We start from the raw sequence: 69,470 nt of genomic DNA on the forward strand, positions 1-69,470 counted from the left end.
TGGGACAATCCAAAGAGCGGACCAGACGTACCTCACACCTGTGGTCTTTGACCTCCACCTCTGTTTGAGAGAGCCAGCCATCTGCTGGCTGCTTTCCTGAGGAGCACCATAGTGGAGCAGCCCACCAATCAGCCTTTCCACAACAGCAGAGGGGACTCTCCCAAATTCACAACCCAGCCTCCACAGATCACAGCTGTTCCTGAAATTTTTTTTTCATATATATATATATATATATATATATATATATATATATATATATATAAAAATTACTTTAAAAACTTGGGAAATAGATACCGGAACACAGTCGATGCAGCCGCTATTGGCTCATCAGAGAACACCAGCAGTGGTTCAGTCTCAGAGATGCTTTTAGCCATTTTTGTTCAGTTAGAGAGCTGATGTCAGCGACATTAGAAAGGTAAAATGGCTATTTTTACTCTCTCTCTCTCCCCCCCTCTTTCTCTGCCTTTCCAACACACTCCTAATCCAGGTCACAGCCAGCACTGTAGGGGGCGACGGAGAGCCGGGGCGGTGCTGCTCAGAAATGGTGGTGTCTTCCCTCCTCGTCCGCTAGCCCATCTCCATCCGCAGATGCCTCATGCCCCCCCCCTCTCACATCTCATTGGCCAGCTCCTCGTTCTCGGCGCTTACGTCCCCATTGACGGCGGCCTTCATGGTCTCCTCATACCCCGGTGACATGAACGCCAACGTGTAGGGGAACAGCTTTTGGCACTCTGCCCGGTAGGCCTCCGCCTCCTCCTTGCTATTGCCCAGGCTTCCGTTGCGTAAGCTTTCTAGCACTTCTGTGCAGATCTGAGGAATAAGGACAAGAGGGCGCCAGAGTTAATGAAGTGTCATCCTTGCTTGCCAGCCATCTGTGCTTCAGAACCTAGTGACCTTCAGTGGGAACTCTATTCAAGTTCAGCATCACAGGTGGGACCAAGACTAATCCCCATGGTGGGCACAGTCAAACATAGAGCTGAACATGTACCTGGATGCTCCGGTTGCTGAGGGACTCATCCAACGCTATGGCCAGCTCAACCGCCTTCTTCTCCATGGAGGAATCCAGGTAGTACATCATTTTGGCAGCTGTGAGACAAAAACAGAGCAAAAACTCACTCACAAAGACTTCAACAGATATATTCACACAAGCCGAACTCAACACAGAGCCTACAGAACTCCTGAACCCAAGAAACGATGACCTTGCATGGATGAGAGCGCCTACCTGCTAATCTGTGAGGAATGGAGTCCGAGTGCTTGCTGAGGAAAGCCTCGTTAAAGCTCTTGGCGTCGCAGTTGCCGAACAGCCTGGCGATTTCCTGTCTCAGCACCAACTGCACTCCTTCTGCTAAGTCTTTACTCCGGGACACTGGGATCAGGAGTATGATGGTTCATGTGGTCATTGGTGTACATTCCTCAAAAGTGTTCGACTCACATGAGTGACTTGGCTATTTTAACAATCAAGGATATCTTGTTAGCGAACTATCGAAGTTAGTACTAAATGTTTGTTCTAAAAACCAAAACATATCTTTTTAACCGTTGACAAGTGACTCTTCTACCATGGATTGCTCATCCTTGAAGGCCTTGGAATAGCATTTCTGAAAACGATAGAGGGGGTTGCTGAAGGCTGAAGTCTGTGCCTATGGTCTTTATACGGAAATTTACTCACCTGCTCTAAAGAAACGTACTAAACACTGGTGGAGCCAAGGGTGCTCAGGATCTATGGTGAAGGCCCTCTTCACCGACTGCAGCATCAGCAGGAACTTCTCTGCAGGCAAATGTGACGAATGAGCATCAGAACCATCCAGCTTAATCCTCTTATCGCCTACTGATGGTCGAGTCAGCTCAGGAGGTCATTGAACACCCTCGCACTTCATAAACTTTGCCGAAATTAACATGATAAAGGGTTCTCAACACTCTGCATCTTGATGTGCTCACCTTTTCTGAAGTAGATCTCAAATGCCAGCAGATGCGTATCTATCTTATTCTTCATCAGGTTTTTCAAAGGAGTTAAGAATTTAACGGCCTCCTCCAGTGGATTTTCTACCTGTTGAGACAAACACTGAGGTTTTTCAGTAATTACCTACGTAGTACGATTATTCTGGCACCTAATCCAGCACGTAGTCATAGTGAACCAGGAGCTTATCACAAGATCAACAGCGCACATGGCTGGGGATTCATAAGATTAGACGTTGATCGGTCGCAGGGCACCCACCCGTAGACAGAACCACACACCACAGGCGATTCAAAGACTTCGATCCACATAAACCACCTTTGGACTGAAAGAGGACCTTATGGAAACCCACCCAAAACATGGGGATAATGTGTACACAGAAATCAAACCCACAACCCAGATGCTCAAAGTGACTCAGACTGCCACCTAGTGGGCTTTCTTGCCAGGGGCACCATCTCACTCGTAGGCGTACACCTCACCTTCGCCAGCTTCTCCGGCACCAGCTCCTTTTTGGGGCTGCCGATCTCCTCGTCATCCTCTTCCTTCTTCTTTTTCTGGTTCTTAAGCTGCTTCTCCTTCTCCACGTTCTTCTTCTCCTCCTCCAGCTGCGCCTTCTTCTGCGCCCGCCGCTGCTTGTTCCGCAGCTTTTTCAGCTCCTTGTCGGTCAGGTTGGCTGCACGTGGCACACGGGCGATTCGTATTCAGCAAATCTCACCTCCCCCGTTCATTCCTAGGGTTGAGGGGCATCGTAACGATCTCAAAAACTAAAGTAGGGCTGGGCGATATCATATCGACATTACTAAACTAAAGACTATCGTGTAAAACACTGTTCCATAGCTTGGAACGGGCTGTACTTCGTAGAATTTTCGCTACCAGGGTTCATTTACAAATTTCAGTCCTCTAAAACGGTGGTTTTCTACCTTTCATTAACCATCCATCCATCCATCCAATTTCTGTAACCACTTGTGCTATTCAAGGTTATGGGCGCAAGGCAGGGAACAACCCAGGATGGGGCGCCAACCCATCAAAGGGCACACTCACACACCATTCACTCACACTCACACACCATTCACTCACACTCACACACCATTCACTCACACTCACACACCATTCGTTCACACACACATACCTATGGGCAGTTTGGTAACTCCAATTAACCTCAGTGTGGTTTTTGGACTGTGGGGGGGAAACCGGAGTACCCAGAGGAAACCCCACGACGACACGGGGAGAACATGCAAACTCCACACTCGTGGAGCCAATACAGAAACGCGAACCCTGGTCCCAGAGGCGTGGGGTCGACAGTTTTAACCACCACAGTCTCTGTGGATCCTCCGCACCTAATCTACCACCCCGAAGTGGGAAATTCCTACTCAGAAAGACCTGAATAATGTCAAAATGCTCAAATGAATATCTAGACCAGTAGAAATATTCTACTTAAGATACGGATGCCTTGGAAATTCATCTATTACCTGCTGTGGCATGTATTAAATCAACAGGAGGGCCTGGGTTGGTAGGTTCTGGCCGGTCAGATGTTCTTCTGGCTAGACTCACCAATGTCGGCCTTCAGCTCCTTGTTGTCGTCGGCTAGTGGGTGGTCGTGCAGGCCGAGGTAAATCTCGATGGCCGTCCGCGAGGCCTTGTAGTAGAAGGGGTGCATGCGCAGCACGTCCTCCAGCTTCAGTAGATCCACGTAGGAGCGTAGGGTCATCTTCCTCATGCAGTACGTGTGGAAGTCGAACTGGTCGTCCGTGATCTCCACAAAGTGCTGGGGGAGGAGGGGGACGCAGTGAGCAGATAGCTGGTGCCGGAACGGTGGGAGTGGAGGCGTTGGGGGGGGGGGGGGCTTACCCTCTCGATCTCGTGGCACTTCTTGAGCGCCTCGCCGTAATTCCTCGTGGACCTGTAGGCCACAGCACATTCTGCCTGGAACCACATGCACTGCATCTCATTCAGGTTCTCCATTGCCGAGGCTCCTTCCTGGGGAGACGCGGGGAAGGGGGTTCACCAAGTCAGATGGGGGTGTCCTTTAACGTGCAGGTCCCCTTCATTCGATTCAAACATGCCAGAGAGAACCTCCCCCCAGAGGATGTACTGAATCTAAGGACTTTATATCCGGGATCCACATATCGACATTTTCTGCTTTTATATAGTGCTGCACGATATCATATCGCAATATATATTCATGATTATATGGTGCATGCACAATAATCACCAGAGATTTAGATGACGGGCGTAAACATTTGTCCGGACGCCGGCTTTTCGGTACTAAACAGACGTTTACTAACGCCCACAATTTGGTAAGGAGATTAGTACTGTGCCTAAAATATTACTGAGATGCGTATCGTGATGCCCAAAAGTCAGTTGTCTGTATAAATTCGGCGTATCCTTATGTTTATTAAATTCATTTAGTGGTGCACGCCACATGTGACTGTTTTGGTAAATCATGGGAGCGATAAGCACTGAAGTCGCGGTGAAGAGAGGAGCAGCTCAGCAGCCACGTCTTAAAAGAGGAGATATTGTAGATAAACATGGTGTTGTGGTGGTAGTTTTTGCAGCTTAAAGTCTGACGTTTGTTAAAAGGATACGCCGAATTTACACAAATCGCTAACTTTTGGGCGTTATAATACGCATCTCATTAATATTTTAGGCACAGTACTGATCTCCTTACCAAATTGTGGGCGTTAGTAAACGTCTGTTTAGTGTCGATAAGCTGGCGTCCAGAGAAATGTTTGCGGCGATCATCTGAAGCCCGGGTGATCCTTTCGCATGCGTCATATAATGAGGGCGTCCCTCACCCGCGTGAACTTGGAGCACATCTCCTCGGCTTCCTTCACCATGCCCGCCTTCAGCATGTACTTGCCGCACTTGGAGTTGATGAAGCGGTCGGCCGTGTCCAGGGCCTGGGCCTCGTCCATCCACCGCACCGCTTCCCGGATATTCCCCGCATGCTGGGGGGGGGGGGAGGTCAGCGGGATACAGACACCCCCACACAAAGCGCCAGAAAGCAATGCCCCCCCCCTGTAAATCCCATCCATCTCATTATCACCTTGTAGATTTTGGCTTTGACCACGAAGAGCTCGATGAGAGTGGGTGTGCTCTCGATGGCGGCGTTGATGTAGTCCAGGGCCAGACCTTGCTGGCCGCTCTGGTTATAGTGCTGAGCCAGGAAGTATTGCACCCACAGCAAAGTGGTGGGAGGCTCCTCCTTCCCATCATCTGTGGGCAGGTTTTAACCAATCAGATTCCTCTGCCTACTGCAGGTCTTAACCAATCAGATTCCACCGCCTACTGCAGGTCATGACCAATCAGATTCCACTGCCTACTGCTCACCAGGCCACAGTACAGCTGCATTCCAGTAATACCAGTAAGACGGAATGACCACCAAAACCTCACGATTCCCCCTAGTTGCTGTCACACAAATCCTTCTCCTGTTTCAGTCCCTAGCGCATGGATCACAGTACTGGATCTGTAGTTTCACAATCCAGGGGGAATTTCACCAACATCAGATCTATTTATCCAGACTACACTTGATGTCACAGTGTAGCGTCGATATACAGACGCTCCCCAGGTTACTATGGTCTGTGTTACGGTATTTCGACTTTACGATGGGTAAATGTTTTTCACTTTTAGTACATTAATCAATAAATTATATGAGATATTCAACACATTTTTTTTTAGAAATTAGTGTTGTTGATTTTGCCCAACTGTAGGCTAATGTGAGTGTTCTAAGCATGCTTAAGGTAGGCTAGGCCTTGATGTTAGCTTAGGTGTACTGTATTAAAATGCATTTTCACTTTACGATATTTTTCTCTTACAATAGGTATTACTGGAACGTAACCCCATCGTAACCCGGGGGGGGGGGGTGGGGGTGTGTGTGTGTGTGTGTGTGTTCTAGGTACACTTAGTACAACTTAGAACTTAGTACACTTGTTTCATTACATCAAGTGGCACCTGAAAATGTGTGACCCCACATTTGACCCCATTAACAAAAAAGGTCAAACTCACCATTTTGATGAAACATCTGACAGCGTTTTAAAGACAATTCATAGCCGACCACTAATTCTTCAATTATAGACACCTGCAGATGCAACACAGAGCATGTGATCAGTCTCTGGAAACACAGTTAACAGCCATAAACGCAACACAGTGTTCCGCACACAATCACAGAAATGCTTTACTTGAGATCAGACATGATGCCACCTGCCATTTTCCTCACAAAGGGTATCACTAAATGGATGGACAGTAAACAGATCCTGACACGCACTGTGAGGATGGATGCGAGTGGTCAGTTTGCAATAATGGACGCCCAAAGTACCTTCTCCTCGTCGGTGTACAGCGACTTCAGGGTGGTAAACACAGGGGAGCATCCTTTGCTGAAATTCATTCTTAAATATTTATCCAGGCAATCCCTAAATTTCTCACCTACAGCAAACAAGAGAACTGTTAATTAAATCCCGATAGTCTATTACCAGGATGTGAGAAGCAGGTTTTAACCTAATCGTATCCCACGATTCCACACCACCTGCCCCCAGCTGCGTGTCAACAGCCAAGCGTGGCAACCTGACCTAAACCGAACATGAAGCGGAGACGTCATCACGAGGGTCTACCACCACTACGACAGTGCATTCAAATGACGATCAACGCTGTCATGGGAGTGGTGTGTAGCTCTTCTTTGGCTATGTCTAGAAGTTCGTCGGTTCAAATCCCAGAGTGAAGTCACCATTGGGCCCCCGAGCAACCCTCAACTGGTCCAGGGACTGGGCTGCCCCTGGTTTCTCAAAACAACGTACGTCGCTTTGGATAACATTGTCAGCCAGATGAACAAAATCTAACTTGTCAATTAATCATCCAAGCTGTACAAATGCACGAACCAGCCGGTCATTTCACAGAACGTTGTCAGACGGTGTAAGCGCTACATGACGCGTGTATCTAACCACATGGTCCTGCTAAGCGGCTTTCCAACACATTTCCTCTCCCTATTAAGTACAGAAATGATCTAATGAACTCAATATTTCTCCAGTGGAATGTGTTTAATAGACACGACTATGCACTCCACTTGGCACGGAAACCGCGCCATGTTATAGGAGCGCGCGCAGACATGACCTCTGACCTCTTAAGAAGTTTAGCGGGAGTCTCCGAGACAACAGGGCTTTGGGGAACTTCACCCAGGCGTCCTCGTAGATCTTCTGCTTCTCCTCGAGGGTGGCTGCAGGGACGAAACGAGCGTCAGCCAATGTGCTGACCGCCGAAACGCATCCATCCATCCATCCATCCATCCATCCATCCATCGCTTGTGTTTTACTTACACAAAAATGTTCTGAGGGCATAAACGATAAAATGATTGGGTCAGAGAGATGACCAATCACATTACAGAGGAGGTGGGTCCACGTGACTAGAGGAGGTGGAACCAACCAATCAGATGTCCTGGTCCTGACTCCTCTAGTTCCTTGGCTGTAAATAAAACTCCCCATCATCCATGCATCCATCCTTTATACCCGCTTGTTCTATGCATGGAAGCTACAGGCGCAAGGCAGGGAACAACAAGAAGGTCCATCCATCCATCCATCCATCTTTAAAATTTTATCCAGTACAGGCCTGCAAGGGGCCTGAAACCTACTCCAGGAAGCCCTGTGCGATAGGCCAGCGGACAGCCTTGGCGGAGTGAACCACGTACCCGGCCTCAAGGCCTTCTCCAGCCCGCGGTAGTAGGACCAGTTCTCTGGATTCCGCTCCTGCAGCTGCCGGTACACCTCGCCCGCCTCCTCCATGCGCTCCAGCTTCAGCAGCAGCTCCCCTGTGGAAATAGCGCCCCCTACCTTGTCAAATCCTGCATGATTTCAGTGAAAAGCAAAAGAAAAAAACAAAACCCCCTGAAGTTCAGGTTGAGCTACCCTACGCACCTTTGGTCTCCTCGACGGCCAACTTGTCGCAGATCTGCTTCTCATAAGTGCTGAGGTGCTCTAGCGCCTCCTTGTGGAGACCCGCCTCACGGAGGACTTGGTTCTGGTAGAGCAGCAGCTCGCTGTACTCGTAGTCCACTTTGTCGGGTGACGTCTGTGACACAACAAGCCGGTGGGGGGGGGAGAGAGATCAGACTTTATTATAAAAAATTAATTCAATAAAAATTTACTCTTTGGTAAAGTTCTTCAGAGTGACTGTATCTGGGTAAGTTTTAAAACCCAGGTTTTTACCACCTGAGAGTATTTATAACAGGCAGTATCACTGTGACATCTGTGCCTCCCGCTGCATTGATGCAACTGGGCAGTAGGTGGTGTAACGGTTAAGGACTCGATCAATCGTATGCCAAGTGCTGCCATATACCAGATGTCACTATACTAGTGCTCCAGGAGTGAGGCACTTAACCAGAAATGATGATCAGTAAATATAGACCCAGCAGGATATACGGTTCAAGAGTCTAGTGAGGATTAATTGGTAAGATAAGCAGCTAAATTAAGTTTGTCACAAGACCTCCGCAGTCTGGCTGTAATCACGGACGGCGAGTTTAAAATGCCAAAACTCCTTGTTTTTCAGATGTGATGCAAACGAGCAACATGACAAACAATTCCAGGAAGCTTTATTTGAGGGGGGGTAAATTGGGCGTCCACTGCATCGTGGCCACCGGGGCGGCGAGGTGGAGCAGTCACAATACCTATTCTGACCTTACAGCTTCCTCCCTCTGGGGTTGTTTCAGAAAAGGCAGTTATAAATATACCCGAAAGGCTGGCTTAAAATACCCAGCTGGCAGAATTAAGAGAACAGGGGGCAATTATCTGAGAAGGACTGGAGGGGGGTCGTCGGTCGCGGACCGCCCACACCCCCGCACGGGCTCTCGTGTCCTTTTCACTGCATTGAGAGATGAGGGTAGGGGGCAGTTCTGACCCGCACGCCTGGGAAGGACACTGAGACCTGGCTGGAGAGTCACCTGCTGCGTTTTCCTGAACTCCTCGATGATCCTGGAGGCCATGTCGTGGTCCTCCAGCAGGTGGTATGCGATGGCGTAGCCGATCCAGGAGGCCCTCTGTGCGGGCCGGAGCTGGAGCAGCTGGTACCGGGTCTCCTGGTGAACACAGGGCACGGGCAAGGGCCTGAACGGGCGCAACCCACACACTGGGGCGATTTGCGGATATAAGACCAAGGCTGGAGATATGTGCAGGGATGCTACCCCCCCCCCAAGGCTTTAGAGAGCAGAGAACGGGAAGATGGCGTTTGGGGATGGGGAGGGCAGTGGGTGTCTGCCGCTGAATCACACTGCCAAGGCCTGCCAGCAGGGGGCAGGAGACCCTGACGGCTCCATTACACACACACACAGACACGCACACGGCAGCTGGACCATCTCCACCAGTGAAACCCCGCCCCCTTCCCAGCAGGAAAACGCCGCAACCTCAGATATTTACAAGAGAATTCTGACATGTTAAGGGCTTCACTCAATGTCCTGATGGCGAAATGACTACTCCGCTAGTTCATGGGATTCAAACCCACAACCTTGTGGTCATGAGAATGGGTCCCTAGTTCAGTAAGCTACACAACACCACAAGCAAGCCAAGCAAGGACTGTGACTTCGTTCTCCAAATAGTTATGATTGCAAGACATTTAAAGCTGATCAATGCGGTTCATCCAGCAGCAGCCAGAGGGCAGCAGAGAGCACCTTCAGGTGATCACCCACCCTGTAGCCCTCCAGGTCCCTCATCTGGATCTGCAGCAGTGACAGGTCCCTCAGGATCTGGAGGTTGTCCTTGTCCCACTTCAGGGCATTCCTGTAACATTTGATGGCTTCGTCGTACTTCTTGTCCGACCTCTGCAGCAAGCCATAGACGTGCCAGCCTGGGACGGTAGTGGCGTCAAGGAGAACTCGGCCTAATATCACCAAGCACCGGACAAGCGATGTGCTATTCAACAGACAGGGAGCGGGCAGCTCCACAGCCAATGAGGTGCCAGAGAAATCACCAGTGGGTGGTGACAGACATTTCGGTCTTCCAATCCGGGGAGCTGCTGCTGAAAAACTGAAACAGACCACAACGACTGCATTTTTCATTCTCAAAACTTCCCGGCGTGCTGGGGGTGACCTGCAGGTGGCGCCAGATGGGCAGGATACAGACATGACTCTTCAGGTCATTGCGAAGCCCCCGTCGAACCAGGTCATAGGCCTCCTCCTTCTTTCCCAGGCAGCTGAGGGTCAGCCCCTTCATGGCCAGCGTCTCTGTAAAACGAGGGTGCAGCAGGGGGTGTTGAGGAGGCGGGGTTACCCCGAGCAGAGCCTCCCTGGGCACCGGTATGACCGTAAAGCCTGTCAGCCACCCAGGGGTCAAAGTGACCCCTGACCTTCACTGACCCCATAATGCTCTTTACTACCGGGGGGGTCTGAACGCCTCTAAAAAAAATTAAAAATGGGAACAAAATTGTGCAGACCAAATTTGTGGGTAAGCACCATACCAAAGCCACACACACAAGACAAAAAAATACACACAGATAGCTAACGTTGAAGCTCGCTATGATTTATCTATCGATAATTACCAATAATACCTGGAATATGTTTTGTACATTTTGAGTACTTAATGTGCGCTGTGTATTCATGTGGGATTCTCTGAAGATCAGAGACATAAAACTGCCCTGCAACTTTCAGGCTATCCCTAGAAGTAAAATTACTAAAACTAAAATGCACAAAAACTAAATAGAAAAATATCTTTAAAATAAAAACTAATAGAACCCATACTGAAAACTAAAACTAAACTGGATTTCAATTGAAAATAAAAACTAAATTAAAATGATAATGGTGCCCACCCAGAAAAAAAGAGGAATTTATGAAATTTAATAAGGAAAAATGAATCTGAATTATACCACTGTGCAGAAAACTCAAGTTTAATCCATAGGATGTGAGTGACACGATAGGGAGGACAGGAGATGTGGCATTAAGGCAGGGTGGGAGTGAGCTGGCTCAGAGCAGCGGGTGGGGTGGACCCCCCCCCCCCCAGGGAGACGTCGTTAGGCCGGGACAGCGGGGTGCCCTTGCTTACCACCATGCTCGGTGAACTTGGGGTTACACAGGATCTGTTTGCAGAACTTCAGGCCGTTTCTGTACTGCTTGTGCTCGTAACACCTCTGGGGACAGAGACGGGGGGGGATGGGGGTCAGGGAGGGTTATGGCGCTAGACGGGAGATACACAACAGTCGACAAGGACAGGGACTGATGCATTGTCATTGTATGAGTCTCCTATCAAAAGCAGAAGTGACTCACTGAAAGAAATCACAGTATATTCGTCAGAAGTTGTTTAAATTACGAGCAACCAATTTTTTTTCAAGGTTTCGCCGGGCCACACAAAGCCAGGATGCAGCATTTTCAGACAGAAAGAGCTAAACCGACCAACTCAGCAACTGTATCTCGCGGATGGAACAGGAATGCTGTTTTTTCAGGGTCTTTGTTTTGTACTAGAGGTGATTGTGAACACTCTGAAAAGCTGGGCACTAGGAGTAAGTTTCAGCATCAAAAAAAAAAAACAAAAAACAAAAATGCAACAATGACTGCTAATGCATATCTGCCTGTTATCTGCAGAACTTCAAGCAGACATGGAGCAAAAATCGTGACCTCAGTCCGGACTGAAAAAAACATAACAGAAGCTGACCTCAGCTGGTCCTGACTTCTGTGGGTGGCAGGGGACAGCATCCGCTGTTATACACGCCTCTCAGCGACACTGCAGTCATGGCAACATGACAACACCAACCAGTTTGAGTACCTCTCCTTATCCCCAAGTTATCCTAAGCAGTGTTGTCCTGGCAACAGACCCTAGATGCACTAAACCCAAGATCTACTTAGTGAATGTGAGCGCATTTATCAGTAATACTTAACTGGCATATAACTCAGGGTAACCCATGGCCTTACATCCACAGGGTTGTGGGTTCGATTCCTGCACCCGACTCGGTGTGTATTGAGTTTGCATGTGTGTTTTGGTGTGTATTGAGTTTGCATGTGTCTATATGAGTTTCTTAGTTTCTCCCACGATTCTAAGATATAAAACCATGAACTGGCCCCCAAAGTGTGTGTGCACTGTGATGGATTGGCCTCCCATACAGAGAGTTCTCCATTCTGCACCCTGTGTTTCCTGGGATAGGTTCCAGGTTCCGGTAAGAAGGTAACTGAACGTTACAGTAAATATTCTTCTGGATGTTCTGCAGAGCCAGTGTAACGGCATTTCTTGCCTTACTACGAGGTGCTGTCGAGTAGATGTTTACTGCTGGCGACCTTGCAAACACTACTCCTCTAGGATATCTTGTGCCCTGTCTGGTTTTTCAAGTCTTCCAGTGGCATCATCACTGTTGTGATAATTGAGTCCATCCACTTTCTTTTCCAAGGAATTTGCGCTTTGGTCCTCGCATGATTTACGGAGGAGGCAGTCGATCGTTTCCCCAAAGAGCTTTTGAAGTTCCTGTACTTCGGCAAGGAAATCTGCCGCTCTAATAGGAAGCACGCTTCACTGCTCCCGGTCCGGAAGCCGAGAGACCAAATGTGTCACTGGCACGTCAAACTGCTGAGCTCCTCGCAGCGGAGTTCAATTATCGTGGTGCGCTTCTCGAAGCTGCCCTCTGAGATTACTTCCGAAGCTGTATTAGTTAATCACATGGAAACCTGCCTCCTGAGATCCTGCATCCCTCTGTGCTTCCAGTTATGCCGGTGATCACATCCCTTTAAAACTGCAGGACACAACTGGATTTATTTCTCACAAGTCAGCATCTGACTTTTAAAAAGTCGGAATAAAACTGATACGTGTACAAGCAGCTACATTCACGCTTTCCCAGCTCGACAACAAACAACAAGTCTCGTAAGGTAGAAACTCATGGGATACTAAACAGAAACACATCAGACAGTTAGAGTCCAGCTGAAATGAGGTTAAAGGAGATTTCCTTCCGCTACCCTCGACAGCGTATCAGAAGTACAAGAGACAGCCTGCCAAATATGGATGCTAGAGGTGCATGGACATTCTTTGGCTGAGATGTAAGAATGCTCACTCAAATACAGAAAAAACATCAGAAAATGATCGCTGGGTGCATGGTCCACATTGCACACGTCACTGAAGTGTCCCCGTGCAGTCAGGTGACCCGGGATCGAATCCGAGATGGGACCGTCTTGCTGATTACTCCTGGCATAGCCTTAAATACACCAGCTTTAAATACAGGTTCTTCAGCAAACTTGGACAAGCCAAAAACCTTACTGTGGGTTTGTGTGCGTTTAAATGTGCACCACAAAACTACAAGTATGATCTCTAATTTTTCATCATTTCCTCCTAACGTGGAAAACAGTATCTGACAGCGTCAGGAGACCACAACCGACACCTTGGACCACAGGAGGCGGAGCGGCATCTGCCTGCTTGCAGTCGGGTTGGACTTGGAGGCATCCAGTCCAGACCAGTCTGTCTGGGACTCTCAACCTGCTTATTTTTTTTCCAAATGTTGCCAAAACATTTAATACGGCACAAGACATCCCAAGATCTATGCAAGTTAATTACTACTGAATGACCTAAAGTTAAAGAGGGTGGTGTTTAATGTTTCCTGTCCATCTGCAAACAGGTAACAAGTTGACCAACTAGTTCCGCTTGGCTGTCAAAAGCATCCCAAAAGGCGGAGACTCCTCGGATTGGATCAAAGAGCCGGGTGACTGTCACGATAGCGCCACGCTGGCTTCTAACTCAGCAAACCAAGTTAAATCATGCAGGACAGTTTTGACTTAAAATAGTAATAAGACACGGGGGTGTTAAACAGACCTGGCAGCCTTACATGACTGCTGCGCGTCCTGGGCTGCACTGCACTCCGCATCACTGAACCCAGGAACCACAGCGGTTCTGGATGAGAACCTGACACGCCACATGCAGGACTCGCAAAGCCCACCGTTCCCATACCGGCAACCTCGAATACATTTCATGTGCTTCAGTCTAATATTCAGCGTCGCGTTTTGCAGCCTCGCCAAGCGGGTCCGTGCGCGCCCGTGCACGGCACGGCGGCGCGCACCGCGCGGGCACGAGCCGGCCGCTCAGCCGAGTCCGGGGCTTCCTAAGCCGATCTGCGGCAGTACGAGCCCGGCCGGCCGAGCGGCACTAGGCCGGTCGCCGGGCACCCTGCTCCCCCTAAGCATGATGAGCATCAGCTCACCAGGATCCTCTTGAAGAGGGCGTTCTCCTTTGGCGGCAGCACGGCTGTCGGCATTGTTCCGGTGTCCGCCGGAGCTCAGCACATGTGAACGTCTCTCCCCCTGTCCTCCCCTGGTTCTCTGCTCCGCTCTCGCCCGATCGCTCCCTCTCCGGGCTCTCCTATCTCACGTGGTGGCTGAGGGGACCCCCTCCTCCTCCTCTTCCCCCACCCCTCCCGTCCAAAATGGCCGATTCTCCTCTGGCTTCGCGTCCGCGGTGCTCAGCGACCCGAGCACCGGCCCACGCCTGCGACCCACATCGCCGCTAGGTGGCGCCGGTCAGACGGAATAACCCTCCGCATGATCGCACCTGTTCGATCTGCATCAAAACTTAAGTGTTCTACAGTTTCTAATTAAACATAACAATCAAGCTTGATTAGAACTTTCTTCATCAGGTAGGCTTTCAAAAGTGGCATTAAGAAAGGGAACATTTCTTACATACAATATATGAATATATTACGAAATGTTCTTTCTTCACTCCATACTTTTCCCATCGTTCAATTCCTGTTATATATATATATATATATATATATATATATATATATACACACACACACACACACACACACACACACACACACACGTATTAAAGTAGAGGTACCATTATATCTGGCTGTATAATCCTCGGTAAAGCTTGCTCTTCACAGACTCTGTTTCCTGTTCATTACCCTCACCGCATTTAATTTCCAGCAGAAATGTTTACTTCTGTGTAATTCTGTTGAGCTTCGGTCCAAAGCAGACAAACGCCGCGAGAACTCACTTCTAAACATTTCAATATGTTTGGCAACAGTGGCATTGATGCAGAAAAATAACTCCTTCTTTTCCAACCAATGAGTTGTTTTTAATGTTATTACTTTTTTCCAGTAGAAAATATGTATCAGGGCATTACCAGGGTTACCAACTCTCACACATCTGGTGTGACACTGATGCTTTCAGACTCTGACGCTCATGCAAGAAATCTTATGGCAAATCTATAATAATCCATTATAAACCTAAAATTTATAGGCTGCTGGGGTCGTTTGCAAACCCTACAGACTATAAAACTATAAAACTGTTGCATACATGTAAATGCGTGTACAGACTTGTCTCGAATTGATAATCTGATTAATAAGTTGACAACCCTGCATCGCAGCTATGTAGAGTGTCGTGAAAGGTCAGCCATATCAGATTGAATATCAATTAGTAGTCTGTGTCAACTATGGAATCAGCAATCGGGACTCTGATATGTAAGTTTTCAAGGTAACTCCAAAATTAGGAGGTATTGCTGTTTGCATCACCAGAATAAATCACAATAAGGAGAACACTTTAAAAAAAACATTTCAGGTACTCGCTAAATATCATTAGAATTATGTGACATTTAAACGTATAACACGTATAATAAATGTATACGTAAAGTATAACTTGGATCAGTTACTCTGTGATCATCAATGTTCATTTCCTCCCTGGGATAGACTAGGCTGACGAATCGAAAGTCGAGTGCAGCACAGCGGGACCATAACCCAAAAAATACTGGAGAATATTCGAAGACATGCCTTTAAACAGGTTATTACTGCAGACGGCCAGCGTCAGCAAAAGTGAGTAGACAACAGATATTATGTCAGCTGTGATTTCTACTAAATAAATCCAACGATTTGCTCGGGGTTTGTCTTAGAAAGCTAGCAATTTTAGCAGTAATTTCAGCCCGATGCTGACCTTGCTTCAATATCATGTCATTGTGTTTTACGGATGAGTTTTAATCGTTTTCAGTGATCTCTAGGTTCTTCACTTTTCTGTTTCTACATAACTAATTAATATTACCAATAATATAGACATAAACCGAATTATTTCACTGCCTTCCCCACTTGTTAAAGACATACGATTATTTATAGTCGTCTATTTCTAACAAAGCAACCAAATCAACGCCAACAGCTTGATCACAACAGTTATTCATTAACCGATCTACAAGCTTGCTACCTAGTAGGCCTATGTGTCGGGACCGTGTCCTTTTAGACCTATTCATGTTTCCGGGAGGCTGTATTAGTGTATATCGAAAAAGTATCACAGCGTCATCTCACCCGCCCGTGGGAATTTTGCTCTGAAAGAAAAGCAAACTTTGCCAGAGAAGTCTTTTTGTTGACATAATAAAAGACATGTCTAGTGATACTGTTGTAGCCACATTTCTGTTACCAAGCTGTTGTTTGTAAAGATATGATCGGGGTACAGACTACCACAGACTGCATCTCTTCCCCCTCCAGGTGTTACCCGGTCAGCATTTACTGCCAGAAAGCCAGACAACAGCAATCCGAACTGGCTCCGTGTGGGTTTGGCGTTTGGGAGCTCAGCTGCTCTCTGGGCACTGGTAATGTCATAAAGAACAGAGCAGGACCCATAACATAATTTCACTCCAAAACGAAAGCTATAAGCACGCGATCCCAGAGTTGACTGTAACCCAGAATCATTTGAAGACACTGTTCATATTACACCATTGTTAAAATGGTTGGCCTACATTTCTGGGTTTCTTAAATCAGTGCATGCATGTTTTTATATGTTTAAAAATATTTGTCCCACTGCCTTTCTACGCTGATTTTCCCCAACCCCTGTTTTACAGCTTTTCAAGCAACACGGTGAAGATGTTGCTGAGTATAAGAGACGGAGTGGACTGGAATGAAGAGCTGAGGACGTTGTGAGTGAGGAGTGCTCCATCTGTTTCTCTTGGCTTTGAGGCTGACTGCATCACATTGTGAAATTACTTACATTGTAGAGTGTGTTAAGTGTTGCAATGCAATCCTCAAATGATGATAAAAAACAATGCTGTCATGTTTGGGTTCATACATGATCAGATGAGATGTTTGCCTTGAATAATAAAATTTTGGTTACTGTGTGTATTTTTTTCCCTCAGAGCAAAGCAGAAGATACCAGATTGGGAGAGAGTACTGTCTGTATTGGGGATACATGATTGATATAGTATGTTTGGTGTTATGCACAGTGTAAAGAATGTGTATTAAATAAACTTGTAAATACACTGAGCTTCCGAGGTTGAAAGTATGAAAATCCAGAATCTGCACTAGATAAACACACACAACACATAGTTAATCTTTGTATTTTGTTACAGGAATGTTGTCTATTTACTGTATATAATTCTAGTATTCTTAAAGACCTGCAGGTGCTTTGGAAATGTATAATATTAGTGAAAATATGCTATTAAATTTCTCTAATTTGTAAATTACGTTTTCAATTCCTGATGAAGCCTCTGAGAAGTAAAACGTTTATCAAGAAATTGTCTTTACAGTCAGAAACGATTTACAGCCGACAATGGAAGCAGGGCTTTAAAGCACAGTCACATTGACTATAGCAATTTAAAAGTAAAAAAAATCAGTATCTTATTTAAATCCATCAGTATTGTGTAACTGCTTATTAAGTGCATTTGTTATTTAAAAGCAAATTTTATTTACGAGCGTTTATATTACGGTGATGTGCCGTATTGTTTGAAAGCAAACTATGGTTTAACCTTCAAGATTATTTAAGTAAGCGAACAGGATGCAGAGTTGAGCATCATTTCTTACTTGTGTTAACAATCACACGTCCGCCTGCTTGCCCTTCGCCCGAGGCCCTGGCACAGTGGACGTTGGCATCCTGTGGTCAGCTAGAGGCTGCTGCTCGGAGCGCTTGTTGGCCCCGCTAGTCTGCACAGCGTCCCGGTGACGCACTCCTGAGCGGCGACGTCTTCCTGCAGACCGGCCTGACGTAAACTCGGCTCCTTGGCACATAGGTCTCTGATGCCGCTGTGCAAAAGTGGTGTGTTATATGTTGGTAATGTTTTGACTGATCAGATTTAAAAAACATAAGACGTGCGAGGAAGGAACGTAAAATAGGCCAACATCTTTCTTAATGTACTTTAATTGTGTAGATACAGTAACATAACCAACCACTTTCTAATAAAACCATCTGTTTTAGCCGTTATCTTTGAGGGAGTATGTGAACCTAAACTTTATAGGCATATATTACTTTTGTTTAATCTTAATTGTTTTTCTGTTTGTCGTTTTCGGGTATACATTATGTTGGCCATATACTTTGTAATTATGTAGGCCTATATAAAGCTTAAACTAAGTAGGCCTACCTTCCTACTTGATTTGTATGAGCACATATAAATGTATTTCTAATGGCAGACGGGAGTGCACAGTATACAGAACCAAGACTTGATCACGGATGCAAAATGACGCAAAGAATCGTGCAAAAATGTCAAATGTGGCCAATTAGCTTTGTAGCTGTCTAGACTTTTCAGTAAGATACGCGTGTGTGCTTAAGTTATGTTATTAAAACGAAAGCTTCAGACAGCCACTGTACTTCTCTCACATAGTTCAGTTAAACATTGCTGGTTTGACAGAGACTCTTTCCAGGTAAATAATATAGGGGATTCTCAAAAGCAGTCAGAAAGCAGCAGTGTATAAGCAATGAGCCTGGACAGCTGTGATTATGGGTACCCATACGCATTTCTCACGATCCAGTAAACACTGGGAATCCTGGGCAAACCAGACCGGCTGTCCTGTGCCAAAGCGCCCAATATCCGTCTAATATGGCCAGTTCGGTTTTCTTGTTACGCCTTCGTTATGGGCATGTGCAAGATGTTTTTCATTGATCCATTCTAAAATTGGTTACGCTGTCAGAATTCTCACTTTAGAAGAGAATGGTGAGTTACAACCATTTTTAAAAATGTTTTATTGCCCCCTGCAAAATTCTGAAATAGTTTTGGTACGAGTGTCTATCTGCAACGGATGCAGTAGGCCTAATTATGCAATAAAAAACTGTCACTGTATGAAATAATTAAAAGTGAAATATGAAAATGCCATCCCCCATACATAAGGGGTGGCCAATCTTATCTGCAAAGGGCTGGTGTGTATGCAGGTTTTCGCTGCAACTTCCTAATTAGGTCACTAATTAGAGGACTGATTGGATGAAGAGTCCTGACACCTGGGTTTGAACAGCTGACCTATAGGTTATCCCAAAAACCTGCATACACACCGGCCCTTTGCGGATAAGATTGGCCACCCCTGCCATACATCAATGGTTACATGCAATACTGCTTCAGCAATTAAAATTAGACGAGCAAAAATTCTGTTTGATATCTTTGAGGAATGTGGTATTTTTACACCGATATCTCAGGTAAGCACTGGGGTTGCTATGCTGCATGAATGAGGGGGGAGTGCTGCTGTGTCTGAAATCTGGTTTTGCTGTAATTCAGGGTTTCCTGAGACTACAGTGTTCAGTTTGCAGTTTCCTGTTAATTTTGACTTGGTGTCACGTCCCAGCGACTCTGGCTGTAGTATGAAGCACTGCCTCTTTGCGTCCCGCAGTGATTCCAGCCCGTTCCCTGGCATATGGGCTACCGGGTGGCACTGGGCCAAAACTGGCTTATGTCGTCCTCTGCGGGGGTCCCTGGCTGCTGCCGTCATCTATGTGAGCGCTATTTTCCTCCCCCGTGAACTTTTAATTAAATAGCGCCAATTAGCTGTTATGTCTACGAATTTGAAGTATGACTTAATATTGTACCCCCCCCCCCTCAAAAGGCTTACAAGACCATCATTTCTGGCAGAGAAAATTTTGCTGATAATGTTGCCAGCATTGATGCTAAGCCAGTCCCAGACAAGGCCAACTGAGAGTTAGTCCTAAAACACTTTCTGAATCTGAATAACAGTAAAATTAGGAATAACAAAATCTCTGAAATCTATCTGTCATCTCATCTGGGCAGTGGTGCCTTAATGGTTAGGGAAGCGCACTTGTAATTGAGAAATTTCAGGTTCGAATACCCGACCAGCAAGGTACCGCCCCCAAGCACTGCTCCCCGGGTGCTGAATTAGCTGCCCCCTGCTATGTCACAATGTCACATATGGGTTAAATGCAGAGGACACGTTTTGTTGTGTGCTGTGCTGTGTCAACACTGATAACTAAATTCTAAATCTGTGTCGCTATAACCGGAGCATATAGGGCATCAGTAAAAATGACAAATAACATGGCATTGTGGCATGTATTCAGAGGGTTTATCCTGTGCTGTCAGTCACAGACTGGCTTACCCTCTCACCCGACTAGTTTATTATGGCAGCACACGGTATTTCCACTGACTATTACTTTTCAAGCATAATTTCTTGCATTTTGGGTGATATTACTAGCAGTTATTGATGGGTCCTGTAGTCTAGATGCTGATGATAGCTGAATCGGCCGAGGTGGCTGCTGCAGATACGGTGTCGTCTCCTGCTGAAAATGACGCCATGCCCCCTACAGGGCAGGAGGTCACCCTTCCGGTTGACAGAGCGGCCATGGCCTGACGTGGATGCTGCCTGCTGCTCCAGTGGAGGCGTGAAGCTTGTGCCTGCTGGCATGTACAGAGTAGTCTGTCCTGCAGAAACCCACGTTTAAATTAGATATGAAAACCAGTCTTAGCAGATACATTTGATTATCGTTAAAGAAACGCCCTAAAGATATCAAAAATGTCTGCCTGTGAAGAATGTATAAAAATTAGTAACATAATTCCCATGCCGCCTCTTTGGTTATTAAAATGACAAATACCTTACATCATTAAGACAATTTCTGCTGGAAAGCGAGGTTTTATTGGTAAAACTGAATTTACCATACCCATCTACACCCAGGGGCCATAAAGGGGGGGGAGTTAGGACCTCTAAGTGAGGGGGGCCCTAAAAATATGGAACATAATTTAATTAGTCTGGGTTGGGGGTCCAATATGATATCTTTTTACGGGGTCAAAATCTCTAGCTACGGCCCTATCTACAGCGATATTAATATTGAAATGCATATTTCTACTTGCACATTAATGCTATAACATCTTACCAGTAGGTGGTGCTAAAACACCAAAGGACAACAAATCGAACGACGCGGTGCGCAGCGAAGTAAAAACGCATTTGCAGTTGTCATACATCCCGCGTTACAGCACGTTTACAACAACTATAACACGCTTTAAGGCTTTAAAGAAAAATACGAGTAAAATAAGTTGTTTGGAACAGTTAAAAAATGTGCGTGGTAAAGTAAAAGAAATGCTAGCCGATGGAGAAGTGTATGATTCCCAAACCGACGGTGTATTTTAATGTAATATTGCGATGGAGAAGGGGGGGGGGGCACCCGAGCGTAACCTCCCGTAATTTCTGGGAAAGGGGGGGCAGCGTGACGTCACGGGCCGTGTTTCGCTCTCCGACAGCCTGAGAGAGGAGAGGGGCTCGCGTCAAAACAATCAAGAAAAAACAAAACAAAAACAAAACAAAAAACCAGGCAGAAAAGAAATACAGGGCACGTCCGCGAGGCGCTTTTCCCACGCGCTGCGCTACGCGCTAGTGCAGGGCACTGGCTCGGGGAAGCCGCGCGCAGGCGACGCCGCGTCCTGTCAGCCGACGACAGCGGAGCGGAGCAACTGGCAGCGCCGCCGCCGCCGAGCGGGGTGACCGGGGCCCGCCTTATCCTTTACGCACCGGACAAAGAGCTGCCTCCGGGTAAGAGCACAAGCCCCTCAAACCAATTCAGCTTCTTTTTTCTTATTTATTTCGACGTGTAATGCCGTCGGAGTGCGGCTCGGCTGCTCGCTTACCGCAGGCGGCAGCTTGCATTGGGCTGGCAGCGCAGGTTCAGCCCGCGGGCGGTGTCGCCGACCGAGGTTAGCAGGCTGCGGCCGGTTTAGCTCAGCCCTGATCGCGCAGCCTGGCTGCTCGCTGCAGTTGTCTCGGCCTCTTTTCGCCGTTCCGTGTTTTAGGTCTGCCCTCTCCCCGCAAACACATAAATAATAAGTTTATCTTCAGCTTCGGCACTGCTCTCCAGCTAATCTGCACGCCGTGCTAATAAGTAACATGTTTGCCAGCTTGGTAACTAAATAAAATACAGTGTAAAATACAAAAGGAAATAAACCAGAGCTGCTTGTAAATAATTAGAGGGCGCGGGGTGGAGGGCCGCTGGACGGAGGCGGGTTGCTGCGCTCCGGTCAGAGTGCTCATTCATCACGGCCTCCAGTCACGCCCGTAATGTGGCGTTTAGTTACAATTTTATTGTTTGATCTCGGTCTGGGCACAAAAGATGACGACGGGGGGTAGGTGCTTGGGGATCCGAAGCGGGTCTGAACGGTGATTGACACCGGGGGAGACGGGGAGATGGAGATGATGATAACGACGGTGATGCAGATGGAGCTGACTTGTCTTACGTGGCCGGGGGACAGCCGGTCAGGTGGGTTGTTAGCTAGCATTCATGCTAGCATCCTACTCCTTGAACCTTGCGTGATAAGGGGGGGGGGTCTTGTACTTTAATAAAAAATAAAATAAAAAACCAAATGTTAATTCGGCGGACCGCACAAACAGCACTGTGTGTAAAAGGGCTGATCGGCATCAACTGCATAGTCTTCCAGTTTGGGACCTGCATCGCGTTAAATGCACGTAATGATGCGGTCGCGCGTTTTTCGTGCTCCTGTCGGACCCCAGTGTTTCGCTTTATTGTTTCGTGCTGTGCGTTATTGAGTCACGTGACACCGGCGACGTCATCTGTTTGTTGTTCCGGCACGTGAGAGATCGGGCCCGAACCCCGAGACTGGTTAATCGATAGTATTAACGGGCTCGCTTGTTTGATCTCGTTGCACGCGGTACCTCGAGTTCTTAAACCTGTTCAGATCATCTAAATAAGCACGTCGAGTTGTATCGACAGTGCTTGGAATCCATGAAGCGAGGTTTATTAACATTGATTCGGGTGCAGATTTGGCAGCTGGTGCTTATTTTCATATTTTGTTATCCACTCACAGAATGCATATGGAATGTCCACGTGAATTATTTTTTTAAATGGTGTATGCGAGACGAATGGAATGGATTATTTTCTTTTGGTACACCACGTTTTAAGTCCCGTGCAGAAGACTGGTTTATATCAGTAATGGGTTTAGTGTAACAGCACATTATCTCGTAGGTGCTTTATCTGCACAGAGCAGCCGTGTTTTGTCCGGAGCTGATGTTTTGTGCTGCCTTCGGATTAAAGGTAATGTGCCATGCAGATAGCCTTCACTTATTTTACATTCTTGGTTGATGTGACATTAAGATCTATCTATGAGACATTTCCATTCATAAGTAAACAGATTACATTATACATTTAGATTATCGGCCGGAGGGAGAGTCTTCAAGCTAACAGCGTCTAGAGTAGTTTACGAAATTAAATCCATTACTCATGTAGCTCTTGGTTTTTCTTAGGGTCAGATCGCTGTTTTAGTACGTGGTCAATCATTAAACCATACAGTTTTCTCAGTGGTCTTCATGCAAGCATCATTTAGTTCTACGTATTTAGTAGCATGCAGATATTAGACAACTGGTTGTTTTAGGCACACCATAATTAAGTGTGTTGGATGGAGTGTGACATCTGAATTAAGAACACGGGTTGGCCCTCTCCAGAGCCAATCGGGGCTGCTAAGTGTTTATTTGAATAATAGAGGAGAGTGTGATTTGAAAAGCCAAGGGCACAGAAGCCAGCTCTATCAGGTTGGATGCGTATGAACAGGCTCTGCTGGTGTTACGTACTGGGCCTCCTGTGATGGCATGCTGGTCACATCTTTCCTGTCTTCAAAGGACATCAAACGCATAACTGTGGCCACATTGAATAGGCCTGAGTCTGAGGCTGTCCGGAGGTTCCAGTGTGGCCAGTGATTCTTTGATTACACTATTAGTCAAAGTTGGGAGTAAACAATGGCTCCAAACTGTCAGTATACTAAGTCGGTTTTTAATAAATGTACTTTTCTCACATTAGTGGAAATTGTACAGCTTTAGAAGTAATTTACACTTTAATCCACTTGAAGTTTAAATATGCCCTTAGATATTTGAACTGGTTTCTCTGGTGATGCAAGTTGGCACTGCAGACAAGACTTGTGGTTGAAGTGTTCTCTTTCATGAGCTCTGAAATCTTAAGTCACTTGATGCAGGATTGATATTATTTTCACCGCGCTAGTTGGCTGTGAGGTTATTCCGTGTGCCGTTGACCTTTGGAATGCCACTCCAGAATGACAGAGAAGTTGCTGTTCCACATTTTCCAGATCTCCAGTAGCGACTGGATGGAGCAGAGGGTCTGGGTATTAGTGGATTGGCTGCTTTTAGACATGTGATTATCTGTGGGGCTAGGGCTGTGGCGATCGCGTCTTGATGTAACTGTGATGATGTCGTGCATGTGCAGTAATCACCATAGCTGTAGATGACAGGTGATACATTTGTCCGGACGCCGGCTTTTCGGTACTAAACAGACGTTTACTAACGCCCACAATTTGGTAAGGAGATTAGTACTGTGCCTAAAATATTACTGAGATGCGTATCGTGATGCCCAAAAGTCAGTTGTCTGCATAAATTCGGCGTATCCTTATGTTTATTAAATTCATTTAGTGGTGCACGCCACGTGTGACTGTTTTGGTAAATCATGGGAGCGATAAGCACTGAAGTCGCGGTGAAGAGAGGAGCAGCTCAGCAGCCACAACGAGGAGATATTGCAGATAAACAAGGTAAAGAGACGTCAGGTTTGTGGTGGTAGCTTTTGCAGTTTAAATTCTAAGGATACGCCAAATTTATACAGATCACTAATTTTTGGGCATCACAATATGTCATCATTAATATTTTAGGCACAGCACTAATCTGCTTACCAAATTGTCAGCATAAGTAAAAAGTACCAAAAAATCAGCATCCGGACAAACATTTCACCCGCTATCTAAAGCCCTGGTGATTATTGTGCATTCGCCATATAATTGCGGTTACATCGCAACATGATTGCTACAGCTCTATGTGAGGCAGTGTCAGACAGTCAGCATGTGTGTACTGAATGTGACCTGTTGGAGTGGTTTAATGTTTAGAGTTGGCTGATGAGAATACAGTAAAGATGAGGTTCATTAGATGATGGGGAGAGGGTGTAAAAAATCCATCATTGAAACATGTGGTTTTGGGCCCCGTAATAGTTGGGTTATGAATATTTAAATGTGTGGCGGATACGTCCTGCTGGTGTTCTTGATTCTGCATGCGGAGCTGACTTCTGCAGCTTGTAGTGTGGTCTTGGGGATGTGGGGCCTGGGATCTTGAATGGAATTAATTTAGATGCAGACCTTGCACTTAAAAGCACAGTGTGTTAATCTTGCTATGGCAAAGGCCAATTAGAACATAGGGTGAGCATGGTGTGTTTTTGTCTGAGGTGGTTGCGCAGTGTGGTTTTGGTTTCTGCTTCAGCTGATGTCCGCTCATTTGGGAACCCCTTTCTGCTTTGTTTCCACGTTGCCATGTTTTGATCCTGTGTTCGGTACATGTGCCCCTTTAAAGCTTCCTATGGGAACTGGCTGCGATGAGCTGGTCCTCCAGCTTCCCCCCCCCACGCCTCCTTCCCACCATGTGCTACCCCGTGCCCTCAGCTGAGGTATCTGCCCTGTTAGGGCTCAGCTGTGATTTACCAAACCCCACCGGTCTTGGCTCTCAGCAGCACAAGCTGAATCATTCCAGGTTCGCGACTCCTCGTGGAGCTTCAAGTGGAGCTGTTGAAATGTGCCCCCGCCCAAGAGATGTAACTGTGTCTCCATGAATTCTGAACCACCACACAGGCTCTGTAAATTGCCCGGCTGTCATGAAAAATTTACTGCTGCTGAGCTAAAGGGACACCATGGGCCTCCCCAGAGCCTGCAGACGGGTGGAGTGTTGAGTAGTTATTGGGGAAATGAGGCTTTGGACCCCAGCGTATGTGGCATTACCATGTCCTGTCAGTCATTGGCCTTTTCTAGTCCACTGGGAAGTAATCACATGGCTCCACAGTTCTGGACATTCTAGGGTTTGGATCCTCGCTTCTCCCGGTACTGCTGTCCGGAACCCGATGAAGCTGATGGAGCCATTACTTGGGACATATGTAAGCATGACCCGAGCTCTGGGGTGTGTGCCACAAAGCAGGACTTCTCAGTTAACTGAGAAGCTAGAAGTCATGATTGTCCAATGAGAGTTTAGTTGAGGAGCATTCCTATTGGACAGTCATAACTTCTAACAAGTTAACCCTGCTAACTGAGAAATCCTACTTCATGGAACACTCCCTCTTCTAAATCGTTTAATTTGTGTTTACTAAAGGCTTTGTAAAAGTGATTTCATTTTGACCAATAAGAAGACATTGCTGCCCTGAAGAGCATGGTCTGGATAAGGCCTCAGTGCTGGTTCTAGGCAATGGAAGACCAGGAAAGGATTACAGTATAGTAACACGTAGTGCTTCAGCCTTATTGTTTGTGATTTTCATAGCAGTGCATCACTCAGATGGTTGCTAACACGGCATCAGTCCTTCGCAAAGTCAGGGACTTGCCTCGAGTTAGCGGGAAGGCAGCCAGCCGCCATGGCAGCGGGGGTTGCCGTGGTGACGGGAGGGAGGCGGAGATCAGTGGGGAGGCTGTACTCTGGACCAGGGGAACAGAGGGCTGCTTGTTGTCGTGCCCTCGTGCCGTCGATGATTTTCCGCCACACCTTGGGCCAGAGCTGACGCGTGATCCTCGCATCGCTGCGAATCCACTGTGTGCGTATGTGTGCCTGTGTTTGCCTGTGTGCGGGCTTGCCTCATGGGTTTTTATTTGAATGCTTCATGATTTACAGCCTAACCGATGCTGGTGACTTCCTAGGAGAGTAAAATTATGAAATAGAAGTGAGATACAGACCCGGAAGTAAAATGATAATTTTGAGATTAGATTTTTTTTTTTAGGTACTTGGGTCGCGATTTGGGGGTTGTGGGTTTTGCCAGTTCACGAGGATTTCACTGGTGCATTGAGTCTGCCATGGTATAAAATATAGAAGGCTTAGTAGAGATTTAGGGTTCAGCAGATAAGGATGTGAAGTCCTTCTGTTTGGCCCGTGGGGTGTTATCTACACTGTGCTTTGAAGGTTCCTCATAGGTTCCTCCAGCAGCAGGCGTACTGGTTCAGCATTGTCTCTGTAGGAAAAGGAAACCTCAGTGAAAACATTCCTCTAGGAGGGAATTTCCCATCCCACGCACATGGAGGCCAACAATCCTGTACAGTAGAATCAACCTGTTTCTGCGCCGCGCACCCCCGCCCGCTGGCATCGTACTCAGCTCCTGTTGACAGTTTTGCGCCGTTTCCTTTGGATTGTGAGAGCACACTGACTAAGGGCAGCAGTGTTGCCGTACAGGTTTGGGATTCTTCCACAGGAAGGGCAATATTCAGTTGTAATTTTCATGATTTCTCTCTTGTAAAGGTACCATGGCACTGAATCCAAGGTGGGCATCCAGGGACTATTTCAGCCACTGGCATTGTGACCAGTTGAGTAAGGGACAAATGTAAACCTCTGGGCTTTGTTTCATTCATATAAAATATGGTGAAAACAGAGAGCAGATGGTGCAGAGCTTTAAGTGTAGGCTTCATCTAAGGCAAGGGTGTTAAACTCCAGTCCTGGAGGACCGGAGCCCTGTGTAGCTTAGTTCTTTCCCTGTTCCACCACAAATGATTCAACTCAAGAGCTCTGTTGTAATTAGCAGAAGGAGGTGTGTTAAATGAGAGTAAACCAAAAACTGTGCAGGGCTTCGGTCTTCCAGTTCTGGAGGATCTAAGGCTTCCTGGCTCAGGTCCCATGAATATCCATGCTGCACTCTAGATAAGGCATCTGTGAATAACTGAATGAGTTGATGCATCATACTCAGAAGATAAATGCTTTTATATCAACACAGACCTGGTCCGCTTCATTTTGATCCTAGAATGCTGCGGCCGTATCTCTTTTGGTGACCAGATTAGTTTCTATCCAGAACTTAAGTTCATGACTAGACAGCACTCTGGAGTTGGAGGGCTTTGAATTGGAGCAGCAAACCCCTGTAGAGCTGCAGTGTGTGTGTGTTTTGAGTGGCTTTTTACTCACCTACAGATTTGCACACAAAAACACAGTTGAAGTTTTCCTGAAGAATAAGTTTGAAGAAAGCAGGAGTTTTCAACATCTCTAAAACCATGGACCCCCAAATGGAATTGACCAAAGATGCATGATCATGAAAAATACAACTCTACGGTCCTCCTGGCGACTGTGAACCCTAGGTAGAAAGCCCGGAGATTAAAGTATTAAGCTTGATACAACCCTGAAGCCCTCGTTTGGAAGACGGCTAGGCTTGTGTGGAGTGATTTTGAAATGACGGTGTCGCGGTGCCGGATGCCGTTTGTGTTCCTGACGTGGAATGAAAACTTAAGTGACGTGCAGCTGCAGGGGAAACAAGCGACATAGTGTGAAAAATGAGGCTCCCATGCAAATATGGGTTTTCAGTTGCACCTTGGCGTATGTTTTATATCCGAGTGGGGGCCATCGTCCTGATGCACTAGTGCTTTTAGCAGCCTCTGAATCTTGCCCTCCACTCCTTTGTGGTGCAGCTGGTTTCCTCTGATCAATCATTTCCCTGGAAAAGCCTTCTGAGGACGTCGACTAAAAGCAGCACTCAGTAGCTGCCGTAAGTCACAGAGGGCCTGCAAATGACTTGATGTTGATTATTGGTGGTGAGTTATTTGCGGCTTTTGCTTGTAATGTAGTGCCAGTGTGACTTTTGCATCAATTCGAACCAGAATCAAAGTCCGGCAACGTGCATCACCTTGTTTTTTTGTGAATGACAGAAATTGCGTTAATGCAGTCTTTCCATGTTGGTACGGCCGTGTTGAATACTACATGTCTGTGGCAGTGGCCCCTAGGGGTGTAAATCATGGGCGGCCAGGCAATCCAATTACTATTATTTAGGGATCGATTTGATGCATCGAAAATCTATAATTTCTTTCACGATTCCATTAATGGAGTATTCAATTTTTTGATAACTTAAGTTAAAAATGGTTTAAATTTAACTGAAAAACAATTCACAAATATTACCATGGGACCTTAATTGTGCACTGATAATGGAATATAAATAAAGTAAAATCTCTGAACATTAATTTTTATTATTAAATAGGGAGAACAAGTCAATGTAAATGGTAAAAAAAGGCCAACTACTGAACTGCACAGAGAAACAAACATATAAAGAAAGTTCAGGCTGATTGGCTGTTTTCATCTAGGTTTAATGGTGGTACACCTATGTGGAAATTGTAAATGATACCAATAACTGATACATTTTGGTCTACAATCATTAATACCGATAGCTAGCTAACCTCTGAGCCTCTTGCCAAAGAAGAGGGGGGAGCTGAATGACATTACGCTGACTTTTTTTATTATTCTGTGGAATTCGAAAGGTTGATCTCTGGGCCAGATGTATTGATGAATTATAAAAATTTACTGGGTCAGTACCTTGAGACCTTTTATAAGCCGTGAATGAGTCCTCCACCACAGAAAGTGTCACATTAACATGAAATGATTCATGCTATGAAGACAGTAACACGTTTTGCAAGCAAAGTTTTAAGAGCAGCAGGTACTACATTTCGCTACAGACAGCATTTCTGTGTTTTGTGATGTTGGGGTTTATATATTTTAATCCTACCTGTTGTATCTTTCTGAACATTTTAATTGAACTAATATGTCTTGTCCAATTTTTTCTTCACAAGTAAGAGAAACTGGTGAAGTCCTTTGGTTCTGCTGAAGAAACCTTTCCTGGTTGTGTATTACAGACGCTTCAGTTCTTAGTTGATTTGTTTCGGCTATCTGTAGTACTGCATGGCTTTTCTGTAGTCATCCTGACTACACGTCAGCTGTGGTGTAAAACTGTGCTTTATTGAAGCCTTTAAATGATCTGTGACGTCCAGAGGTAGCAGGTGCTTGAATAAGCTTCGGAATCACTTAACCTACAGATGTAATATGGGGTAAGGATGGTATTCCTGCACAACTCAGCCAATGGATCAGTTCTCGGAAACCCCAATAGGGTGATACAGAGTGATGAGGTAATCCTCTAATTCTGGTTGGAAACAAATTGAGTTTGCTTTGGTGAGGGAGACCGGGTGCGCTTTGATTTAGTCATTGCCTTCTAGAAGATATGCATTAGTTAAAGCACATTTTGGCCGGCTTGACGTTGTCTCTCCGTGGAGCTGCTTGATGTGTGGTAGAACCACACAGCCAGAACCTGCTTGCCAACCTAGAGGCGTAAGAACCAGTCCAGGCGTTTAACGGGAGATTCACGCATTGTTGTCGAAAACCCGTTTTTCAAAGTTATGGTTGCAGACTCCTCCTGTTATTTTGCAAGAGATAAGATGATAAGCCAGAGGTGCATTATTGAAGGCCCCCCCTTCTCGTAGTGGGAGGGGTAACACGATCATGCCAAGCAGTAGCTTCTGATGACCCCTCCCCTGGAGAGCTGTGAGATTCACTGGCCCTTTGCTCTCGGCCTGTTAAGGCGCACTAACCATAATTATCCTCGGCAACCTCTCCAGCATGTAACCCCGCCCGCGAAGCCCATGTCACTGACTCAACATGGCTGAGCTTCAGCTCTCGGCGGGGGCGGGTGGATTAGAATGAGAAGGACCCCGCCCTGGAGAGGGACGGACGTGGGCTGAGGCTCGAGCCGAGTCACCCTCTGTGGTGTAGGGGGTGGGTCATGTGAGCGGCAGCTGGCTGCTGTGTGACTCTGAGGCGAGTCGAAGAAGTTGGGCTGGGGGACGTGGAGAGAGTCTCTCTCTCTCTCTCTCGCTTGCTCACCCGCTCACTCTCTTCGGCACACACTGAGAGCAGGAATGCACAAAACCACAAGTTTGTCTGGTGTCCGCGATTGCTGTGTTCAGTGCTATGTGGAGCCGCCTTGTCCGCGCTCTCCGGTGTGGAGATCCTGAACCGGGCCGCTGGAGGAGGCCTTACGCTCACGTGGTGCCCTCAGGGTCTGGCAGCTCGCCTTCATGGACACCAGCGCTAGCAGGGGATGCACCCGCATGGGTAGCGTTGTGACCGAGCCTAAACCTCCCCGCCGCCAAGGGTTCGCCACTCGGGGGTCTCTGCGTGCGGCCTTGCCCCACGGCTCCACGCGAGGTAAGTCCACTTCGAGTCTCGCTTTGAGAAAGGAGTCGTGAAACTGGACGGATGCGAGACCCGCTGTGAACGCGCTGCGGTCCTGGTCGTCATCGTGCCGCAGCTAGATGGGTTTTCGTCTTGACGGCGCAGATAGATGACTTAACGCATCGTTTGATGCACACACGCAAACAGCCACTTGTGAATTGCTGCTGGAGTTGCAGGCTGCATCCAGGACATACCGTCAGTGTGGCCCTATTTCAAGCTGCCAATCTTTCTGTGTTGGGCTGTAGCACTGCCAAAGGACAGGCTGTGGCTGTCAAACCTGTTCCAGCCCCAGCACTGGGTAGGACTATCTGGTTGGGTCTCTCTGTCTCTCCCTCTCTCTCCCTCTCTCTCCTCCTCCTGTGCTATACCAGACCCAGTCAGTGTTGCACACCATCCCTACCAGGACTTGTTAGCTTAATAATTGAATAGAAGCCATCCCAGAATGCCCTTCAATTTCCACTCCGACGAGGGGGAGCTGTCACCGCGATCCCGAGGCAAGCTTATTTCTGTGGCTTATTAAAATTGCAGCAGTCTAAACATCCAAGGTGAATTTCCCCACCAAACGTGCATGCCGTGCTGGCAGAGGGGCGGGCGATGGAGGGTTTAATTGTTAACTTGTTACAGCTCCCTTGTCAGGCCCAGCTCGGGACATACGACTTTGGGAATACGGTCTGTGAGTGACGTAGTGGGTTGGCTCAGGGTGTTAGAAACACAGGTGGAGGACAGACTCTGTTGGAATGTGAAAGCAACATTGTTACCTAATTTGATTAAGAAATGGAAATGGTGTGGTTTAAACACACCCTTGTGTGTTGTGCGACCTGCTGGACCCCTTCCTTGTATACTGTTCACGGGTCAGTTGTGTTTTTGCTGTCTTAACTGGCATTCTTTATCATGGTAGCGCTGTTTACAGTTGCAGTGCAGAGACCGTGTGTCCGGGCCGACAGAGCGGAGCTGAGTCCACAGACCCGGATCGTGCCCGTCTTGCTTTTCTCCGTAGTGCTTACAGTCAAACACCCCAGGGAGTTTCTTGCTGCATACGGGCTTGGACTAGCGTGCCTGCTAAGCAAATAAATGACTCAACGACTTTTTGACGCCATATTTACACAGGGCACTGTTGCGACTGTTAAGCTGCGGCCATTATTGCGTTACGGCGTGAAGAGTTTCGGCACATTCCAGCCGGCCCTAAAGTCCACAGAGTGCCGATGGACTGGTTATCATTTTTCAAAGACATGCTCTTCGAAACAGTATCAGTTTTCCTTCATCAGTACTGACTGGCTTTGAGAGAGCACACGCGTGACTGCAATAGTGAGGCATTTCATTGCACCACCTAAGCATGATGTCTTCAGCCTCACACTGCTCTGGGAAGGAACAAACCTCTTTTTTTTATCTTTATTTTAAAATTATTTTTAGTGTTTTAAGCGATGAGAACTGTGTGAATGAGTAGCTGAAACCCTGAATTAATTGATTAGAAGTTTGATGGTGATACAGTTGTAATTCTGTGAAGATGCAGAATTTGGCCGTTAACTTTCCTAAGCACACCCAGTGGTGCAGTGGCTAATTTTTAAAATGTGTGCTAGTCAAATGGCTACTGTTATATTGAACAGTAAGATGTGGTGATGTTTCACTTTGTCAGGACATGCTCTTATCAAAAGTAGCTTCAGACTTAAGCCAATTTCCTTAGCATTTGCTGGGATTACATATACAACAGCATGAACCCCATAATTTTCCTGCAAGCTGTAAGACTTGTGAGTTTGTTTGTTTATTATAAGCTTTGACACTGAGATCTACGGCAATCGGGAAAGATTTATTGGCCCCAGACCAAAGCGATCAGATTCCGATAAAGTCATGGGACAGACGGCAAGCTTTAGAGGAGCGAGAGGGAGCGGCAGCGGCAGCCTGCGGGTCATTCTCAGCAGTCTGGGCTGCTGTTTTGTCAGCTTGGAGGTCTGCACCCCTGCAGCCCTATGCTACAGCCCATTTGTGGCTCCGGTGACGGGCTAAAAGAAGAACAGAGAGAGAACAGGCAACAGTTATCACAGTTCGGCCTGCAGTGACGTCCCCGCGCGTGTGGCCCTTCCCAACCTTGGCACCAACACTAAGAGCTTCCTGTTTCGTTTTCTTGGTTCCTCTGTGGACTGAAAGGGGGGTGGTGATGTGACCCTTCCTCGGGAAAACCGGGGGGGCATGCGTTCATGTTTTTTTTGGAGCACTAACATGGGCTAAGCTGCCTCGCCACATTGATGTCTGATCAAAGCTGTTTTCCATCTCTGTGATTCCCCCCCCCCCCCCCCCCCCGAAGAACGGCTTTGCCCTGTGAGGGGGAGGTGGTGTCTGTGGCCATGCTGTGGCTGAAGTGTGTCACACGTCGCTGTATCTGCCGTGCTGGGGATGGTTTCAAACGTGGATCTTAATACAAAGAAAAAGCCAATTTTAATTGTGTGAAGTGATGTAAAGTGCATACGTGGCTTTTAATCTTTGAAAAGAAGCAGGTGGACGGCTTCTTTAATACTTGTACGAATGAATGCCCAGTGTCCTGCGCTCCTGCATTCACGTTCCCATGAACGCTGCGTGTGAATGGGGCCTCTCTCTCCTCCCTCCCCCCCCCCCCCCCCACTCACCGGAGGTCCAGCTGCAGTCTCTGACAGAGCCCACATCATCTCTCTCAATCTCGCTCTCTCTCTCTCCTCTCTGTCTCTCTCTAGGTAACGTGGGCCGGGGTGTGCAGTACCGCAGACTGACAGTAGGGGGTGGCAGGGTGCGGGGCCCGCACCAGCTGTCGACTGAGAGCAGGGCCCTCTCCCGGGGAATGCACCATGACCTCAGTGGTGGAATACATCGCCGCCGTGGAGAACCCGCAGCCGGTGAGTCACATCACTGCCGCGTAACGATAACCGGCTATCAGGTCTGACAGAGCGTGACCGGTGCTCGACACGCGTCGTCTGCAGCTCGTGGGTTTGCTTAAGCAGAAGGAGAGTTGCTGTTGAAGAGGGTTAAATACAAATGCAGTAGGCAGATTATTACTTTGAATGTAGTTATTTGTTGTTTGCAGTCACAGCCCCATAGCAAAGTCCATATTGGGTAATGTTCAGACAGTCCCAGTATGCCCCCAGCTATGTGTATCAGGTGAAGATGACACCCCCCCCCCCACCCCAATCCTGATGACATGACAGAGGCTAAAGGATGCGAGGACTATGACATGCACGTCGTCTCCTGGGCGATCTGCATTGTAAGGTTAAGTGAATATTGATGACCAGGTGGGGAGTCCTTTCTGTGAAGGTCCCTGTGGATACGGTGACCGGGTCACGGCGCTAATGCTGTGGGTCCAGATCAACATCCGGGGTCACCAGGGAGCCTCAGGGGGCCCAAAGAGGAACATCGAGGGGCTGCTCCAGCTCACCCCAGCCCTGCAGGAGGTACCTGCACAGACAATGCTGCTGACCAAGCGCGATTGTGCGCTCCGGGGCCCTAAAAATAATCCTATCACAAATAAGTGTGGGGGGGGTGTGCTTCCTGTCTGCCTGCCACTGCAGCCTCAGTGCTGACAGGAGCAGCCTAACAGGGGCAGGTTGCAGATGGCCCAGACTTACTTCCCCGCCGGTGCTGTAATTTCGTTACTGCCTCTCCTGTGACACCCCGCATGCCCCTCCCTCGCTCCATTAGCCTGTCGCTAGCTGTGCCTGGCACTGCCCTCCCAGCTCATATTCCATGACCGGTTGTCGGGCCCTGGGGTCCTCTTTCGTGGTGCGGCGGGCAGGCAGCAGTGCCGCTAGACCTGCTGCCTCTGAGCTCGTCCTGCATCGCTGGTCACGGAGCATGTGGTTGACACTTTGTTGTGGAATTGTGGTATTTACTGGTGTGGGAGCTTGCAGGCTCCTTAGCTGTGCGGAGACGGAGAGGCGGTCTGCTCAAACTGGTACCACCCAGCCTCCCTTCCTCCCTCCCTCCCTCCCTCCCAGGAAATGAGTTAAAATGGAGTTAGGACACTCAGTCCTCAGGAATTTATGTTACTGTGGAACAATAGCAGAGAATAAAATAATTTCCCCCCAGTCCTCCAGGACGTCGAGCCTCGAATTGCATTTGTCCCTTTGGCGCCATGACATGCGGCTTGCGATGGCGGTGCCCATGCGGGAGACAGAGGTGTGACCGGCATGTCTCTGCCCCCTCCCCCTCCGCAGGAGGAGACGCAGGCTGAAGAGGAGTACCCGGCCGTGATCGTGGAGCCCGTGCCCAGCGCCCACCTGGAGCAATGCTTCGCCGCGCAGGTGCTGGTGTACGACGACGAGACGTACCTGATGCAGGGCGTGGCCGAGGAGCAGGAGGTGGAGACGGAGGCGGTGGAGGCAGGTGAGATGCATGGGGGGGGGCGCGAATGCGGTTTAACCACCATCCTCGGCCAGCAGGGGGGGTAGTGGTTTAAACCCACAGCTGATCCCGGGATAGGTACTGCCTTAGCACAGTGCTATGAGTTAATACAGCTGGATCATCAAAGCTGCTTTAGATAAACGCTCCATTGAGTAAATGAATAGCTATTTGATTAGGTACAGTAACAACAGGAATGATGATAATTACTCATTAAAAATTTTAATACAGGCAAAATACTAAGATAAAGTAATGCCTTCTGTGTAGTGTTTTAAAGGACTGTCAGCATTGTGTAAACTTTTAAATCCTCCTCTCGTTATTTATACTGAATCATGGGACAGGCTGAGTAATGTATTTTATGATAGGAATAACTCCAGGCCCCAGTTCCATGAACAGAGACTCTTGGCCAATCACGTAGCAGTATTTGCCAGCCTGATACACTCTAGGAAAGCGGCCGATGTCTCTTTGAACATAAGAACTATACAAACGAGAGGAGGCCATTCGGCCCATCGAGCTCGCTTGGGGAAAGCTTAACAAATAGCTCAGAGTTGTTAAAATCTTATCTCGCTCTGATTTAAAGGAACCCAAGGATTCAGCTTGGACTATGTTATCAGGAAGACTATTCCATACTCTGACTACACGCTGTGTAAATAAGTGCTTCCTTAAATCCAGTTTGAAATGTTCTCCCGCTAATTTACACCTATGGCCACGAGTTGCACTATGTTCGACCTTTAAACTAGCCTCAAGACCAGTGCGCCCTCTCCCATCTCCAAGTATTGATTGGCTGTGCCAATGGATCTCTTTAGCCCTAATGTTCGGCATTCAGTATGAGGACACGCATGAAATCGTTAACAGTGTTAATTGTGTTTGTAAGGCCAACCCACACCGGGCAGCAGCCCTTAGTGAGTGAGTGCTGTGTGCTGTCTCCCTCTTGTGGTCATTATTGGGATGGACGTGTTTTCATTTTCAACCGCGTTAATAATACACTTCCTGTAAATCTGGACTCTGGTCTGTGGGGATCACTGTCCTGTGTGGTCTGGTTATCAAAGGAGCGCAGAGTTTATTACACTGAATTGATGGATTAAAGATATTCTCACAAGGATTTTTTTTTATGTGTTTGCACTGGAAGGAAAAAAAATTGACCCAGTATAATATCAATGATTACAAAAGAAAACAATTTTGAGGTGAACACAAACAGAAAAACTGCACTGATTGTAGTAATTAGAGTAGTTAACAGAAACAGTACTGGGCAGACTCCAGGTCACCTCACTGAGATGATTTTCTTTTCTGTATGTATGTTTACATGTATGTTTATTGTAGGTACTGCATGATTTTAAAATCATGGAATGGTTACATTAGTTTTGTCAAAGGCGCACTCAAGGCTAAGAGCTCGTCTGAAATGAAGACCAAACAACACACAGGGCCAGGTCGGGCATGACGTAACCCAGCGGATTAGCCAGTAACTGTACAGTCCCAGTCCCAGTCCTGGCTCCGGACTCAGACCTGACTTTTTAAAAAAGAAATATTTATCCAATTGAATAGTCAAATATGCGATATAGTCCATGAATAGTCCAGCTGTGAAACGATGATACGTGTTTGTAGCTTCAGGTCGAACGCCCTGCCAAGCAACTAGAGTTTCGAAAGTTTCTGCACGAAAATTGTAGTAATCAATGTGAACCTGTTGGAGTTTCTCATAAAAACAGTGATGGATGGAAACAGGTGCGGCTTGCTGAGTGCCCACTCCAGGGAGGTCTGGCTTTCTGCACGTGGACGCACACTAGAGAGTGGGTGGAAAATTCCAGGAACACAAGCAGAAACGTAAACAACCGTGTGGTACTGCGTCTGTGAGCTGATTCAGCACTGGGGCGTCTCAAGAATAGTGTGAATTTGAGGTTTTATTTTTTTATCTTGAATGCTTCTAAAATTATGCATAATACAGTTAAGCAGTGTATCACGAAAATGGTCGTAGCATAAGCGACATAATTTTTACACATAAATGGTGTTCCTGTACTTATTTCATAAAGCCTCGCTTAATCGCTCAAGATTTTCAAATATTTTCTATTCCAGGATTCCTTGGAGTTTGATTTATAGGCACACTTGATAGTCAACCGCCACCAATCTTAAAACATGCAGTATTGTAAAACACTAATCTGACTTCATTAAAAGAACTAGGACTCGATTATCTGATGTTGGGGCGGGGATCGAATGTTGTGTTTGGCTGATAAATTGTGTTTGAGTACGTAAATATTCTTAAGCGTTTTTTTTAATCTATCCATCATTGTTCCATAATTTTCACATAACCGTTAGGCAGAACTGAAGGAACCGGGTAAGAAACTGACCGCCGTGAGACCCAGCGGCCGCTTCGCTCTCTCTCGCTTACCACCACACCGGCCGATCTCCAGTTTGCACGTCTTTAGTAAAGAGCGAACATGAATCGCAGTTTTATATAAATGCGTTGCACACAATCGGTGTGACGCCTGCCGTTGACAACTGGTCGATTATCGCAGGAGATGGACGTTATGCCCCAGATAGGCCTTCTGCTCGGATATAGTGTCCCGACCAAACTGTTGGCATCCTTTAAAGACCTCTCACGGGCTCTCTTTCGTAGCTGTATTAACCTTTACAGCAGCTGAATAAAAATGGATAGGGGGGTTTTACTGATGACGATCACGTGTAATACAATGCAGTCGTCTAATTTGTCGCTGTTTGATGCCGACATGTTTAAAGTAAACGTCAACGTTAGCCTAATGAAATCCCGCCGCTGATCTGCACTGATCGTCAGTCTCTTGTAAGCAAACTACAGACGGGGCAGAAAGTGAGATAGTGTATGTGGGGCGACAGATATTGGTTTTTACGGGGTGTTTGTAGGAGCCGCGCTACGCTTCGCCTGCAGATATGGGCTAACGGGACTGAAGGAGTTCGGAGGATTTCCTGCGTGCGGCGCGGAAGGATCGCGCTTGTTGGTGTGCGCTGCGTCTGGCTGAGTTTGAGGTTATTTCCTGTAGCCGCGGAGTGATCTCAATTGTGCGCCTCTATGCGATTCAATGTAAGTCAACGCGAATCTGAAGCTTTGGAAGAACATGGCGACTTCACTGCATGAGGGACCCGCTAACCAGCTCGATCTGCTCATCAGAGCCGGTAATTCCTGGCGTCCGGTGTGCGCGCTCTGCCTCGCGTGCGATCCCGTCTGCCTTCTGTGCGCCGCCGTGTTGACATTTGTTAAGTTGCGCGGTGAAGCAATGGAGTGCGAAATCAGGAAGTGATCACCTTGGGTAGCAACCTGCATGGCGTTCTCAGCGTTTTCCCAGACCGAGATTGTTTTTAAAAAAGTGTTTTGAGTCGCAGCATTGCACTGTAGCGTGCAGGCGTGCACGCGCCTCCAGCTGCACGGCTTGCTGTTGAAACCAGCGTGCATTTCACCTGTTCTCGCTATTTTAACGGGTTACGGGACTGGCAGCTGCTGGGAAACCAGGAAGTGTGCGAGAAGATGTTGTCTTTCCTACGTCTTTGCCACGCTGTCTGACTCAGACGGACGTGCCGCTTATTTCTAAGTTTTATTTAGGGAATGTTATACATTACGTTATACAAAGCCGTTCTTAAAATATGTCTCTGTCCTAATTATTCGTTTGATTTTTCTAAAAAGCTGTATATTTTTTATAGCTAGCAGGATTTACATAGGTCGCAAGACATGCAACTATATTTTGATAAAAACAGGTGATTTACGAACGAGACTTTTTATGTCTTAATAATATAATGTATCACGTAGTACTTAATTACGTTTTTATAATTATTATATTTTTGATTAATTAAACGGGTATATGTATAATTTTTTAACGGCGAATTCGTTCTAGGCCATTTTTAAATAAACGAGTCCTACGAACATATCGGATTTTCTTTTTTTAACATAAAAATATTAATAAAATAAAGGTGATTTTAGACTGGTTGTGGTTAATTTGATGGCGGAAGCACTGATCCGCCCAGTGGGACGTCTTTTTTGAGTGATGGCTCTACGTGACCAATCGGATTGCAGTCATGTTCGAACTCTTATTTGGCCAATAGGAGCGTTTGGAGCGGAGGGTGGAGCAGAGAGAACCCGCCAATAGCGGCCGGGGCGGGGATGATTGACAGGCAGATTTTAGATCGGCTAATAAGGGATCTGGAGGGAACGAAGGCAGAGTGTAAACACGGAAGTCATAAGGGACGGCACTGCTTTTTTGCAGGACCGCTATGTGCTACAGTTCCATAGTACCCAGATTATTACACTCTAAAAATGTCAAGTATTTAAATAATATTACGACATTTTTGCAGAGCAACAGTTTTATTCTTTCCGTGGAAATTGCTCCACAACTCTTAAAAGATGTGTAACTTTATGTTGATAAGCAAGCAATTTAGTTACAATTTTTTTTTTTGTTACAGTGTCTGGTTTTTAGTCCAAGTATGTAAAGAGGCTAAATCCTTAAATGCCCAGCTTTTGGTATTTTTTAAAAATTAAAATTCTTCTAGCAACGCACTTGTCATGTTAGCATAAAAAAAAAATGCAGTTTCTCTGTTTTGTACTGATAAAAATAGGAAATTAAGTTAATGAAAAAATCTATAGTTGCGTAGTCCCATTTATGGTCTGTAGTGAATTTAACACCGTATAAAAATGTCATTATATTTACTGTTTGAAATAAATGCAATCCAAAAGTTGTGCAGTGGAGGGCTCCCCATGCTTCAAGGGCATGTCCGCTTGCCAACACCGTAAGTGCGCATGCTGGGGTCCTCTGTCCTGGGAGGGGTTTGGAAGCTGAAGAGCTTCCTAAACATAGCTCAGGGGATGATAACCAAATATAGATAACCAAAACAGATACCCAAACATGGCCAGAGCAGGGGGGCACAGAGACACTGCGATGGCGGGCAACAGGTGGCCGGATCGACACGCTTAAGGCGCTGGGGGACAGCGGCAGTGCCGGGGGGTGACATGAAGTGGCTTTGCTGCTGGATTACACTTATTAGTAATAGAAAATTCTGGAAGTGACATGCAAAGTAAATGGGAGTCCCAAGTGATTTATAAGGCGAATGGTTAATGATACCCGTGTGTTTATGTGTGTGTGCCAGTGCTCTGCCAGCCCTTTTTCTGCCAGCTTACTATTTAACCACTGGTTCAACGCAGTGTTTACCGGGGCAGGCCGGTGTGCTTATCAAGGCAGCATGCACCGCGGTTCAAGAGCCAGAGCACTCCAGAGTTTCAGCAAGCAGCTGTCACAAGCCAGATCAGTGACTCTAACCGCCATGCCACCTGCTGTCCTGAAAGGCTTACATAATGCGTGTTAAATTTACAGCACCTTAGGAACTAGGTCTGTATGGCTGCTTTTTATAGGTATATATTGTATATATGTAAAAAGCATATGTGCAGTTGTGTTGTGAGTTGCGTTCCACGTGTATAATCGTAAGGTTGCCTTAAACACCAGAAATCGAGCAGTTATTAGAAATGTTTAGCTACATATGAAGAGTCAACTGCTAGGTAAATCTGGTGGCTGGTGTCTGCTGAAACTGCATGATGTCATTCATTAATAAGTGTGTAATGGTCAACTGTTTCGCACTCGACTGCCCGTGAGGCCCCAGAGGGGCTGCATTGTCCTGTTTCCACATGATGGGAGATAATTCATGTGCTAAAATGAAAGCTGAGCTGAAATGGAATTTGAGCATTTCAGTGGCGCCCTCTACTGTGCGAGCTCAGCGGTACGTGCCGGATGGTTTAACTGGATATCCACCGTGTCAAATTACAGAAGTTTAACAGTGTAACTGAATTGGCTTTTACATATGCCAGCATGTTTAATGAGTCAGTATTTTCACATATTTATAATAACAAATGTAAATCTTAACGACTGACAGTTGATATCTCTGTTCACCATTATAAATTTAGTTGCACTAAATTTAATGCAAAGGTTATCTGAAGAGTTTGTCGTCCTGATAATGTTCGTCCTGCAGTGACGTGTTAAACTTGCTGACTGTCCCTGTAACTTTTTAGCTTCTTATATTAAAATGTTCTCATTGCTGTTAGAACAGTGAAATCTCTTCTCTGGGACACATTCCTGAAGGGGGGGGGGGGTCCTGGTGAGGGACTGGAGGCTGGTCCGGCTCTCACACCCTGGCCTGTTCTCTTGCAGTGGAGGCCTCAGCCCACAGCAGCCCGGTCCAGTGTTCGGACAAGACCATCGAGGCAGCTGAAGCACTGCTACACATGGACTCCCCCTGCAGCCTGAAGGGGGACCGCAGTCCAGGTGAGAGTACCACCCCTCCCGCTTACTACTGCCCCCTGCTGGTGACTATGGGAATTGTTTGGCCAAGAAATATTTTTGTTGCATGGTTTGCGTCCTCGCTACTAAGGGCGCTTGTGTGTTCCTGCGTGTCACAGACGTGTTCGTGCCGCCCTACGTGAACACGCCCGAACTCATCCACGCGGCCATGCGGCCGGACGTGATGACGGAGACGGAGGTGGAGGTGTCCACAGAGGAGGCTGAGCCCATGGAGCTGTGCACCGTGCTGGAGGCCCCGCTGGGCGAACCCGTCAGGAAGAAGAAAGGTATGGCAGCCCCTGTGGGACGCGAGCTGTACGGCAGCAGGGTGAGGGGGGGGGGGGACCAGCTCTCAGCAAGCCAGAGCCCTTAAGGTCTGTTTCTGAGCAGTCGACCTTGAAGGTCGTTCAATCTCCCCCTTCACTGTGACATCAGCACCTCTTCCCCCGTGTCCTGCCCGCTAATTAGAAGTCAAACCCTGTGCGTTTACGTGGCTCCGTTACTCGTGCGAGTCGGTGAACCCGCTCGTCCGTTTCCCCTGCGCTCCAGCGGGCCGGAAGCCGAAGACGCACCAGCCGGCGGTATCCAACGGCTCCCCGGATCCGGGCATGAAGAGGAAACCTCGGGAGGGCCGAGGTGAGCGTGAGCGACGGGCGGGGGGGCTCAGCTCGGCGTGGAGCGGAAGGGCCCATGCGTGACGTCGACGTGTCCCTCCTCCAATCCCACAGGTAACACCACCTACCTGTGGGAATTCCTCCTGGACCTTCTCCAGGACAAGAACACCTGTCCCAGGTACATTAAGTGGACGCAGAGAGAGAAGGGCATCTTCAAGCTGGTGGACTCCAAGGCGGTATCCAAATTGTGGGGCAAACACAAAAACAAACCAGACATGAATTACGAGACCATGGGCAGAGCCCTAAGGTGAGCATGACATCAGACACCCCCCCCCCCCCAGGAAACTCCCTGCTGAATTTCCCCAGTGATTGGACGCCAAAACATTCTCTAGATTATATTTTTGGATGGTGCCCTAAGGCCTTGTTTGTAGCGGGAGTTTATTCACCCCCAGGTCCTCCTTGCAGGTATTACTACCAAAGAGGCATCCTGGCCAAAGTGGAGGGCCAGCGTCTGGTGTACCAGTTCAAGGAGATGCCCAAAAACATCGTGGTGATCGACGACGACAAGTCGGATGGCGGCGGCGGTGGCGATGGGCTCCTGGGCACGGAGAAGCAGTGTGGCGGCCGCGTGCCGCCCTCCTCTGAGGCTCTGCTGACTGTGCCCGAGCTGGCCAAGGCCCCCGGCACGCTAAGGGGGGGTGGGCGGCCGCCTGCACATGCCAGCCCCGCCAGGGGGAAAGGGGTGCTCTCGGTGGCCCCCAGCGCACGGATAGTCACGCTGACGGGGGCCACCGAGGTCCCCCAGGGCCAGCAGCATACCCAAGGGGCCAGCCTTCCCCTGGCCTCTGGGCCCAGGTAAAGCATTGTTCATATGGCTCTTGTTCTTATTTCGTGGATCTGGGAATTCTGGGGGCGTGGCCAGCTGGGAGGGGGCGTGGTCAGTCTGGGGGGCATGGCCACGGAGGTGTTGCATCTAATAGAGCATGAACTCTTTAAGCATTTTGTGTTTCCTGACTATGTTTGGGGAAAGGCATGACTGGAGTAGAGCTTCCCTAATGAGAAGGTTGAGATTAGGAGTGTATGAGGCTGGACCGCGTCTCTCCATTGGCGCCTGACGGGGCGTGTTTCCTCAGGACGGTGCGCGTGGCCATGCAGGTGCCCGTGGTGATGACCACATCGCTGGGCCAGAAGATCTCCACGGTGGCGGTGCAGTCGTCCAACTCGCCCATCACCGCCGGCGGTGGCGGTCCGACCAAGGTGGTCCTCCAGACCATCCCCACGGTGGTGCCCGCCGTGGCTGAGAATGGAGAGAAGATCACCGTGCAGCTGGCCAAGATCATCACCATCCCCGCCGCCCAGCTGGCCCAGTGCAAAGGCGGCCTGGGAGGCTCTTCCAGCCTTAACCTGGTGGGGGCGCCTTTGGCGGTTCAGGCACTCGCGCCCATGTCTGTGCCCCCGGGGACGCAGGTGGTGCGACTGGCGCTGCCCGCGCATCAGCAGTCGGCAGGCAGCCAAATCGGGGTGCAGGCTGCGACACAGCTCATCAGCGCCATCGTCAGGCAGGCCGACATGAAGCGGGAGGGCGCGGGCCAGACCCCACCCAGGACGCAGGACTCTAAAGTTCAAGAGGGGGCGGCAGCCGTCCCTGCCGCCGTGAAAGAGGAATCCCCGGAGAGCTGAGATGCCAGGGGCTGGGGGGGCGGGGCTGGGGTATGATGTCACTTGATGGCTCCGATTCTCCGGGCAGCCAGAGACTGTTGTGCTCGCCGGCCGGAAAGAGTGCCGGTCTGGATGAGCTGGATTGTACATCTGCTTCACATTTCAATTGCATTTTGCATAATATAGTCAGAGTGACTTTAAACACCGACGGACTTGACAAGACCCTGTTTTTTTAAAAAGTTCTCCCACAATTCCAAGTGGGACTTTGTACCACAATTTCATATAAGCAGCATGGGGGGGTGAAGAGCAGAAGAATTGAGGGGTGAAAAAAGGGACCAACCCAACACTATAATTACTGACACTATGTATACTGAACACTAGAGGGCGATCAGTGAAATCGAACTTGTAGGGAAGTCACGTTAAACACTTTGTATAAAGGGTTGTTTTTTTTTTAAATGATGAAACCAGCAGTTTGACTATCACTGTGTGCACATTGTATCCATGGGTGCTATGTGAGTCTTTCGGAGGCTCCTCTGGGGGGGTTAAAATGCTGATTCTCAGCAGCTTGGAAGGAGGAAGTCAAAGGGACTTTGTATATATCTCCTATACAGTTTATAAAATTTCAAAGCAGCCTTAGATTGATCTATTTCCCCGCTATCTTCAGGTAAATAAGCTTTTTGTGTACAGCCGATTTCCCGCCTTTTTTCTTTTTTTGATACCTTGTACCAAGCGCAGTATTACTCAAACGACATTTTTAGTTCGATGCCTGTTGGCGCTCATGCAGACCTCGCTGTAAGTCCGCCTGCTGTCTAGCCTCAGCATCTCTTCACTGTTTGTTTTTCTGTCTTTCTGCCAGTTTAAAGAAAAAAAAAAACATTTTAGCATGAATCTTTGCAGCTACTGCAGCTCTACATTTTCTTGCATTTATTTTTTAAGTTGAGGGGGAGAGATGTTCGCGTTCAGACTGAACTAGTTTGTATATTCAACATTTGAAGTATATTCTATTTTGTTGTACTCTTGTTTCAAAGTGTATTCAAGTAGATTTTACTGAAATATAAAAAAATTAAACGATTTTGTCTTTCATGCATTGGTTGATGTGTCCCGTCGTCCCATTGGTCGGACTCAGCATTTCATGCATTTTTGCCTCGACTGCAGCACTTGTGCGCTCATGCAATGCACATCAGTGGCTGCAGGAGGCGCTCAGGTGCTGGAGGATGAGGAATCGTGATGTTCTCTTAAGCTAACTGTAACCCATATACCAAGAACTGAGAAAGCGAAGATCATTTTCATATGCGACTTCGGATATTGGGCGCTTCTGCTGCAATAACAGTAAGCTGTTGGTTTTTCCTTTATAAATGTCCACATTAACCTAGATTTATCAAAAAGTTACAGGTCTTGGTGGGTATTCTACAAAGCAGGGGAGTATTCCATGAAACAGGACTTCTTGCTTAGCCAGATAACTTCTTGGATTTAAGGTAGTCTGGACTAAATGTAACGGAACGGAAAAAAAATCCATTTAGTCCAGACTACCTTAACTTCTTGGATTTATCTGGCTAAGCAAGAAGTCCTGCTTTGTGGAACAGCCCTCCGGACTTCTTTAGCTGGGTTAACTTAAGCTAGAAGTCATGATTGTCCAATGAAAGTTTACGTAAGGAGCATTCCTATTGGACAGTCATGACTTCTGTCTTAAGTTAACCCAGTTAACTCAAGAATCCTGCTTTTGTAGAACGCACATCCCACCTCATCTAAGATAAAAAAAACAAAACAAAAAAAAACGTAGTTTTCATAATTGCCACTGGGTGGCAGTGTGCTTCCAATAAGAAGCAAGTCACTTTTTTTTTTGTTTTTGTTTTTTTTCCCTTTCACTTCTGAAGACGGGGTTGCTCTTGTAATATGGTAGGAGCCCATGTTTGCTGTGCTTAGCAGCTGCATGACATTGAATTCCTATGCTGCACATATGAATAGTCTTGAGAAAAAAGATTTTAAGAAAAGCATTGCAAGTGGACAGGAAACCAGAGGAAATGTACGCAACACGGGGAGAACACGTGACAATGTCAGTCCTGAGAAAAGCTATTCGAAGCAGAAAACATACAAGACGAACTTGGGTTTAAATACCTTTGAGGGGTTTAGCTACTAGGGGGCTTTTCCAGCTGTTATTGCTCAACTCTGCTGGATCTGGAAGACCATAGCAGAATGAATCCTGGCTAGTTTCTGGCTCACCGAGGAGACCAAGACATTTAAGAGCAGAGTTGACATCCAGTCGAGAAACGGCAGTATTAAGCATAACATTTTATTATCGGGAAGGGAAAAGTAACACCACTATTGCACTTACGCATGTAACAGTCCCTTGCCACGAGGGAACAGGATTACCCATAAGTCTGTGCCAGGGGTGGCTTATCTTATCCGCAAAAGGACGGTGTGTATGCGGGTTTTCGTTGCAACTCCCTAATTAGATTACTAATTAGAGGACTGATTGGCTGAAGAGTCCTCGCACCTGGGTTTGGACAGCTGACCTACAGGTTATCCCAAAAACCTGCATCCACACCGGCCCTTTGCGGATAAGATTGGCCACCGCTGGTCTATGCAGAATAAGTTAAGGATTCAGCTGCAATGAACTAGAACAACACATGGCAGCTGAATTTGCATATCATGGAATCGCATTCACAAAATGTTCAGTTAGAAATTTGACAGTTTATAACACAGGTTAGTATGATGGCACACGGCCACAGCTGCTTTGGGTCCCGCATCTACCGACCAACATCCCAGGTGCGCTTACTCTACCCCGACCCCACAAAGGAGAGACCTGCGGTCAGTCCGGCCTTCTCTGATCCTGGAGTGACAGTATCCAGCAGGTTTTCAGGTGCGGTTCGTCGTCAACTTGCTGAATACGGCACTCCAGAATAGGGGGTTACCCAAGCCTCTCCTACAGTATACCCTAACAGCACAGTGAAGGAAAACGATCAAAGGCGGCCCTGTTACAGGGGGCGATATATTTCATTCACACCCCAGTTATGCAGCATTTGCAGAGCATTTCACCTTCAATGCATAAAAACCTGTAACCATAAACAATTTTTAAGATAAAAAAATAAAGGCACAAAAACTCAAACAGTTCTGTTACTTTAGATCAGCGGTGGGGAAGCTGTAGCATGGGGGGTCGGTGTGGGTGCAGTTTTTTCAGGATGGTCTGTCAATCAGCCAATAACAGTGGGTCCCCAGGACCGGAGACCGCTGTTTCATTATTGGCTGACTGGATTAACTGTTCTGACAGTAAGAGGATCAGGTCTGAAATGGCAACACAATAACTGAGACCTTTTCAGTGACAAGCCTTGGGCCCCACTCCACCCCACTAAGACTTCAGAGCAGCACAAACAAAACAGCTTTCAACGAATAAAAAAAAGAAATAAGTTAGTTTTGGTCGACTTGTGCAGTTTGAAGGTAATAAATAGTTCGGCCGGGTTCTCCGACCCGGTCCTTAGGGACCTACAGTAGCCGGTCGGGTTCTTCCCGGAAGCTGACGTCACACACCAGGGACAGGTGGTCCGACGGGTAGCTGTAGGAAGGCAGGCGGTTTGGTCCGATCTGCGCCTCCGTGGGGAGATCCAGGACGGAGTCCACACGCAGGGCGTGCCGCGAGTACCAGATGTAGTCGAGCGTGTGGCAGACCTCGCCGGAGGGCCGGATCTTCCAGGTCGTGTAGGGCGGCTCCGTCTGCCCGTCTGCGCTCAACAGCTTGCAGGCGCTGTCCAGGTTGAGGCCGGACGTGGCGAAGCGGCGGTAGACGTCCTCGCAGGGCTCGGCGTTGAAGTCGCCGCAGACCAGCAGCGGCACGCTGGTGCCCTGGGCCGTCTCCTCCAGCGCCTGCAGTAAGTGGGCTCCCTGGGCGCTGCGCAGACGCTCCCAGCCGCAGCAGGCCTTCAGGTGCGTGACGGCCACACACAGGCGGCGGCCCGTCGCTCGGCACCGCAGCGTCTGCATGATGGCCACCTGGTTGGTGTCGAGCGCTGAGGCAGCCAACTGCAACCCCACGCTTCCCGCCAGCTCGAAGCGGTCGCGGCGGACGAAGAGGGAGCAGCCGTCGGGGCCGTTGTTGTGCTCCACGTCCAGGCAGGGCGAGCGTGGCTTGGGCTGGAAGGTGCAGTGGTATCCCAGTCTGCCCAGTACTGGCTGGAAGGTGTCGAAGTAATGGTCGACCTCCTGCAGGCACACGATGTCCGGCCGGTATGTTAGGATCTCTTCCAGGATGAGGTACTTGCGCTCCGCCCAGATCAGAGCGTCGGGTGGGCAGCGCACAAAGCTGTCCTTGCCTTCGCCGAGGGCTGTGGAAGCAGACGGAAAACAGACCACTGACCAAATGTGCCTTTAAATGTGCCTACATGCACTTATAAATACTGTTAACAGTCAGTAAGGCTTTATCAGACTTTAGAAAATCGATGAGGTCACAGCCGGTTGGTTAGTTAACTGAAATTTTCATGCCATGCAAGCAGCTGGGGATCTATTCATGGAAAAAGCTTGGTCACACACGAGTTTGTAATTTATAAATAAGTAACCTGAGAAGATAAACACTTAGGGTTCCCCAGTTCCGCTCCTGGAGGGCCAGTCTGCAACACAGTTTGCAGATTTCCATGGTGGAAACCATCTTAATCAGCATTTTACCAGGTTTAGTAGGTGTGTTTGAGCAGGGCAGTCTGCAAACTGTGTTGCAGACTCGCCCTCAAGGACAAGAATTGTGGAACCTTCAGATATAAATAAGGCACTTTTCACATGCATTTCTGAAAATATAGAAATGCCTCCGATTTAGCCTTATGGTGCGTTCGTTTTTCTCTCGGAACTCGGAAATTCCGAGTTGAGTGACATCACGTCCGACAATCTCCCGTTCGAGCTACCCACATCTCGGAACAAACATGGCTGCCTCCATGAACACGTTGCTGTGTGTTGTTGCTTTATATTTTAGCAGATTTGGAGTTTTCCAAATGAAGAAAATGGAGAAATTTAGATTTTTCCGAGAGACAAACAAGAAACACGAACTAGTCAAACCACATTAAAAGCTTTATAAAATATTTTAGTACATTCATAGCGATATTCTTTTTTCGAACAGTAAATAAACTACAAACAAACCAAGTCGCCATGTTGAAATTACGTCACAAGGGCAACTCGGGCAACAAAATCTTATCCGACTTCAACGTCATAAAAGGGGCGTGTTTCCGACGGGAAGTGATGTTTTTCGTGACGTATCGTGATGTTTTCATGTTTCCCCCTATTTTCAGTTTCCGACTTGGAGAGAAATAATCGAACGCACCATTAGTAAAAACATCTTGCAAAAGTATTGACTGGAAGAAACATCTAAAATATCAGGACTGCACGAAATCACATTAATATGATATTCTTGATTTGTTTTGCTATACTAATGCTGTGCCGACAGGAACAATTAATCTGGACAACTTAAGTTATCGAATAGGACTGTGCGTGCCACCTGTAGTTGCGATCAGTGACAGTAAGAGGGCAGTAGTGAGACACGTTACCTTGGGCCAGAATGTTCCACTGCATGACGCGGATGGAGTGGTGCTGTGGGGCTTCAGGCTGGACGGTGATGAAGCGGCGGTGCAGCCGGGGGGGGCGGCCGCGCAGCGCCTGCTCGCACTCCCGCAGCACGTCGTCCGCGTCGCCCCCATCGGACGGCGCCGGCTGCTCCGGCTGGGCGAGGGCACTGTACAGCCTGCTGGTGCTGCTTCCCATGGAACCCACTGTGAAGGCAGACGGGCGCATTAGTGTGAGGGAGAGGAACCCAACAGGAACATGCACATCAACTCAAGCAGCTGGCTTCCCTGTAGGAGTGCACAATGGGGTCTCTCTGCCCAAACTCCAGGGGCCTTGAATGGGGCATCCTGGCCCACAGAAACCCCCCCCCCCCCCCAATACACTTTTCCTGTACAAATCCCACTGCCTCCCCACCATATTGAACACCAAGTGAAAGTGCCTTGACACCCCCCACCCAACATGACAAAACTCCAGCTTTGACCTGCATAGCTCTCCATCAGGAGATCAGAAGGTCTTAGAAGGCATAACCAGAGATTAAATACATGATAGACTTTCAATTAACCAGTTTGTTCTGAATGGCTCCCATTATGCTCTGATGTTCTCATACATAAGCAGTCAGGGAGGGAGGATGGATGGATGGTTTTTCCACATCTCACTTCTAGTTATGTCACTAACAGTTACAACTTGAAATATTTCTTCAGTATAACATTGTAAATGAATAAATTCTATTATGGCAATATGACTGTAGCCATCCATCCTGGTCAAAGTATGACTGGTCGACAAACATCCAGAAATTCACACCCTTACAGTTCCTATGTTTCCATCTTTTGTTTATTTTTTATTTTATTTCTCACTAGGCGACACCACAATAACGGCAAACATTCAAACAGCAAATGTAAATACATTCGGTAATTCTCATTTTGGGCGTACGCTGCCCTCTGTACACACTCCCACAATGCACTGGACCAGCATTCAATGTATGTGACAAATCATGTCACTCACTTCGGTGACACTCATTCGCTTTGGGTGTGTTTATCCACTGTGACCTGAAGGCGAATACTCTGGCACAAGCTGGTGGCCTCCCCCCCGGCCTGCTGTGGAAAGTCTTAGCTGGGGGGGCCGAGATATTTTTAACTGGAGCTGGTCACTGTGGAAATGTCACAGGCACGCATCTGGATAAGATGACAGTGGCTGCGCTCCTGAGGGGAGAATGGGCAGCAGGCATCGTGAGGAAAGAGGTCGGAGCGTGAGGCAAAGGGTCCCAGGCCCCTGAGCCGGCCTCCGAGTGCATTGTGGGTAATGAGAAAAGCAATGTGACACATGCAGAGACCGATGACCCCTGGAATATGAAGCTAGCTGCAGTATCTACATAGCGTAGCGTGGCCTTGAGTCACAAGACCCCAGTGGTGTCCAGAACTGGTTCAAGAGGCCAAACGTATCACTTAACAAAAAGCATCAGGCCTGTCGATCTGGATACACGAAGAGAGAAGCACCAGCCCTCGTGAAAGACACCGAAATGCCCTTTCACCATGAAATGCACTAAAAGTTTCCAATAGAACATCTGCATGAACAGTATCATTAAGTTCTGATTCGTAAGGTCATGCAATAAGAGAAGCTTTCGATGGATGTGTCCACAGCACTAGATATAAGGATATAAAGTCACCCATCCGAGTCTTACTATGGCTAATCGCTGACGCCCAGAACCGCTATCAACACTGAATCAAACGCCGTACGCTGTCGCACGGTAGCCTTTCTGCGTTAGCTTCCAAGAGTTGGCCCATGTCCATCGGTTCTGACCCGACAAACAGGTGACCCGATCTCACAGCATGAGCAACTGCACGGCCTTACCGTTAAACAAGGAGCCCGTGTTCAGCTGCAGGCGAGATTACGCAAATATCGGTTTGCTCTGCTCCAAGATTGGAGGCCGAGGGTGTCCGTCGGCAACCAGTGTGACTTTGTAAACGTGAAGCCTTCAACAGACACACCCAGATAAAGGCTGGCGCTCTCTGATTGGGCAGAGTAAGCAAAATGTCAGCGGCTGTACAAGGTCATCGGTGAGTGTGACTCTGCAGGGCGCCACCTGCTGCCCACTGACGTACACGCATGCTGTTTGCCAGCACACCTATAACAACCCTAATTTTACTCTCCCAGCTACAAATTTATGTTCAAGGCATTTTTATTTAACATGCTCTGGACCAGGATAAGTGGCTGGGAGATATTTTCTGACAGTTTACAAACCAAAATCTTATCTAAACACAAACAAACCTGGCATACAAATTTTGCCAGGAAACTGTTTGGCTAACAAAAGTTAAACATTTCATACTGATCCCAAATAAATATAAAAACAGATCTTAGAGGTACAGAAAACATAAAAATATCAGTGATAAGATCCTTTCATCTTATTTACATTTTTTTTCCATACTGTCCTCAACACCTGACCTGACCTCAGCATCAGCCCATGATGATTAAGGTAGAACTTTATTCAGAAGACCCAGTACAAAACCCAGAACATAGTTCCCATGTCACAGTCAACCTCAGCAAAGCAGAAGATAACTTTACCGCTTTTCAGTCTTTATGCACTGGCGCATGCCTATTGCTATGGCAACAATCTCCAAACACATCCTTAAACAAAGATTTAGTTTGGGGTTGGAATGAAATGAGCTTTGAGAAGACCAGACAGGACAGATACACTGATCTCCGGTGCAAGGAACCATCAACACAGTTGCAGTCTCCCTTAAGATGAGTTATTAATAATAATAATAATAATAATAATAATAATAATAATAATAATAATAATAAAAATACAAATGGAGGGTAATGATAACCTGTGAGAATAGCTTAATTTTATTTTTGGAACTTTAACCATAACAGCAGTGCATGTCCAGCCTCTGAAATAGATAACGCATCTGAAAACCATCCGACCAGCCTCGATGGTTTTCCTCTAAATAACAGAGGGTCATTTGTTAAACGGCTCACTGCTTCAAAAATCAAATGTTAGTTAGTGCGGTGATGATTGACGGGGCGAATCTTAAGCTTAACCTTCTTCGTTGGCACATCACTAAGAAGACGGGATACGGGGGATGAGTCATGATCTCGGATGTGGGTTCGGTTGCTCACACCTAACAACACCACGGTGGAAGACAAATAATTACAGTAATTCGGTGTAATGTAGTGAGTCATCAGTTAGACTCAATGCCCTTTACAGAGTCAAATATTTCTTACATATTCAGAGACAGAAGTGACGGGATAGCACGGCTAAGGACGTACATTAAGTGATTTATAGTACGTGCTGCTTCATTAGCAGATAAACCCACTTTCTCCAAACAATAAAACACAAGTCAGCTCCCTAATAAAAGCTAAGGGACCGACATCCACTGATCCAGCAAAAAACGGCGACATTTAATTAACTGTATTAAGTTTATGACAGTGCAGCGATTTTTGCATCCGTTATATGGGGGGTTTGGATTTTTTTGTAACATACCTACATAAGGGTGTTCAGTACTTTATATAAAATGTATTATTGTGTCACATACACCGGCATCCCATCCACTGGGTACCACGTGCACAGACTGCAGACCACCACGACCGCGATCAGGATAAGCGGATAGGATGGATGGACGGATGGATGTATTATATAGGTTTCTAGGTAACAGCACATAGACATAGACACAGACACAGACAGACAGGCGCCCCCCATGCGCCCCCCGGACCGCACACTCGCCTGTTCTGGAGCTCGCCGTCGCCGCTGCCGTCGCTGCCGTCGGCTTGACACTCATGCCGTCCCCACAAACCGTGTGGCAGGACGCGGGGGCCGGGGAGAGCCTCCTCAGCAGGGCCGACCTCCGGACAGGCGAGCCCAGCGAGGACGCGGTGAACGCCGGTAACTGGAGAAGCGCCGAGCACAGCCTGGCCGAGCCCGGATACATACCTGGCCTTTTAAAACTGCGACAGCGGTGACGCTCACGCTAACTTGAATCAACCAGCGATGCCTTTGCGACACGGACTTCCGAAATTCATATACACTGTTACAGCGTGGATAATGCCGTCCGGCCGGGGTAACAGCGGAACAAGCCGACCGGCACATTCGTAAAGAGTTTCATCACGCATCCGCTTGACGTAAGAGGTTGGGAATTACCATACAGCGCAGCGGGGGGGGGGAGCGGCGAACTGGGAGACGATAACCTCCATATTATACTGTACAGAACGCAATTTATGCGTTGAAAATTGTAATATATTCATTGTTAAGGGTTATATATAATATTATGAATAAATAAATTCTCCCACGAAACTTAGGGAAAAAACGGTATCCCCCCTATTTTCAAAAACAATGGGCTGGTCTACAGAGAAAAGCCCTTCGTGGGCTGGGCGGTTCCATGGGTTCTCGGTGTACTATTGGTATTGCTGACGCAAGTAAAGAAAGGAGGGAAGATCAACTCCTACCCTCCCCGCTTACATACCTCATGACGTAGTTATTTCTCCAAATTAACGTCCGGTTTTTTCAAGGAGATAGAAGTTAACCAATTCAAGTTACAGTATGTACTGTTTTATGGTATAATCAGTGTTGGGGAAGTTACTCACAAAATTAATCTATTACAGAAAGTGGTGGAAAGTTTAGGTTCATAAAGTACCAGTACACAGACTAAGGTTTTGTTTCAACCAACCAGTTGAGTATAACGAGTCACAGTCACTGATTTCTCAGCTGGTTGGTTGAAACAAAATCTTGGTCTGTATTTGTAATTTCTGGACCTGACCTTTCCATCTCCATCTGCAATGGATTACTTTCGTGAGTAACTAACCCAAAACTGAGTATAATATTATGGCTGTTGCTGCATACATCGTGCTTTTTTACAGAATGTGTGCTGGATAAGTGTTCAAGGAACATAAGTTGCATGTTTCATCGACAAAAGCTCATTCTTCAATTAAGGATTTTTCGTTGACAAAAACAAGAAGATAAAATAAAAAATAATATATGACGCCAAAAACTATGACGAAATGTACTGACACTTTCATAAACTCATGAAAATGAGGCAAAAATGTAAGGAAGGATAAACCCCTCTGAATCAACATGTCAGATTTGTACCTGTTAAGACATCGAAAATGAACATGTTAACATGTCCATTTCTGACGTCTTAAGACGTTTGGATCATTAAAGCTTCCATGCTATTGGTTGGCATTATATACCCACCCACTCTGATGTAAGGAAAAGTAGTAAAGATGTCCCAATGTTCTTGGTTGATCATGTGAATACAGACAGTGTTAGCTATTAATGATCATGGGGGAATGATCAAGGGGAAGCCAGGGAGAGAATTTTTCACAGTATTTTTTACTGGTCAATAAAAACACCATTTTGCTGAAACTGTGGAGACTCTGCAAGTGGTTTCCTTACACTGATATAAGAGCTCGATCGGGCTATGCATTAGCTCACATTACGGGCATGTGGGATCCATGTTTTGGCTATGCTGTATGACACTGGCTCTACGATTGGGCAGGTATCTATCACGCTTCTTAAGTGCAAACGTGATGTAACAGTCGATTTGTGCGGGTAATTTTGAATTCTGGGGGCTGAGGAGAGCTCAGAATCACCTCCAGAAACTTCACTCACACATGTGCTCAAAATATATGTAGTGGCAAATTTTTAACATTTAAATATACGTGGAACATATTGTACACGTTTGTGAAATATATGTTTGAAGACACTGCTTAAAAAAATTTAAGTATAGCATCAAGTCAATTAAACTTCTGGGGTATTGATCTGGTCAGTTAAGTAGCGGAGGGGGGTGTTAATCTGTTTCAGCTGCTTTGGTGTTAATGAAATTAACAAAAAGTGCATTAGAGGGGCATCAATGAAACCTAAATCCAATAGAACCCCTCTGGGGCATTATGTTCGGCCCATCTGATGCCGCAAGGTTGCACCTCAGACTGTCCAGGAACTCAGGGATGCCCTGGTCCAGATCAGGGAGGAGATCCCCCAGGACACCATCCGTCGTCTCATTAGGAGCATGACCCGACGTTGTCAGACAAGCACGTGGGGGTCATACAGACTACTGAGTACGATTTTTGAGCTGTAATGAAATTTCAGCAAACTGGACTAGCCTGCCGCATCATTTTTTCACTTTGATATTTGGTGTGTCTTTGAATTCAGCCCTCTGTAGGTTGATAATTTTCATTTCCAACAAGCGATGTGGCATTCTGTCATTCCTAAGACATTAACCAGTCCATATCAGTATAGATACCCAGCATGATTTTTTCCCATTGAGATCTGATGTGTTTTCAAAGTGTTACTTTAATTTTTTGAGCAGTGTATATTTGTTTTGCATACAGGTGGGGTATCGTTTTCTCTCTTGTAATGATTGTACATACAGTTTCCCCCCAGAAACTGATTAAGTGGTAGTACCCAAATTTGGACGTCTTGAGACATCGAAAATAAATGTGTTAACATGTAGATTTTTAACCTCTTAAGAGGTCAAAATTTGACCTGTTGATTCAGAGGCTTTTCGCCCCGATGGCATTCCAAAGAAGAGACGGATTTGAAATTTAGGTATGATTGGTTAATGTTCATGCAACCAGTGTCACGCCCAGCTCGTCTGAGCCTCGTGTGTGCCACGCCCCCCTCGTTACCTCGTGTTACTTCCCGATTGTCATCACCTGTTGCCTGTTGTTTGTTGCCTATCCTGTGTATTTAGTCCGCGTCTGAATTAGTTTCCCCAGATCCGTCATTAATGTTGGTTACCGTGTTGTCCTGTCCGCCTGGAATAAACCCGTTTATTGGATCCTCGTCTGCTTGCCTGATCTTTCCCCGCGTCCTGCCTGCTTGCCGGACAGCAGTCGTGACAACCAGTTTCAAGTCTGTAAACATGCATCCATCTGACAAATGGGAATCAGGTAACTGGTTGGTGACTGGCCCCTACTCTTGGCAAATTTTATCATGAGTGACCACGCCCACAGTTCTTATTTTGTTTTAGTTTAAAATACATTTTACTTTAGTTCTGTTTTTTCTTTCAATATTCAGTTGGATAGCAGTCTGGGTGGTGTAAAAAAAACAACAAAACAAGACATGTGGCATTTAACAATATGAACAGATATGGAATAGTGAACAGATGTGCAAAGTACAAGTGGACAGGTAGTGTAGTGAACAGATGTGTAAAGTACAAGTGGACAGGTAGTATAAGGAGCTGTGGTGCATGGAGGCTGACAGACCTGCTGTGGATGTGAGTCGCACAACCGTCAGCGTTTGAAGTCAAATACAAAAGCAACGAAAAACCAACTAAAACTAAAAACTAAAAGCAAGTCAGATACAAAAAAAACACACACACATGTCTCCAATTCCTGTTAGGGGCTTTGTCCATGTCAACACAAAACAATGAAATGTAATCAGCCATTTTATGAAAATGTATGCAAATACATGAGATGGGCCTTAACTTTCTATAACTAAGGGTGCTGGTTTGGCAGATAGTCTAAAGTCCTTTGTTATTTGAATAGTTTAATACTTTAATAGTTCAACACGGCTGACTCAGATCCTGTGGTTGCACCTATATGTCTTTACATAGCTCTGTCTACTGCTACTTACGTGTGTTTTTTTGTTGTTTATTCCCACCTAAATTATCCTTTGTTGTATTTATCTCTTCAGTGGTCCTGGGGGCTCAGTAAAGTGCTCTTAACAGCTAGGCCTAAATCCACATTTAAAATCTTACTATTAAACTACCTGGAACAAGACTTAATAGTTACTATTGGTCATAAAAAATTCACATTTAATTTAGTGGAACTTCTTTAACAGCTTGTGCTTTTGCTTGAAACAATATGTACAATTTCTGCCCATTTTCCAGTAGAGCCTATACTTGGTCGTCTTTCTTCTGTAACCACAGTACACTTTGGCCGGACCAACTGTAATATGATACTATTACTGCTATTCCTTTTTTTATTATTAAATAAATCATGCCCTGGTCTAAGAAAAGCACTTAACGTGTTGTCTTGTTGAACGTAGGCCTAATCGTGTAATTTTATATAACCCCCTACATAATCTTGTGTTTACAGCTCCCTCTACTGGGATGAAATATGACTGCACCGAGCACATCTGCATGGCCATGTAAATCCACATTTATGGCACCGATTTCCTTTGCTTTTCGGATGCATTTGTGTTACGGCACATTGGGGACAGAGTGATAAAGCGTGTGCAGAGTTTCAAAGGGTCATTCCCTTTATGACTGATATTTCTGCCGAGTCCCCCCCCCAAAGATTCCATTTCGTCCCCCGCGAGCCAACAAACTGCTAATAATTTGCCCATGACATGGAAGACGGGTTTCATTTCCAGCTCTCTAATTTAATATACGGCCGCGGATAAGAGTCCCGGAGATAAGTGCGGTGATTAATGCCCCTTTTTCCGCGTCGGCCGAATAAGACGGAAGATGCGCTGCTCGCACCCCGGTCCGGGGCCGCATTTATATTCCGCTCATCTGCTGCAAACCAGGGTAGCGGAAACGTGGGGGGCTCAAGTGACTCTTGATGCATCGCAAAAAGAGAAGGCAGATGGACCTTCAAATGCAAGCAGGAAAGGTATAATGCATTTTATTCTCCAAAATAAATCCGCACAGGCTGGAAAAAAAGAGGCACAAAGTACATACGTACGTATATAAATAGCATCGGTACGCGCAGAGGATGTCAGAGGTGTTTGCATTAGTTATGCATTACCTCTGCATTATTCTGCCTTCAGATGTGCAGTTCTGTGGTAATAAATTGGCGTCTCTCTCGTGTACAGAAAAACGAAATAAGTATGCATCTAATGCAAAACGCGGTGATTGGATTCCCCAGGTGAATTAAGGCGCAACATCCCTGAGGAATGAGATTTTAATGTCAAATACCCTTAATAAATACTGCAGCAAGAGTGCCCCACGATGTTCAGACCCGACGGGGCAAGCGTGGCACTGCCGTGTATTTGTTGCCATGTTTAAGGAACTGCGATTTTTTTTTTAAGTTAGATCAGATCTGTATCCTAATAATTACACTATTGTGCAGTCTACACACAGAGCCGTAGTAAATTTTAACTGTCCACATGTTACCTGGTGCTGAAATTTTCTCTGTAAGTGTATTCGTAACACATTTGGAGGTCGCCGAATCCATTATCAATGATGACGCCTGTTAGAATGAATGGAGTGGGTGGTTTTTCACTGGATATATTGTTTTAGTTCGTTCAGTGAATAAACTGGGGGAAAAAAAGTTTTTAAAAAAAAGCTTTAAAGTTTGCTGAGCCAGGATACTACAAAATGTTTACAAAAACTACGGAACACATTCCAAGATGGTTTTAGGAAAAATATTTTTAGGGGGGCTGAGACTAAAAACTGGTGGGGAGGAGGCTCATGCCTCCTTAAATAAGGTGTAGAACCGCTTGTGGTGTCAGATCAGGTCCCAGCCCGTTTAGGCCTCTCTGTGTGTTTTGATGCAGGCCTGCCCCTTCAGCACATGGCTCATGGAGTTATGTTCTGGAATATAATTGCTCTTTCCTGCCTGGTGCCTGGCCTCTGCTGAGATTCGTGAAAAGAAGGCGTACTGCAGCGTTTTATAATAATTATACTCACACCTGTTTTTACTCATTTTTGGGATTTTGGCACCTGATTGGCTCCCAGTTTCTTGTGACAGGGGGATTGCTCCTTCAGAGGGGAAACCTGGGTTTTTTCCCCCTTTTTAATTAAATGAAGGGTTGGGTCGAGTTTATAAACAGGTACAGCCAAGCAGAAGGGCCCCCGCAGCCGCCAGTGGGCACGAGTTCGACTCTCCTCAGTCCGCGTCTCAGCCGCTATATCGAAATTACACCCAACCCCCAGGAAACAGGTCTGGGTTTGATGGAAGATCACAGAGAGATGTGGGGTGACAGTGCACGCGGGAATCGTTACTGATTCACAGGGGCTATGCAGAGACGTAATTCAATCTTCCATTGAAATAAAAACTGTGTGCTGTTTGCATCATAATAACAAAGTCAGTATGAGGCAGAGGGGTTTAACAATGTTTAAATGATCCAACACTCTGAAAAACAATGATTTAAAAATAGGAACAGTAAACGAAAACATCTCTGGTCCATGTAGCCAAACCATAATTTCTTTAATTCTCCTCGTAGGGTGCCCTGCTCGTGCCCCCCAACCTGTTTTACACCTACCCAGCTGCCCCCATTTAATATGAAGACAGCAGTCTAACCGGGGGGTGTCACCAGGGGGCTACCTATCGATCGCCACGGAGCTGCAACAGATCAGCCCAATCCTGCTCGGCCCCCTGCCAGCTCACAAATCGTATTATATAGGGGACACTTATATCAAACGGATTTTATTCTCTAATTCAGGCAGCCAAGGTTACCCATCAGTCACAGAGATGAACCTGCAATTCTAGGTACAATCCTACACACAATAAATGCTGCATAGAACACGCTGTTCAAATGCTGTGTATGATATTTACCAAAGTACATGTAGATTCTATTTTTTGAGGGTTATTCAGTGGTTATGGTTTTAATTTGTATTTTTTATATATTTTCAATTTTCATTTAAAGTCCATTCCAATTTTTGTTAGTTTTCAATGTGATTTATAGGTTTTTATTAGTTATTTTAAAGATTTTTCCATTTAGTTTTTTATATATTTTAGTTTGTTTTAATAATTATATTTCTAAGGGATGGCAAAGTTGTAGAGCTATTTTGTGTGTCTGATATTTAAAGAATTCTACATGATTACACAGTACATGTTAAGTACTAACATCCTCAAAATGGACAAAACATATTCCAGTAATGGTTGTCTAAAGGCAATATACTAGATTGTATGATTTCAGTCAAGGAGGAAAGAAAAATCATTATTTTAGCTGAAAAATATTAAAAAGTTAACAGAAATTTGCAGTTTGTATTTGCTTTATTATACATTCAGAAACAGCTTATTTATAATTTTCGTAAAGTTGTAGTTTTTTATTGTTTATTTTTGTAACTTATTTGTTTTCTGATCGTTTTTGTTTTGGTTTTTCTTAACGATAATCGCCCCGATTCATATCCAGGCTAATAAAATCATTTACACTTTGCTTAGTATGCATGTCTAGAAGATAAGAACGCTTAATGCATATAGCTATCGTAAATGTCGCCGTGACGTAACTAAACACCAGGTGTTTCTCGGGTTTTGATGGTGCGCCGAGTTGCGTGTCATATAAAACACGGAGCAGACTGAATCGCTCACCCTCCCTCCTAATTTAAAGTTATAACCTTTCTCGTGCCTGTTGGATGAGCCCCCCCTTTAAATCACATCCTCATCCTTCTCAGAGGAACATAATTGTCAGGCAGGCCGATGTTGATTAGATATATAGCCGTCGTTTTTCTGCCTTCCACTTTTACCTCAATTACCTCACGGTGTATTGGCTTGTCTGGCAGAGAGGCAGTGATCCCCTCTGTTGTCTCCTTCCCGCACAGAGCTGAGTTATGTGACACTCAGTGATGAATGATCTTTTAAAACTGGGGATTTACATTTAGCTAAGAGCTGTCGGTTTTTTTCCCCCCCCTCCCCGTTCCAATAAATGTTTCTTTTCTCATAAATCCACGGGCAGGTTTTTTCGTCTAATGTGGCTAATGCCTTCGGAAACTTTGAAAATATTCATACTTCTGGAGATCCGAGTTGTGAGAAAAAGTTTTGCGAACCTTTTGGATTTAAAGAACATCTTGTTTAATGAGCACACAACACTTTCAAGCATATATTACCGAACAAATTATTTAAATGATCCAGGTTGTTGGTGGAAAAAGTACGTGAAATCATATAATTTAGTAAATACTGGCAATAACGTCAACCATACACTTTTCTGCGGGTGCTGATGAGACCTCCACAGTGATTAGGGGGTATTTTGGCCTATCCCTCTCTACAGACTTTCAGATCATGTATAGTTTTGCGATGACTTGCTGTAATACTTGGTCTGCAGTTACACGCCAGCATTTCGGGGAGATTGAGGTCAGGACTTCTGACTATGAAATGGAACCTGTGTTTTACTCTCGTACTTTTTTGAATCTTTGCCGTGCTGCATGATACAGCAGCATCAGATAACTGACGGCCACCCTGACATCCTACCATAGGATTTCCTCATAGAACTTAAGATTCACAGCCCCCTCAATAATGACAAGGCGGCCAGACCCAGGGGCGGCGAAGGACCCCTCCCCATTAAACTCCCTCCAACCTCACGGTTAACCACGACGGTGAGGTTTTAGTGTTGGCCTATAGGATTTTGTTCTCGCCAAACAAAACGCAGCTCTGTGGAACAACTAGATGATTGTAGCAAACTTTTGATGGGTAGTGATTTTTTGGGAGAGAAAAACTTTCCTATATGCCAGCCTCTTATGAATACCACTCTTGTGTTTTTATGGTGACTAAGGGTGACCACCTAATCCCTGTCAGAGGGGACACTTTGAGCTAGGACAGGGTTTGTAAATTACCATTTCAATGAAACGGACCTGGGGCCTGTACTACAAAGCGGGGTTACTGGCTTATCGGGGTAACTTGTAGGATTTAAGGTAGTCTGGGCGAAATGTAAGTGAATGAATATGAAGTCCATTTAAACTGCGGTACCTTAAATCTGACAAGTTACCCCGATAAGCCAGTAACCCCACTTCATAGTACAGACCACTGGATTTTACTTAAGCACTGAGTTCTGTTTGCATCTACAAACCCCAGCAACTGTTTTTCAATATTCCCCTGAAATCTTTTTCATGAAGCTGCGTTACACTCAAACAGAGCTCTCTAAAAAAGCATAAGCAGTCATACATTTTGTGGCTTTTACATGATAGAGCAGGTGAAAAACACATCTGAAATGACGGGGCCACCTGACTCCGACTGACCTCCGATAACCCAGAAGGATCTTCAATATGAGTGAATTTCTTCACTAAAGAAAATATAAAATGCTTTGTGTGTTGTTTGTAAAATACGCCTGTCTTATTATGACTTTTAAGATGATAAGATGTTTTAGGAGCCGTTAATGGAGAAATCCATATAATTTATTTCAGTTCAAATCAATCACAAACTTTTTCTCGCAGCAGTATTGTTATTGTTGTTATTTTAATTTTTTATTCCTCATCCTTGAAGGCTGTTTGTTTAGCTTCTTACAATTTATATTCATACTGTAGCAGATTTTCATTTTGCATTTCAGCCTCTTTTAAGCCAATCCTGGGATGTTTAAGAGTTTTCTCATTTCGTATTATATGCAGCCAACAAGAGCAGTTGTGTTTCTTTCTGAAGCAGATATTCCCACATAAAAAAGTTCCCTCCTCTCAAACTGGAGCACTTCTGTTCAGATGTGATATTATTCATTGTAATGTGGTGTTTGACTGCTGTTTCAGTTTCTGTGTCAGGGAACAATTTATTCACAGTAAAATTCTGTTCACAAAGGTTTTTCTGGGATGAACACGGAACCTTCTTTCCATGAAATTGCCCTTTTATTTCTCTCTAGGAATATTGATTTAGTCTAGGAGCAACTGTAGGGATTTAATAGCCCAAATTCATGTTGAGGTGTGCTTCGGGGTTTTAGAAGAGCATTTCATCAATACTGTCTGACTTAATGAGTTCAAGGAGTTTTAGTGGCCTTTTCTCTGCACCGTGTGACCATAAGAAAGAGAATTATAATATTCAAACACGGCACTGGTCTGCACAATTTACTTTTGACTGCCTAACAAGAATTCTCCCATTAAAAGCCCAAAAGTGTTCAGGCGAGTGGTTGGTGAGATTGATCTCAGGGAAAGTTTTTTAATTGCGTGATGCAATTAATATCACTGAAGATGACACGTCCCACTGACGTGCTAAATCCAGATTAAACCTAATTTGTTGTACACCACATCAAAAGAATTTTATATTTAATCTGACCAGTGAAAGAACTGATTCTCCACTCTTAGCACTGATATTTGTTTGAAATGTTCTTACATGCGTTGGAGAAAGTGAAAAAGATGCAGGCTTTATCTTTTCTTCTCTAAGCTCAAATTTTCGGTAAGTGAGCGTGCCAGAAAGTGAAACAGCTCCCAGACTCACCACTTGGTGTCACTGTTTGAACGCGGTAATGAATCAAGAAGCAGACGTGGAGGATGGTGGCTTGGAGGGGGGGAGGGGCAGACTGCTACCCCTCGCTGTGCTGAAAAAGTTATAAACGTTAGGAATTAGGGTGTGGCTGCCGTCGCCCTGAGGGCCATTACGCATTTTGTCAGCTGGACAAACTCGTTTGATAGGAGCGGGTCTTTTTTGTCCCGCCGCGGCATTATCGCCGTCTCCGGCTCCCCAGAAGCCCCGCGCTCTGGGATATTGACAGGTGTGCGTCTGGATTAAGGAATATCTCCCGGGTGCTATCTGTGGTACTGGGGTGCGGCGTGCAGGTGGTACGGCTGATTACGATTTAATCTCGTCTCTCCGAGCGGGCGGCGCTTGTGGATCCGCCTCGCCTGACGGAAAGCGGCAGCTGCGGAATCTCGGCCTCCCTCCTGCAACCTCATCCCAAAAGCACCGGAATTCAATAAATCAGAGTGCCAGGCGATGCCCCCCCACTCACACACACCTGCTTCCAGTACCCCGGTTTACTATCTGTCAGTTTTGAAACATGTCTGAAGCGGGTGGGCACAGGTAAGGGGGTGGGCGACTCTGGGGGGTAACTCAGATCCCATCCCGCAGATAGACAAGCAGAGATGAAATGATTCGTCTGTCAGACGGATCAGCTCACACGGCATGGGGTGTGTCTGAGATCTAATATATCTGACCACGCGGCAGGTTTCCTCTGAGGGGGGGTCTCACCGCTGCTGTCCTTCCTGTATTTACACACTCCTCTACCAGCTTGTTAATTGGCAGTAGCCCCACTAATAACTGATCCATATTTTGTTCTTTTTTGCAAACCATTCCTTGGATGAATTTTGTTAGAAAATGCTGACCATAGTCTGATTGCAGAAGCTTAGTATATCGGCGAACCCCCCCCCCCCCCCCCTTGAGTAGGAGTAGCCTGTAAGTTTTGTCTTCCGCTTGGCCTTTAGTGGCGATTCCACACTCACCAGATGGGGGCGGCTCATGTACACCCCTCTGATTTATGACCTGACCGGCTCAGCCAATAGCATGGCACCTTGCCGAACCTGCCGCTGACGGATGGAATGATGCCGCTTCCTGGCTACCAGACTGGCCTATGAGTCCCTCCCAACATAGGAGGCTCAAGGCCAATTAGCTTCATCAGTACGGGGGCTTTTGATCATTATTGGCCATTGACATTGAATGGCCAGTATTCTTCCAGTAGGGAAAACAATTAGTTCTGATGTGTAATAAGAGAGAGGGACAGAGGGGGGCGCTGTGAATGCCACATCATGACTTGTGCCCTCATGTAAAGAGCAGTAGCCTGTGGATTCTGCATCAAATAACCGGAACCTTTAATTAATTTGGGAAGGATAAACTCTGCCTATGGACTGTTCCACAGTTCCACCAAGACCAATTTTGTTGGCTCAGAATTGACTCTCTGAATGGCGCCCTTACTCCCATTATTGGGAGGTGTGACTAAATGGGATGTCTGGGGATATTAAGACTGCTCATATTTTAAAATACCCCCCAGGACTCGCAGCACTGACTTCTAGCTGGTTGTTTCAAGGACCTGAATAGACAAAATGCTACATAAATGTTTCTCAGATTCCTGTGACTGACCAGAAGCTTCACTGTAGATGCCTCTAATTTGCCTGAAGCCAACATTCGCCGCCTTTGATCTTGAGCAGCCCTGCTAATTTGACCCCCACTGGAGCATGTTAGTTACCGTTATCATCCTGTGGCCATGGGGAGGAGGCATAATCTATAGGGGTCTGAGGTCTACAGTGGGCCAAGCAAGGAAGGGGACTCACCGGACCACCATAAGACAGTCCTTGGGGACCTACAGACAGTCTGTGTTTTTGCTTCCTCCCAACTGCCAGGGAACTCCGAGGACCAGTTTCAGAAACACTGCCATTGGATAGAGTTCCCCAATATGTGGCCCAAGGGCCAAGTTAAATGTGGCCCGTGCTCAGTAAATTACATCATCGGCAAACCTTAACTCCCAAAGGCCCTTCAACAAGGGTGGAAAAGTGAAGACGGTTTCAAGGCCCGCTGAGTGACGGAGGCTCTAAAAAATTTGGGGTGTAATTGGATTGGTCTTGGTTGGGGGCCCAATATGATATTCTTTCAAGGGGCCCAAAATCTCCAGTGGCACCGCTGCAACATTTTTGCAAATTTTTCCAAGCAGAATATCTACCATGACCTCTCAAGCCCAATCATAGTCCGAAATCTAAGCACAGCCATAACCTGACACACCTTTATGTTAACAGCACTGTCAGGGATTCCGACCTGGGTCACTCTGCAGGGCTATGGAACCGTAGTTCACCATGGCGAATCACAGAGGACGGTGAGGGGCTGGGGGGGGGGGGGGAGGTTAAGGACGAGGAGGACAGCTCCTGGCATTGGTCGGCGAGCGTGACAGACTCACTCGTGCTCGATGCCTTGCACGAGGCACCAGCGCCCCAAGAGTGGCGCCTGCTGCCAGCCAGCCTTGATTTGTCTGGTGTAATGGTGCCTGGCTTTGATCTGGAAGCCCAACCTCCCCCCCCCCCAGCACTGCATCCCCCCATACTGCCTGGTCCCTTCCGATGTGGAGTTTGTCCCCAGAGTCTCCATGTTTTGCAATAATTAAAGCCAGTTCAGTAGCTGCAAAAAAAAAAAATAATAATTGAGTTGCTCTTTTCTTTTATTACACATCAGAGTGTGGCGTGCGCGAATATTTCACACTGCCTGACATTATTTTTTTTTTTTGAGACTCTGAAACATTTCATTATTCCCTGTAATTTCCTCCATTCAATGTTATTTTGAATCATTTGTATGGAGCAGTAAATTGTGACTCATTGTTTTGATCGTGTTTAATGCCTGTTAGCTTCCCCAGTCGTGGCCTCCTCCTTGTCCCCTGTGTCGTCCATGTGACTGGGACACCCCTTGTGACCAAAGCCAGTCTTTGTCAGGAGACCCATGCTTAACAAGAGCCGTCTGCACCCGCTCTTGACTCTTTAATCAAACCTGCAACTGCGTTACCCAGGTGACCGTTGCTTGGCTGTGGGTGTATTGGGGGGGGGGGGGGGCGGTTGCTCTGTGGCGGCTGTTTAGCCAATCGCAAGGTGCTGGTTACACTGCTGCTGTCTTCCCAAGGCCATACACCTCTTCAGCAGCAAGGTAACATGTACAAAAGCACATTAACATGGTCAGAGGTGGTGAACTCTGGCTGTGTTTCCTGCATCAGACAGGAGGGGAGTTTGTGGGGAGGTGGCGGTTGTATTTTTTTAACCTGCAGCTGTGAGGTTTGATGTTTCAGCTTTTCCGTAGCCCCAGCACCTGCAACGCCCACCCCCCCCTGTTGGTGGCTCTCACTGTCTGAGAGCCTCTTTGATCTCCCCTCCTCTATGGATGAGCGCCGGCTCTCTGAGGCCGGTTCGTTTCAGCTCCCATTGCGGCAGCAAACAGTTTTTCCATACCCCCCCCCCGCTCCCGCCGCCCACACCCACCACCCCCTCAGACTGCCGCACGTTCAGCCAGGCTCATTTCGCCTGGGGAGCCCGTGTGAGACTATCCGGATCTTCCTACGACCGCGAGCGTATCTGAATCTCACCCGGGTCTTTGAGTCCGTTCTCAGCCCAGCATCCGCTAAATTCTCATTAATGGGTGGCCTCTGTTCTCTAATGATGAAAGATCCTCAACATAAGAGTGTATCTAGGACGTGGGGCTCACAAACTTTGCTGAAATCTACAGTAAGACTGAGCCAACTCCTCCAGAAGCGGGGTACGAATATATGACAGAGAAACTACCGATAAACACTGTCAAAGTACTTGTGCTGTGGACACCTGAACACTCAGCCCGATCTCATGTGTTTTCGGAGGGAGGAGCTGAAATGAAGCTCTGTCCTAAACTGTGCAGCAACACCGATGTTTTTAAGGCTGCCAGCGTGTGTGTTGGCGATTCCTTTATCATCTGTTTCTGCTACGTGAATCCTACGTGAACCCTATATTCACGACGTGAAAAATTCACCTGGTGTTGTTGACCTGAATCCCCCTTGCTGCTCTTTTAGCTTCAAATAAGTAGGTCGAGTGGTCTTTCACGGCCCTTGTTTTTATGTTGTGATGCTCGTTTATAATGTGGCAGTGGGAGGAGGGGGGGTATTACGTTAGTCCTGCAGGCGTTGCTTTGCTGGAATGAACAGGACTGTATGATGTAGCTCCTGGGGGATAATTCTGCCGCCCGGATTCTTGCGAGGATTCTGTTGTAGACAGAAATGTCACACTAACATCTGGATGGGAACAATGAGGTATGATTGCGCGTGGTTCATGGGGAACTAAGGCTGTGGCTGCAGTCTCGTCTCCAGGAAGCCTGCCGATCTCTCCAGCTGCTTTGCCTGGTGAGCAGGCAACAGCTCCCCAAGCTAACAGGCAGCCCGGCCTCCGGGATCAAACAGGAGCTTTGTGGACCACAACATTCGAGTCGGCACGGACTGGGCGGACTCGGCTCCAGCCCAGAATCCCCTGCTGGGTGCTCCTGCGGCCTATCAATGCCCTTGGAAGTGAATCGAGGTCACGGGAAAACACAGAAGCAGAAAATAAGTCATTAGCTCCTGTTTGCAGACGTCAAGTGAGAGGGACAAAGGGGTGAAGTGGTGCGGTCTCTCTCCGTCACCTGCAAATGGAGGGTTAGGAGGGATCAGCGCTTTAATGAGAGAACTCGCTAATCAGGAGTGACGGGACTTCCAGGTTACAGGTGTGTTTATCGACTGAAAGTGCAGCACTGTTGGAAAGGTACACAGGAAAAAAAATGTTCAGCTCTAATACGGTCCTAGCCACTTCTGATTCGCTGTACAATGATGCACTTTAGTCACAATTCGTAGTTATTTAAATTTTTAGTTATTTTGGGAACGGGCCATCCTTGTAAGCTATAGAGCAGGTCAGAATGGTGGACATGGGAGATGAAAACTAATGTATCAAAACACTAGTGGCACAGTTCATCTCTGAAAGACAGTATACAGCCACAGCTAAAACAGCTTTGAGAATACTTTGAGAATACTTTGAGAATACAGAGTGCCTTGGACGGTGGACAATAACACAGAGACAGGACATGTAGTAAAGATGCTTTATTGTGCTTCTTCTCTCTCTCATATTTTAACTCTCCATTTTGCATTTGGACCAAGAAGGGTACCTTGGGGTACCCCTCCCTTCCCAAGACCCTAAAAAATGAGAGTTCTCAAAACGAGCGCCACAATACTGAAAAAGAATATAGGTGTGGTTTCCAAGCTGTAGCATTTTTGTACTCGAAGTGTCTTTGCAAAGTTCTGAGGTACTGTACAATGGCGGAACCTAAAGGAGCAACAAACAAGCTCAGAGGCCATCGCCATTGGTCAGGGATGCCTGCGACACGGGAGGCCAGGCTGTGTGTCTCACCATAGGCTGCTACCCACAGAGTCTCTGTCATATCAGGTACAGCTCTGGTATTCGCCTCCTTTGTGTATAAACTGATCAAACACATCATCTTCAGTGGGGGGTTGCCAAATAATTATGCTTGTTCTGAGAAACTCGCACATGTAGGGGCTCACTTTCATGCTGTGGTATATTGTAATAAAGGTCTACAGATTGACCACTGAGAGAACATTGGCAGTTAAGGACAGGAAGACCCTTACTGCCCACCCCCGCCCCCCAACCCCCCAGGAGTGCACATTTTAAGGTAGACCTTCTCTCCCGGGGTGATAAAGGGCGTCAGCATCGGCCCGTCACATTAATCTTCTGTTAGTGATTGGGAGCCGTGGCGATACACACAGAGCCGTGTCGCTCACACTGGGCAGTGGGCCTTGCCAGGTTCACACGGCGCCAGCCGAGTCTCGGCTCAGATTTCGGGAATGATTTCCCTTAAAGGTGGCAGGGTTCCCAAGGACAGTCTGACGGGGGAGGAGGTGAGCGGCTTGGACGAAGCCTC

General features: G+C 46.8%; 4 protein-coding genes and 2 long non-coding RNA genes across 11 annotated transcripts; 3 read left to right on the forward strand and 3 right to left on the reverse strand.

Moving 5' to 3' along the window:
• Nucleotides 1-272: 272 nt before the first annotated feature.
• Nucleotides 273-14,307, reverse strand: LOC111853090 (N-alpha-acetyltransferase 15, NatA auxiliary subunit-like). Of its 3 annotated transcripts, XM_023829652.2 has the most exons (20): nt 14,087-14,301; nt 10,963-11,047; nt 10,044-10,148; nt 9,615-9,772; nt 8,874-9,008; nt 7,852-8,005; nt 7,626-7,745; nt 7,062-7,157; nt 6,267-6,373; nt 5,957-6,029; nt 4,998-5,167; nt 4,747-4,899; nt 3,800-3,928; nt 3,503-3,716; nt 2,431-2,624; nt 1,936-2,044; nt 1,667-1,765; nt 1,223-1,366; nt 989-1,086; nt 273-810 (listed from the first exon to the last, which is right to left on the reverse strand). In XM_023829652.2, exons 1-20 carry the CDS (start codon nt 14,138-14,140, stop codon nt 610-612), a joined length of 2,598 nt encoding a protein of 865 aa, XP_023685420.2. In that variant the 5' UTR covers nt 14,141-14,301; the 3' UTR covers nt 273-609. The 3 variants fall into 3 exon arrangements, with proteins under 3 accessions (XP_023685420.2, XP_023685421.1, XP_072563706.1); XM_023829653.2 differs by lacking the exons at nt 273-810; nt 989-1,086; nt 1,223-1,366; nt 1,667-1,765; nt 1,936-2,044 and having other exon boundaries at nt 2,545-2,681; nt 14,087-14,305; XM_072707605.1 differs by lacking the exons at nt 273-810; nt 989-1,086; nt 1,223-1,366; ... (6 more) ...; nt 4,998-5,167; nt 5,957-6,029 and having other exon boundaries at nt 6,336-6,719; nt 14,087-14,307.
• A 1,261-nt stretch (nt 14,308-15,568) lies between these two features.
• ndufc1 (NADH:ubiquinone oxidoreductase subunit C1) lies at nt 15,569-17,124 on the forward strand. The gene is made up of 4 exons (XM_023829655.2): nt 15,569-15,697; nt 16,358-16,461; nt 16,711-16,785; nt 17,002-17,124. The coding sequence occupies exons 1-3, from the start codon at nt 15,652-15,654 to the stop codon at nt 16,768-16,770; spliced, it is 210 nt and encodes a 69-aa protein (XP_023685423.1). The 5' UTR covers nt 15,569-15,651; the 3' UTR covers nt 16,771-16,785; nt 17,002-17,124.
• A 1,675-nt stretch (nt 17,125-18,799) lies between these two features.
• LOC140583022 (uncharacterized) lies at nt 18,800-22,113 on the reverse strand. Its single transcript, XR_011985809.1, has 2 exons — nt 21,691-22,113; nt 18,800-20,493 (listed from the first exon to the last, which is right to left on the reverse strand). It is a non-coding gene; the product is annotated as an uncharacterized lncRNA (long non-coding RNA).
• LOC111853117 (uncharacterized) lies at nt 19,138-20,468 on the forward strand. The gene is made up of 3 exons (XR_002840386.2): nt 19,138-19,262; nt 19,454-19,556; nt 20,379-20,468. It is a non-coding gene; the product is annotated as an uncharacterized lncRNA (long non-coding RNA).
• Nucleotides 21,019-45,050, forward strand: LOC111853116 (ETS-related transcription factor Elf-2-like). Of its 3 annotated transcripts, none has more exons than XM_023829711.2 (9): nt 21,019-21,595; nt 33,760-33,918; nt 35,233-35,401; nt 41,566-41,679; nt 41,814-41,981; nt 42,244-42,330; nt 42,423-42,615; nt 42,774-43,163; nt 43,442-45,050. In XM_023829711.2, exons 2-9 carry the CDS (start codon nt 33,871-33,873, stop codon nt 43,986-43,988), a joined length of 1,716 nt encoding a protein of 571 aa, XP_023685479.2. In that variant the 5' UTR covers nt 21,019-21,595; nt 33,760-33,870; the 3' UTR covers nt 43,989-45,050. The 3 variants fall into 3 exon arrangements, with proteins under 3 accessions (XP_023685479.2, XP_023685480.2, XP_023685482.2); XM_023829712.2 differs by lacking the exon at nt 21,019-21,595 and adding an exon at nt 30,599-31,030; XM_023829714.2 differs by lacking the exons at nt 21,019-21,595; nt 33,760-33,918; nt 35,233-35,401 and adding an exon at nt 37,357-38,554.
• A 1,193-nt stretch (nt 45,051-46,243) lies between these two features.
• On the reverse strand, nt 46,244-53,599 carry LOC111853054 (nocturnin-like). Of its 2 annotated transcripts, none has more exons than XM_023829522.2 (3): nt 53,224-53,599; nt 49,487-49,708; nt 46,244-48,283 (listed from the first exon to the last, which is right to left on the reverse strand). In XM_023829522.2, exons 1-3 carry the CDS (start codon nt 53,426-53,428, stop codon nt 47,448-47,450), a joined length of 1,263 nt encoding a protein of 420 aa, XP_023685290.1. In that variant the 5' UTR covers nt 53,429-53,599; the 3' UTR covers nt 46,244-47,447. The 2 variants fall into 2 exon arrangements, with proteins under 2 accessions (XP_023685290.1, XP_023685291.1); XM_023829523.2 differs by lacking the exon at nt 53,224-53,599 and adding an exon at nt 51,351-51,992.
• Between the last annotated feature and the right edge of the window lie 15,871 nt (nt 53,600-69,470).

This window comes from Paramormyrops kingsleyae, chromosome 25, assembly GCF_048594095.1.
Source record: "Paramormyrops kingsleyae isolate MSU_618 chromosome 25, PKINGS_0.4, whole genome shotgun sequence".
Taxonomy (NCBI): Eukaryota; Metazoa; Chordata; class Actinopteri; order Osteoglossiformes; family Mormyridae; genus Paramormyrops; species Paramormyrops kingsleyae.

Bases quoted from the DNA above. Each gene is read 5' to 3' on its own strand.
- LOC111853054 (XM_023829522.2), bottom strand. From the start codon at position 53,428: ATGTATCCGGGCTCGGCCAGGCTGTGCTCGGCGCTTCTCCAGTTACCG. The intron at 49,709-53,223 runs GCGAGTGTGCGG...CTGCCTTCACAG, and splicing joins GACGGCGAGCTCCAGAACAG to TGGGTTCCATGGGAAGCAGC. The intron at 48,284-49,486 runs GTAACGTGTCTC...CTGCTTCCACAG, and splicing joins GTGGAACATTCTGGCCCAAG to CCCTCGGCGAAGGCAAGGAC.
- LOC111853090 (XM_023829652.2), bottom strand. From the start codon at position 14,140: ATGCCGACAGCCGTGCTGCCGCCAAAGGAGAACGCCCTCTTCAAGAGG. The intron at 2,045-2,430 runs GTGAGGTGTACG...TTGTCTCAACAG, and splicing joins TGCCGGAGAAGCTGGCGAAG to GTAGAAAATCCACTGGAGGA. The intron at 1,766-1,935 runs GTGAGCACATCA...ATTTGCCTGCAG, and splicing joins TGAGATCTACTTCAGAAAAG to AGAAGTTCCTGCTGATGCTG.
- ndufc1 (XM_023829655.2), top strand. From the start codon at position 15,652: ATGCCTTTAAACAGGTTATTACTGCAGACGGCCAGCGTCAGCAAAA. The intron at 15,698-16,357 runs GTGAGTAGACAA...TTCCCCCTCCAG, and splicing joins GACGGCCAGCGTCAGCAAAA to GTGTTACCCGGTCAGCATTT. The intron at 16,462-16,710 runs GTAATGTCATAA...CCTGTTTTACAG, and splicing joins CAGCTGCTCTCTGGGCACTG to CTTTTCAAGCAACACGGTGA.
- LOC111853116 (XM_023829711.2), top strand. From the start codon at position 33,871: ATGACCTCAGTGGTGGAATACATCGCCGCCGTGGAGAACCCGCAGCCG. The intron at 35,402-41,565 runs GTGAGATGCATG...GTTCTCTTGCAG, and splicing joins GACGGAGGCGGTGGAGGCAG to TGGAGGCCTCAGCCCACAGC. The intron at 42,616-42,773 runs GTGAGCATGACA...TCCTCCTTGCAG, and splicing joins ACCATGGGCAGAGCCCTAAG to GTATTACTACCAAAGAGGCA.